Below are 60,948 nucleotides of genomic sequence, written 5' to 3'. Positions count from 1 at the left end.
TCGTTCGTAAGGTTCACCCTGAAGCATCGGGCGGCGATGCCGAATCTATTGCAAAACGCAAGGTACAGGAGGATACTGTCCGATCCGCAGACTTTATTCAATAAGTGCAAGAAATCATTAACGAGGACCAGTGTTGCCAACGCCAATAAATCTGAGTCGCTAGGACCAATATCAAAAGTCGCTAACTCCATCAGGGGCGGATCCTAAATTTCATTCTGAGAGATGCACAAGAGGCCAGCTGCGGCCTTAAAATTTTTAGATGAATAATAATTAAACCAGTAATACCAACTCTACTGAAATCAACGGAAGTTAGTTTCAATCTCCTGAAATACTGTTTTTTTTTATTATGATTCGATAAATCTACTAAATTTTCTAACGCTTTGTTAATTTGTGTCTGAAAAACATTTGTGTCTTTAAAATATCATTGGAAAGCATGAGTGATTCAAGAAATGTTGAAAAAGTTATTTACGAAGTTGATCCAGTACTGGATTCAAATGGAAATTTGAAAATTTATAAAATTAATAATATTAACTATTACGCTTTTATAATAAAACCAAGCAAATCATACAACAATTTACTATATTATATTATTATTAATTAAAGTCTTGAAATGGATTTATAAAATTAATTTAAGCATAGTAAAGAAAAAGTGGCATAAAAAAGCTACGCTTTAAGGGGGAACACCACTGTGACAGCCAAAGAAATAAATTAAAAATAAATTTTTTTTAGGGGGAAAATGAAGTAATTTGTGGATCGGATTTTTTTTTATTTAATTAAGTGTCCATTAAAGACTGTCATCCTAAATTTTTATGGAAAAATATTAATTTATAAAAAGTTTATCTGTAGTCAGTAAATTGTTACTCTAGAGTATGGAAGGTAAAGGGCATTCACGGGTAATCAAGTTGACAGAAAAGTATCTATTGCCTAAATCCGTTTAAATTTGTTCTCCAAAAGTCGCCAGATAAGTCGCTAAATCATTTTTGTCGTCAAAACTTTTTTTTGTCGCCAAGACTCAAGCAAAAGTCGTCAATTCTAGCGACAAAGTCGCTAAATTGGCAACACTGACGAGGACCCTTCAAAATCAATGCGGGCATTTGTAATGGAGCTTAATGTTTCTGAAGGTCTTATCCAAGATGTTATGATTTTTTTCTGACGAAGCCGCAGAAATGACAGATGGCTATGTGCCAATCCTCTAATCCAATCGTGTTGTCATGTACGGGAAGTTTCCACCCTCTATGGCACATGTCATGCCATCACACTCAAGGATTTCGAGTGAGTTCTGCTGTATTAATCGAGGTTCTAGAGACTGTAGTGAAACCTTGGATTGATAGTGTATGCGGTGACAACCCATACATCTTTCAGCAATACTCTGCTCCTTCGCACAAAGCGATGGCGACGCAAGATTGGATGGCTGAAAAATTTCATCGCCACATAACTGCGAACTTATGGTCACCTAACTCCCAGACCTTATCCGCATGGATTACTACGTATGGGGCGTAGTTGAGCATCAAACCAATAAACATCCTCATAACTCCATTTATTCTCTGAAGGCTGCAATTAACACCGTTTTGATCAATATGAATAAGGAGCATTTGATTTAGGCATACAATCGTTTCCTTATTAGGTTATTGCAGCTAATGGGAATTTTATTGAATGATTTTAATAGGTACTTAATGAGTTAATGTTGTGTAAAAACTTCATGACGTTTCATTAAATTTTGTCCAAAATAAAAGCTAATTAGTTTCTCTCTCAAGTTGTTCTCAAATACCGTACGCACCGCACCCTCTATAAATCTATACTAATATTATAAAGAGGAAAACTTTGTTTGTTTGGTTGTAATGAATAGGCTCAAAAACTACTGGACCGATTTTAAAAATTCTTTCACCATTCGAAAGCTACATCATCCACGAGTAACATGGATTATATTTTATTTTGGAAATAGGGCTCGATATATAGGTCAAAACGTGGACCCGGGTAACCTTCGGATGTGTATGTACAATATGGGTATCAAATGGAAGCTATTGGTGAATGCTTTAGTCCAGAGTATTTTTCATGCCGCTCCGTGACTAGGGTCTCGAGATAGAGACCAAAACGTGGACCCTAGAATGTGTTTGTACAATATGGATATCAAATTGAAGCTGTTGGTGAATGCTTTAGTACAGAGTATTTTTCATGCCGCTCCGTGACTGGGGTCTCGAGATATAGGTCAAAACGTGGACCCGGGTAACCTTCGGATGTGTATGTACAATATGGGTATCAAATGAAAGCTGTTGATAAGTGCTTTAATACGGGGTAATTTTTATACCTATTGATGACTAGGGTCTGGAAATATATGCCAAAACGTGGACCCGCCGTGTCTTTGCACCGAATTAAACCAAACTTATGCACATTGTTAAGTAAGTATTGAAAATGGGTTTCGTAAAGTTTGGTTGTAATTCGGAGCACTGGTAACGCGTACAGCGTTCTTTTGAATCAGCCATAATGTCGCTTACTTTTTTAACGCTTGGGGCGGAACTGAACTGTCAAATTGACAGTGTGTGTTGCAATCTGTCAATATTTCTTTCTGATTTGGATGCCATAAGGAAAAAAGGTAAGTGCAACATGTAAAAATTGTTTGTGAATTTTTTTGGAGTGGATTTTGGAACAGTGAATAATTTCTTACGAAATTTGAGAATTTAATGTGAAATCCGAATGAAATTATGTGTTCGTGCTCCAATGCTTAATAAAACATATAAATTGAAACGAAAAATTCATGGATGATCAGGAAAAAAGACGATTGTTTCTTAGTTATTCATATGCGCTGATTTGAAATTTAAAAACAATCTTCTTTTTCCTGATTTTCAATTTATATTTTATATTTACTCAAAAACAAATAGAAAAACAAAAAATATTGTTTATGCCAAAGCGCTTGAATAAAGAATAAAGAAATAAATAATATGAAAACCATATATTTTCTGTTCTAAACCATATCTATTCTATTTTAGTGTGCCCAGCGAAGGGGGCCGGGTTTGCTAGTATAATATAAAACAGACTAGTGAACGCTTCTAGGCCTGAACTTCGTTTATTAGGTTCCTTGCCGCGATTGTTCTCAGCTTGTTTTAGTCTTTAGAGCTTGGGTAAGTTTTCACGTGGTGCGGCAAGTTTTAGGCTGTGGGGTTTAAGCGGCAATTGTTGTCGATACAGTTATCCTTCAGTGAAACTAGCTGTTCTTTACCTTAAAATGATTTTTATATTTATGAATTAATCTTTTTATGTATATTTAAGTTCTCTATTTTTTATTAGTTTTTATAAATACATATGTAGGTATGTGTATGTTTTTACAAGTAAGTTAACGGCCGTCTGATTACATAGATTACAAAAATCTTAGTTTATATTTAATATTTAATTGCCCTCCACTTAAAGGAATGCAACCGTTTTGTGCTATCTAACACGCATTTAAAAAAATAACTGTGACACACAAAAACATAATATGGCTACATATACCAAATTTACGTAGGGAGTAGATATGTATATATAATTTAAATTAAAAAAAAAAAAACAAATACTGAAATTTAAATAAACATAATATTTTTTTACATTAAAACATGCACTCAAATCATTTTGCTTCATCGCTCTGATCTACTTTCATATCCCTTTTAGAGTGAATAGCGTGTGCTATCGTCCGGTTTCACCTCAACTGGTATAGCCTTGACAATGAAACGTCTGCGATCAAGCAGAGAAGTCGAACTGGAACTGGAACTTCCTGTGCTGCTGCCATCATCAATGGGCTGTTTGGGGGAAAAGTTAGGAAATGCATGAGGAATTATCAGCAAGTCATAGATATTTAAAAATTCATTTATTAACTATTATTATGAACATATAAAGCATAATTTGGAAAAAGAGTTACAGAGCTAGCTAGTGGAAATGCATACAATATGTAACTGTTAATACGTATTAGTTCGCTGTTTCATTGCCAATTGTTTGTGCGTGACTATTTGAGTATTTATCAACTATATTAGAACTTATATTTATAAAGTTAATTTAGTATTCACGGGGGAAAATGTTAATGGTGTTCTAGAGTTATTGCACCTTGTACATACTTATATATATGCATGTATACATATATGTACAGCTGTATGCAGTTTTTACAATACATACATACATACATACATATGTGTATATTAGAAGAAGTTAAAGGAAGGAAAATGCGTTTGAAAGTGGAAAGCTCAAAAAACCACATAAAATTATACTCACTTAAGTTAGCGAAAAAATATGTCATTACTTTAAGACAAAAATCATGTAAAACGCCTTAAACAAGTAGTAAATTACAGTTTCCATTTAGAACGTGAATCACAAGTGCTAATTAAGTCCATTTAAATACCTATTAAGTTCATATACACCTAAGTGTTGTATTGTTGTATGTAAATGTGTGTGCATGTAAGTATTGCACAATTTACAGTTGTATATGCATACATACATACGTATGTATGTATGCAGCTAAAAAAGTTTATTATAATCGCTTTAGTTTGCCACGCAATAACTATTTTAATTTATCTTCAAAAATCACATTTCAGAATTTTACTTAGAAAGCTTTTAAACGTATTTTACGTATTTTTTTATGTATAAGCACATATGCGCATATGTACATATATAGTGCTTTAGCTTCTTAAGTTATATCGCTTTTGTATTATATTTTTGGCGTGATTTCTTAGTGCGTTCTACATATTTTAAATAATCTACGCGACGTATTCGACCTGGTTTATCTAAAACGAAATTAAAAAAAAAATAAACAAACATAAACATTTTTTTAATTAAGAGTTAAAAGTCTTTGTGATAAAGCAGATGAGTAAAATTTGTATGAGTTTCTCTGAGTCATGACTTTAATGTTGTAAGTAGAACTGTGGGTTTATTCGATTAATCGAGGAAGTTGAATAAGCAATATTTCTTTAATATCTCATTCAATTAATCAAGATTTTGACTATTCAAGCAACTTTCATTTTGTTCATGTTGATAGTTTGAGCGGAGAACTTTGCGTTTATTTTTTTTTATAAAAGAAATAAAAATTTAATTGGGTATTAAGAAGGGCTCTTAAAATTACTCGAATAATCAGTTATTCGGTTAACCAAATAGTCGGTCAGCATTCACTATCACGGTTATTAACCGTTTTATGACATAATAGTCGCACCCTTCCAACTAATCGAACAATGAGGTTTATCTATTGTTCGAATATATATGTATATACTATATATATATTTATATATATATATATATAGCGTTTTTCAATAGGTGCGCTTCAACTTTTTTCCGATAGGGAGGGCGAACGACGCAATATTTTTTATTTTTCGCTTGTCATTTGTAAACTTCATTAGTATACATTTCATCATGGAACGCTACACACTTGAGCAACGATTGCAAATTGTGCAAATTTTTTATGAAAATAATCGTGCAAATTTTTTATGAAAATTTATAAATTTTCCAAAAAATCATCTTCAGTGATGAAGCTCACTTTTGGCTCAATGGCTTTGTCAACAAGCAAAATATGCGTTACTTGGCAGAAATCAATCCACACGTGATTCATGAGGTACCGTTGCATTCCGAAAAAATCACTGTTTGGTGCGGTTTACATGCCGGCGGCGTAATTGGCCCATATTTTTTCGTTGACGAGAACGATCGCCACGTTACTGTGAATGGAAATCGATACCGCGACATGATAAACGATTATTTTTGGCCGCAATTGAATGGTATGGACTTAGACGACATGTGGTTTCAACAGGACGGGGCCACAAGCCACACAGCACACGCTATAATTGATTTGTTGAAGAGTAAGTTCGATGAGCGCATTATTTCCAGAAATGGACCGGTCGAATGGCCGCCGCGCTCGTGTGATTTGACGCCTCTAGACTATTTCCTTTGGGGCTATGTGAAGTCATTGATCTACAGTAGCAAGCCGGCGACGATTTGTGAGCTTAGAGCCAATATTGAACGCGAAATTGCTGGAATTTCGGCCGATTTATGCAAAAGAGTGGTCGAAAATTGGGTTCAACGATTGGACTTCGTAAAATGTGCACGCGGTGGTCATGCAAAAGAAATCGAATTTCATACTTAAATGTATATGTTCAAACTCGATAATAAAAAAAAATTATTATAGTTAAAAAAGTCAAACCGTTTGTGTTTTATTCAAAAAAAAAAAAAAAAATTGAAGCGCTCTTACTGAAAAACGCTTTATAATTGGCGCGTACACCATTTTTGGGTGTTTGGCCAAGCTCCTCTTCCTATTTGTGGTGTGCGTGTTGATGTTGTTCCTCAAATGGATGGACCTACAGTTTTAAGCCGACTCTGAGAGGCAGATATTTTTTATGAGGAGCTTTTTCATGGCAGAAATACACTCATAGGTTTGTCATTGCCTGCCGAGGGGCGACCACTATTAGAAAAAACTTTTCCTTCATTTTGGTGTTTCACCGAGATTTAAACCTACGTTCTCTCTGAATTCCGAATGGTACTCGCGCACCAACTCATTCGGCTATGGCTATTGTTCGAATACTGAAACTTGGATTTTATGAATCGAATAAATTAATTGAAATTCAAGTAAAAGAATCCTTGCTTATATATAGGATTTTCAAAAGATGAGCGTAAATGTTATTTCAAAGTAAAATATGTAAAAGTGTAGGTCCAATTATATGTGAAAAATGGCATCGTTTAAATGTCCACCATGGTGGATGTTGAAAATTGTTTAACAACACTTTGCGCTACCGCAGAAATATTCAACAAGATCAACAGAACACCCAATTTTTGGTCTGTGTGACCTTTTTTTATCTTCGATAGAACCAGTTTCTTGAAACTCTTTCATAAGTTCATAAGTTTTAATAATTTTGCGCTATCGTGAAAATTATACATCTGTCTACTTGACAAGCGATATGACATAAAAAAATAAGGTACCGTCTAGGAATTATTTTTTACTGACTTTTGAAAGACCCTTTATATGTACAAAAAAAATCATTTCGCAAGCAAAACCTTGATGGTTTAATTTCCAGTCATATGCTACCATTGTCAATTGCGTCTTCGAATGGCTTCAAGAAGTTTATGAATGTGTGGGAGCTTGACTTCAAAACTTCGTAGTATTCGAATAACTAAGACCCAACGGTCGTTAGCGTTCGACTATTCGAAAAACTTATAATTTTATTCGCTTAATATGGGCGGACGCCGTAGCCGAAAGGTTGGTGCGTGACTACCATTTGGAATTCACAGAGAGAACGTTGGTTCGAATCTCGGTGAAACACCAAAATTAATAAAAACATTTTTATAATAGCGGTCGCCCCTCAGCAGGCAATGGCAAACCTCTGAGTGTATTTCTGCCATGAAAAAAAAGCTCCTCATAAAAATATCTGCCATTCGGAGTCGGCTTGAAACTGTAGGTCCCTCCATTTGTGAAACAACATCAAGACGCACACCACAAATAGGAGAAGGAGCTCGGCCAAACACCCAAAAGGGGTGTACGCGCCAATTATATATACAGGGCCCGCCATCTATCGTTACGGATTCGAACTAGGTATTATTTGAAGAATGGTAACACTTATGTAGATGTCATCTGATTTGACAGAAAACTAGTTTTATTCTTCCGCTGAACGAAAATGGTTGTGTATACGCTCAAAGAACGCTGGGAAATATTGCGACATTACTTTGAAAATCATGGTAATGTTGCAGAATGTGTACGAAAAAGACTTTTATCGAAAAATCATCTTTTCGGATGAAGCTCATTTCCATCTCGGCGGGTATGTTAACAAGCAAAATTGCCGCATTTGGGGCTCAGAAAACCCGCACGCGCTCGTTGCATTCACAACGAGTCACTGTTTGGTGCGGATTTTGGTCGAGAGGCATCATTGGTCCATTTTTCTTCGAAAATGAGCGAGGAGTGGCCGTAACCGTCAATGGAGAGCGTTACCGGACCATGTTGAACGAATTTTTGTTTCGAGAAATTGAAGAGGAGGATATTGGTGGCATTTGGTTTTAACAAGATGGCGCTACTTGCCACACAGCGAATGCTACGATCAATCTTTTGCGCACTGTCTTCGAAGATCGCATTATCAGCCGAAATTCTGATATCGTTTGGCCGCCTCGAAGCTGCGATTTGACGCCGTTGGATTATTATCTTTGGGGTGCCGTCAAAGACCAGTGTTATGCCAACAAACCAGCAACAATTGATGCACTGCAGACCAACATACGCGATTTCATAGCTGAAATACAGCCGCATACAATCGAAAATGTGTTGAAAAATTGGACCGATCGTATGGGATGGTGCATGGCTAGCCGAGACATCCGGACGGATTGTACTTCAAAATAAAAAAAAAACAGTTTGGAAAAATATTGAGTAGTTTCTTTTTTATAGCATTTTTAATTCCGTAAAGTTATATGGCGGACCCTGTATATATTATACCTATATAATATGGTATTCGAATAGATCGAGTAATCGATTAATCGAATAGTAAGAGTTCTAGTAGAAGTTTTAGTTATAATGAGTATTGAATTGAGAATTTCGATTAACCAAAACGAGAATTATTCAAAATTAAATTCATTAATTGAGTAACTAAAGTGACGATTAATGAACGTATTCGCCGCATGACCCTTGTTTTAGGTATTTTACACGAATTATTGAACAAATGAACGCAATGTATGTTTATATGTGTATTATGCGTACATATGTATTAGAATTAGTTTTATGAAGCTAAATGTAGAGCCTCGTGATTTTTTGTTACTTACAGATGTATAAAAATCGATGGCGATAAAGTAAATTGTTAGTTTATTCAAAATTCTTAACGCGTACAATTATTTTTTATTTTCAAGAAACGAGCACATTCGTGTGTATACCCACAAATAAAATTACGACTCATAAATGTACTCAACCTGTTTTCCTAATTTACAAAATTTCGCTTATGCAGTTTTCAAGTTTGTTTCAATATGTTTTATTAATTTGTATGAGCATTTTACATAAGTAAATATGTCTTTATACATAGTATTAATACTGTTTATTACCATACACCCGACTTTTTTCTTTAAATATCCCAATTAAAATATATGAATATGCACTTATATATACCAATATTATGCATTAACGACACCTTTGTAGTCATATAAACTAAATGCTCCATCACCGTATACATGTACTTTATAATTTTTATGTTTTCAATACTTCTATATCAACATGCTTCTGTTTAAGTTTTAATGCATAAGTATCTATATATACATATATGTAGGTAATTATATAAGTGACTCTTACATCGTAAACGCAGCTCCTTAAATCGTGACTATCTTAAAAAGTACATGGGAACGTAACTAAATTTAAATAAATCGTTTTCCTTTCTATACCGAGTGCAAATGTTAACTCTTTTATGTGTATCAAATTAATCAACACGGCGAAGGAATTTGATTTTCGAATGTCTGACTGTCTGCCCATTCAACTATCCAACTGTATATTTGGCCACCAAAACTTCTAAAAGTTAACGTTCCTTAACCACTTCTCAAGTAGTAGCATTTTTCAAAATGTGACACTTTTCAAACAACATATGTTATCTGACCAAAATATATTCCTTTTTAAAAATTGAAAAAAAAAATCAAACCACTTCACCCTTCCGAATATACTCGTTCATAAGTATATATGTACAGCTATATAGCTATACAGCTATGGGCAGAGAAATAGCTCACTTATAGTGTCCTCTATATGAATTGTTATTTCTTAATAGATTAGCTGATATTCGTACATATTTGTATGCCAATGTTATGCTACGAATCACTTCTCGGTTAATAGTTAACTATTTTCCAGTTCGATTTCAATCATTATTAAAGAAAATTTTCTCTGTTAATTCTTGTTTGTTATAATTGCAAATATAATTATTTCTTTTAAAATCGTTACTCTTAACCACTCTGGTCTTTTGCAAATGCTAATAGAAGCAAAAAGGTAAAACGCTTACGGACGAAACTAAAATTAATAAGATTGGTCCTGATGGGAAGACTTTTATTCATAGGGGAAACATGCCAGAAGCTCAATCCCCGGTATACAACAAAGACTGTAAGCACGGTAAAGATAACTTGAAAGTTTGAGCATTATTTTCTGGAAATGGAGTTGGCCAAAAGGTGAGAATAAAAAGCTATATGGATAAGTTTGCTAATATTGATAGTCGCAAAAACGCGATTGAGACATATACCTTCGAGTCCATATCAGTAAATTCGTAATTTATGCATATTAACGATTCCAATCGTACAGCAAAAGTGGTAAAAATTGACTTTACAAAGAAAAAAATGCAGTTCTGGATTGGCCAGCGCAAAGCCTCGACCTAAACCCCATTGAAAATCTGTGGAATGGTAATAAGGTTAAGATTGGGTTAAACAATTTAAAAATACCAATGAACTATGGCAAGGAGTACAGGAAGCATGGAACTCGTAGGTGCGAAGCAGTTTAAAAAATTATGGATACTCATCAAAATACTAAACCAGTAAGTAATTAAATAAACAAATTTTACCAATTTGAAATAACTAATTTCTGTTTTCCTTGCAGATCGATAAAAATTCCCATTTTTCGTTCACGTTATAATTATAGGTATTGAATTACTATTTATTGTGCGTTTTTGTTTCGACAATACTAAAATAAAATAACAGATTTGTGCAAAAATAACTGTTTTGCTAATAATCATCATTGTATGTTATAGTATTGTGGGGAAGTGCGCTATTTCTCTGTCCATAGCTGTATATAATATAATAAATAAAATGTTACGTTTTGGGTTCTAGCAAATCTGCAGTGAAAATTGTAATTAACGGTATAGATCAATAACTTTGACTTCAATGGAATTCTTTATTATGACACTTCTAGATAGTGTTTATACAGCTGTTGTCAGCTAATTAGAAACGCTCCCTTTTGATAAACGCTTGATGAGCATAATATTAAACTGTTTAAATTTACCGTTATTTTTTCTCTTAAAATCATTTGCATTGCTTTTGTTACTCTATTTACTACCCAATGTAGTTTGTAGTTGTGAAATTGAAGTACCGTTAATATTATCCAACGCAGTGCATGGGTTACTTAGTTCAAGGTTAATAAACTGAAACGACTAATTAGAAACAGTTGTTCAATGGAAGCATATTCGGCGAGTTGTGTTATTTTAATAGTAATATAATCGACTTTTTGGTATGTATATATTTTAAATTGGTTATTTAAAAGCAACTAAAATATTCGTCTTCAAAATGTGTAATGGGAACAAGCAGTAGCTGTACACCTGCCCTGCGGAGCTCCATTTTTGACCTTCGTAAAGCTGGAAAGTCGTACAGTGAAATTTCTATCCAAGTCAAATGCTAAAAAAAAAATGGTTTTTAACGCTTTAAAGCATATCCAACTTTTTAAGACTGTTAACAATGTTCCACGTAAGAAAAGGCCCCGGAAAACTTCAGCAGAAATTGACCGCAACATAGCAATCATCTCCAAAAGAGACCCAAAAAAGACTTCTACTGACATCCAACGGGAAATTCAGGATCAATATAATTTCGAAATATCCAAGAGGACAATTGCTCGGCGTCTGGTCGAATCTGGACTGCATGGCAGAGCAGCACGCAAGAAGCCCCTTCTAACCAAGATACAAAGGAGACGGCGAGTAGTCTTTGCGAGATCCCATTGGTCATGCACTCCAAATCAATGGAAATATATCGTTTGGAGCGATGAAACCAAGATAAATCGCATAGGCCCAGATGGTAAAAGGTATGTTTGACGGCCAATCAACCAAGAATTCAATCCTCGCTACGTTTCACGGGTAGTGAAGCATTGTGGAGGATCAATCATGGTGTGGGGATGGTTCTGGTGGAATGGTGTTGCCACAATCCATAAGATTTATGGAATTTTAAATAAGGAGAAATACGTCGATATACTAAAAAATGTAATGTTGCCGTGGGCTGAGGAAAATTTGCCTGTTATATGGAAGTTTCAACAGGATAATGATCCAAAGTACAGGCAAAGTTGACGAAACAGTTTTTCGACGAAAATTCCACCAATGTTTTGGAATGGCCATCATCCAGTCCGGACTTAAACCCAATAGAGCATCTCTAGGGTGACGTTAAAAAAGCCGTGAGTGCCAAAAATATCCCAAATATGGATGTCTTTTTTGCCGAAGTAAAAACGGCATGGCAAGCAATACCTGTGGCGCGCTGTCAGAATCTCATTACATCAATGCGCAATCGATGTGAGGCAGTGGAGGCAGTTATGGAACCAAATACTAACATAATCTTTATGTTGATCTAATAATATATTACTGTTTCTAATTAGTTGCCCTATCCAAATCGTGCATTTCACATGCTTTAAAAAAAAAATATATATTTAATAAAGATTAAATTGTTTTCCACTAGTTTTTAAGTTTATCATATGTTTAAATAAAATTGGCAAAAAGTTATGAAAATACGTGTTTAAAAGGAAAATGGAAAATTTATTTTGAAATGAGTGTCGTTTCTAATTAGCTGTCAACAGCTGTATGTATTTTATGTTTAATGGGCTCTTGAAGGCTTCCACCTATATGTAAATATTTGTGAAATTTGTTAATACTCGTAGATCAAATACAGTTGAAAAGACTTGGATTTACATCCGGTTAAGTACAGTTTCTTGAGCAGAATTCCTCAAAGTTTGTGAAAGTGTTTAATGCTGTCACTCCAGCAACATTCCTCAATATGTTTATGAATACTTTTTAGTTTTTTTTTTTCAAATTTAGTATGCAACGTTGAGTTAAAATTATTTCACCCCTCGGGTATAAAAACTTGATTGAAACCATTATTATATACATATGTATGTGTCTCTATTGGATTTACTTTGCATGTTAGATTCCAATCCATAAATTTTCTTGATAATAAAAGTAGTTCTACGGCTGAGTACTCACATCGATGCAAGCACATTGACTTTCGTCAAATATTGTGCCGGTCGTGCACGACTGGCTATCACGGCAGACACATCGGCAGGCTGTTTCATCCCAGTATTTGTGCTCTTCCTGAAAATTGTGTTACAGTTAGGAAAGACAAAAGCTAGATAACTTTAAAATGCTCAGAAATGTTAAAGTTGATTAAACGTTACAATTTGTATTGTCTGATCATTGGTTCAATATAAAAATCATTTGTTATACTCGAATGTTGCTTCACTTCAAATTGAATTCTTCATTTCTTTATACATATTTGATGGTATCTTATTTTCAAGTTAGTAAAATTTAATTCAATTTAAACTTGTTTTATTTTTTAATTTAACATAATTTGTCTCAATCTAATTTAATTTCATAGTTTAATTTCAGTATATTTTATTTTGTTTTATTTAATTTAGTTTTTTAATTTAATATAATTTGATTTCCTCCAATTTAATTAAATAATTTAATTTTTGTTTTATTTTATTCTATTTTATTTCATTTTATTTAATTTCATTTATTTTGTGTCAAAAATTTAATAATTTTTTTTTGTTTTTTTTTTTATTATATCATTTCTAATTTTTCGTTCATTTCCATTATTTGGATTTTAATATAATTTTTTTAACCTCTTTACTTTAGGTTTCCCTTTATCATTTCCCGTCATATTTATCATCCTTACCGATAAACATTTTTGTAACGCATCCTCGTTCGTACACACACAACTGCACATGTCGCGTCGATAAATTTGATACGAATTGCAATCCTGAAAAATAATATATGGAAATTTTTAATAATTTTTATGTATGAAAATTTTATCCACACCGTCCTAAACCAAAGGCATTCCATGCAAGACACACCCAATAAAAAAAGCAAAAAAGCGACCATACCCGCCTACCTACCTCCGCCTTAATACGACAGTCACATTGACATTTTGTATGCTGCTCTACCACGACGATCTCCTTGCCACGTATTCGCGTGCTGTCGCCATGATTAATTTTGATCACCTGAAATTTAATGAAACTGCGTAGGGTTTCAAAGTATTTTTTCACTCGCTAACACTTCAAAGGGAAACACACCTCAAAGTTGATTGTCTCCGTCTCGGTGGGTTGACAAGACATCAGCTGCGAACCGCAGCAACCACCGCAGCGTTTTACGCGCGTACATTTCGGAAAGTATACGACTTTTGGGTCAGGTGAAGGTTCTAGCGGTGTAAGGGGTACAACAGTGTTCTCTGGTATACAATTAGCTGGCTTCGGTGTTTGCACATTGGCTGAAGGCAAAAAAGGAAGGCATTTTTTGGAATGTGTGAATTGGAATTGTATACAACAATGTCTTACCGCGCTCCACGCTACGTCTGAAGGTGTCTAAAAAGCAAGAAAAGAAACTATTAGTAACTATTATTAAATCTGGAAACAGTAGTAATAGCTTAAAATTGGATAGATGAGCCATACTTTTATTAATATATATAATATATATAGGGTGGGCCACGTAAAATTTGCTTTTTGAATCGACTATAAAAAAAAAATACCAGTCTAACGGTTAGACGCGATAGAAGTGAAACCTTCCGTAAAACAAACTGAGAGAGAATAAGATGAAAGCAGCATTAGGAGCGGGATAATTATAGATTCATTATAATATTGCTATAAAGTTCATATTTTATTTTCTTCATTTTATTATTATTCATCCTCAATGTTTTCAATTTCAACAAATGATACGAGTGGCTTATGATAGCTAAAATATGATACAAATGCTTTGGTTTCGATGTTGTCAACATATCTTTGAAATACCGCGTCAATGGTTGTTTTTGATCGTGTTGTCGATTCAGTGCGATTGTTACACATTTTTAAATTGAATGTTGTATTGAGAACGTCAATTAAAGGAACCGCTGTGTCCAATGCAAAATTTACGTTAAAATCGCCACTTAAAATCATTGGAACTTTATTGTAATCTTTTCTAAGTATCCGCGATACTTCTGGTGTATACTCTATTAAATTTTCGTGAATGAATTCCGTGATGCTATTTATTGATTTTTTTTTCTGTCGATATTCACGACACTTTTCTGCATTATTTTTCGGCATAATTGCGGTAAATATTTAAAAATGAAAATATTTACGAATATAAAAATACGGACGCAATACAGCACACGCGGTTGCTATTATGAGCGTCCCCAGCAAAACCTACGTGACCGAAACTCTAACACAATTACACATATGCACTCGTATTTGTTTGAAAATCGACTTTTTTTTTTGGTTCTCCGTCACCTTTGGAAAATGTGTAAACAGTAAGCTAACTTTATTCATATATTTTTCCTCATTTTTGCATCAGTAAAATTAAACAAACGCCGTAGCAGAATGAGTTGGTGCGTGACTACTATTCAGAATTCACAGAGAGAACGTCAGTTCGAATCTCGGTGAAAACACCAAAATTAAGGAAAACTATTTTTCTAATAGCAGTCGCCCCTCGACAGGCAATGGCAAAACACCGAGTGTATTTCTGCCATGAAAAAAGCTCCTCATAAACATATCATAAAATAAAATAAAATAACTGTATAAAAAAATTTTTTTTCTTGTGATTCGAACCAAGAATTTTGGATCGGAAGCTCACATTGCTAGCCGCTCGGCGCTGGCCTAAAAGTTATTTAGTTCGTCGCTACGTTTATATGTAATATTCGTAGCCAAGAGTGTCGCTTTTTTCGTTTCACTTTTTCTCAAATCACTCCCAACGATTCTAAAGAAGTTTTCACTTCAAAAACTAGTCAATATTTTTTCAAACTTTTTTTTGTTATTTTGAAGATTGAACATTGTCATTTATGAATGAAAAATAATATCGTTGAAATGACTGCCACGACTGGCTTTACAGTAGGCCATTCCATCAACCCAAGCACATTTTCGATTGTTTGGGCACCAATTTCATGAATGGCAACTTCGATTTCGTGTTTTAAAGCATCAATCGTCTCTGGATGGTTCGCATAGCATTTTTGCTTAACGGCTCCCCACAAAAAATAGTCCAACGGGCTTAAATCACAGCTCCGAGGCGGCCAATTGATATCGGAATTCAAAAACGGTAGCCAAAAGTTCAAGTATAACTTTGGCAGTATGACAAGTTGCACCGTCCTGTTGAAACCAAATGTCGTCCATGTCATCCTCTTCAATTTTTGGAAACAACTCGTTGAGCATGTCACGGTAACGCTCGCCATTTACTGTAACCACGGCTCCTCGCTCATTTTCGAAAAAGAAAAATGGCCCGATGATGCCGCCAGACCAAAAACCGAACCAAACAGTGACTCGTTGTGGATGCATTTGCTTCTCTACAGTAACGTGTGGATTTTCTGAGCCCCAAATCCGACAATTTTGCTTCTTGACGTAGCCACCGATGTGAAAATCAGAAAAGAAGAAGAAGACTCACCACTTTGGAAATAGGTTTTCAAAATTTCCCAATTTTGTTCAAGCGTATAGCGTCCCATTTCGTAAATGTCAAACCTTTAAGTAAATTATGAACACATTTGACATGTCATTTGTGTTACCATTCTCAAAAAATAGGTGGTCTTGCCATAAATTCTGTGACAACTTTTACAGTGCATACGGCGAAAACGAATTCGCAGAAAAAAGTTCCGTTATTCTTTCGTATACATTGTCTACTCATAAACCTGAAACTGAGTATTTCGTGGCAAATTTCGCTTGTTAACAAGGCTAAGGAAAATCGCATTGCAGTGATTGCATTACGTAAGTGTGGTAAAAGTGAGTTTTAGAAATCGCTTCTTCTTTATTTGCCAATTCGATTCCGAATATAGGCGATCCTACAATTTATACAATATATATTACAATTAAATATCGAATTACAAAAATATTTTACGTTTAATATAAATTTGTTATAATTTCATGATAAAGGTCTCGATTTCTCGCTGTCTCCAATAAAGTTCCTACATTGCTGATTCCAGTCCAATGTGTTGTATTTCTCAGCCAGGATAGTTGTTTTCTGCCCATTCCTCGTTTGCCTTCTATTTTTCCTTGCAGGATTAGTTGACGTACATGATATTTGTCGTTTCCCATAATATGACCCAAATACGCAGCTTTTCTTCTTTTTATGGTGGTTAGTAATTGTCGATCATGCTGAATTCTACGCAATACTTCAGCATTTGTTACTCTATCTGTCCAGGGTATTCTTAGAATTCTTCTATATATCCACATTTCAAATGCTTCATTTCAGTGGTTCTAGCGGTCCATATCTCCATAGCATACAGACAGGCCCGACGAGAGGGGGGGGGTCGGGGACTTTTCACCCCGGGCCCGGAGTTCTCAGAGGGGCCCGAACTCGAGATTATACGTATTTATATGAATTAGACATAATTGGAGAGGGCCCGCTTTTGCAATTTCCCCCCGGGGCCCCGATATGCTCTCTACGGCCCTGCATACAGAAGTACAGACAGCACGTAAAATGTAACGAATCAAATTTTTAATTTAATATTGAAGTCATGATTATTAAGAACCTTTTTGTACTTATGGAATGCGGCCCTAGAAATTTCAATTCGAGCTTTTATTTCTTTTGAAGAATTCCAATTTTTGTTAATCCAGCAACCTAAGTATTTGAAATTTTTTACTCTTTCTATGAGCATGTCATTAATTGTTAAGCTTGTGTCAGCAGAGGTGTTTCTTCTGCTGACAATCATACATTTAGTTTTATTAATATTGATTTTTAAACCGAAGTTTTTACTGCAACATTGACTAGTTTAATGCCAGTTTCTAATCCTTGGAGTGATTCTTGAAAGATTCTTTCGGAGTAGATGTTAAATAGTAATGGTGAGAGAATACATCCTTGCCTAACCCCTCTTAGTATAGGTATAGCGTCTGTAGTTTCGTTGTTTATGTTAACTTCTGCAGTTTGCTGCCAATAAAGATTGAATTTCTTTTGTATCGATATCCATGTTTTGTAGAAACTCAATGAGCTTATCGTGCTGAACAGTGTCAAACGCTTTTTTCATAATCTATGAATCACATAAACACATCTTTTTGGACGTCTCTGTAATTTTGAACTAATACTTGAATACGAAATAGCGCTTCACATGTGCCCATGCCTTCTTTAAATTCGAATTGTGTTTCTCCCATTGCTGATTCGCACTTCTTGTAAATTCTTTTATGAATAATTTTCAAAAACAATTTTAATGAATGACTCATCAAGCTTAGAAGTCTGTGATCGCAACATTTCTTTGCACATTTCTTCTTTGGTAGCGCAATAAAAGTCGATCTAAGCCAGTCTTGTGGGTATTTTCCCGTGTCGTAAATATAGTTGAAAATTATTTCGAGGATTTCTATATTTTCGTCATTTATTAATTTCAGGATTTCAGAAGGAAGCTCATCTGGACCTGTTGCCTTATTATCCTTCGATCTTTTTATGACATTTTTTATTTCGTCTTTTGTTATAACAGGTCCTGATAAATTTTCAATAGGTGCTGACTGATACGCAGATCTATTAGTGTCCGAGAAAAGGGAATAAATGTATTCTTGCCAGACTTTTTTCTTCTCACAAAGATCTAACACAACTTCATTCGTGTCATCCAATAAAAAATCTGACATAAATTGCGATAAATTCCGGCAGTTTCTTTAAGTTTCTTGTGAAATCGTCATGCAGTTTTTATAGTCTTTCAATTTCTTCATACTGGCTGTTCATCCAATCAATCTTTGCATCCGGTATTTTGCGTTGAATCTCAAGTTAAGTTCTCTGTATCTATTTTGATTTTTATTTTTGTAAGTACGTCGTTTTTGCATTAACGTAATTATTTCATCTGTTATCCACTTGTTTTTAATTTCATATCGTTTTTTACCTAGTTGGCTCAACGAAAGAGTATTAAGTAACGTTTTAAGACGCTTCCACAATCTTTCCGCGTCTTCAGTGTTAGAATTTAACCTAATGCTGAGGAGCTCGTCATTGATTTTGGTTGTTAATACACTTTTAGTATTTTCGTCTTCTTTTAATTTTATTAAATCTAGTTTTTGTGGCTTTGGCTTCTTTTTTATCACAGATAATTTTGCAGAGATTTTTGCTAATAACAAATTATGATCTGATGGGACATCTGCTCCCGGATAAGTTGAAACTTTATTAACAGATGATCCAAAACGTTTATTAATAAGAATAAAATCAATTTGATTGCGAACAATATTTTGGTAGCTATCTTGAGGTGATTTCCATGTGTATATTCTACGCGCTGGTAAATGAAACCATGTATTAGTTATTTTCATATTATGGTCTTGGCAAAATTGAGCAAGTCGGTCGCCCCTTTCGTTTCTTTCGCCTCGGCCGAAATTTCCAACTATACCATCCACATAACCTTCACCGATTTTCGCGTTGAAGTCACCTTGGATAATGTTAATTTCGTGTGATTTGGTAAGTTTCATTAATTCATCAATCTTGGCATACACATTTTCTATTTCTTCTTCATTTTTATCTGCTGTAGGTGCATATACTTGAATTATATAATAATGAGTGGCTTCGCATTAATTTTTAATAAAAGTGTTCTATCTGATTTTGGGAAAAATCCAATAACACATTTAGCTACTTGTTCTTTAACAATGATGCCGACGCCATTTCTGTGATTAGTATTTTGATTTCCTGAATAGAAAATTGTTGTGTTCTCTGATTTGAATTCACCACAGTCTGGCCACCATGTTCGCTTATTCCTAGAATATCTATATTTAATCTATTCATTTCTAAAATTGTATTTTTTAATTTTCCAGCCTCGTAGAGACTGCGGACGTTCCACGTACCAATGTTAAGATGTTTTTTTGTTTTACCTCCGGGGATTCTTAGCACCCTCGATTTGCCGGAGACTGAGGGCCGTTGTTGTGGTTGTACTTGCATGATAATACTTCAGTGGTTACCCGTTGCCTTTTAAAGGGTTTGATAGTTTTCCATCTGTTTGTGTAGGAACTCTTAAGAAGTTACTGCTTAGAGATGCTAGTGGGCATGATGCTTATTTTGAGGCGACATCAACTCGCCTCGTTAGTGTGGAGCTTGGCATTGTGGGGTTTTGTAATTCAGGCTTTACAGTGCCCACTGTTCGGCCTTCCACACCTGTGGTCCAACATCGCTGACAAAACTTAATATTTCGAGAAAGTTAGTTTACCGCACAATCAATCGTGACAGACAGAAAAAGAAGTGGTCGTCCACACCTGGTTCCAACCAATGCAGCTATAAAAGCCGTTCGAGATGGAATTTGCAGAAATCCCCTTAGAAAGCAAAAAATTATGTCCAGGGAAATGAATGTATCGTCCAGATCCATGTCAAGACTAATTAGATATGATCTCCACAAAAAAAACCTTCCATCGCTCAACTGGTTGTCTTTCGACAACGCGCTTCAAGAAAGTTAGACTCGACAGATGCATGTAGCTTCTTCGGTGGCACGCGGTCAACGACCATGAAAATATTCTTTTAACAGATGAGAAAATGTTCACTGTTGAAGAATTTTCCTGTAAAGATATTCTATCTCTTAATTTCTGCGAAAAAGGGGTTAAGACCGGGGCAAAAGTGTACCAGGAGGAGGTCTTAGAAGTCGTGGTGAAGTAATTAAGCAGTACTCTCTTCAATGGAGAGCGGTGCATGCTCCAGCAAGATTCCGCTCCCGCCCATAAGGCAAAAACCACCCAACAGTGGCTAAAACCGTCTGGAAGTCTCGATCAGAATCCATTGTGGTCGGAAATTTGGAGAGTTCCAAACAATCTTTGGTTTGAGCACCGACGTCAATATCCATGGAAACCGTGAGTGCTGCAATATATGACTGGCTTAATCGTGTGAAGGCTTGCGTAAAGGCAAATGGTGACCATTTCGAATGAAAATTAAATTTTGTTTTATATTTTCATGATTAAATAAAATGAAATTTTTTAGAAAAATTATTATAATTTCATATCTATAACGGACTTCACTTGTAAAAGAACTTATAGCAAGGCTAAGTACATTTCCCACATTTGTCACTCGATTTGTCATTGTAAACGTGCTTTGATTTTCAAATTAATATAATTAGCACTGTTTGTATCGTCTTTTTCCTTAATTGTGGTTTTCAATTACATGTACTTAATAAGTTTTAGGAACTGAGCGACAAAAGCAAAAATAAATATTTTTTTCTTTTACCTTGCAAGCCTAATTTGGGATCAATCGTGTCCTTGTTGACAAAACGCTCTATGAATTCTGTTACATCTGTCACATTGTCCAGTTCTTTGTAGAAGTCCATAGGAATCTAAAAAGAAAATATTTTAATAATTGTTAAATGATATAAAAAAGTATGATATTTGCTATGAAGGAGTAACTTCAATATAAAAAAAATTATAATATCATTCCTTGTCCCCTCTTTTTGCCCTATGCTTTACCCTCTTTTTCCCAGTGGTAACACACAGGATGAATTTGTTTTTTTTTCGTTCAAGTGGGCGCTACCTATGGACAGCAACCATTTAATTTAACCCAACCTAGTGTCCTATTTTCCAGTGGGTTATTAAGTAAATTGACAAATTCTGGTATGATTTTTGAGGATTTTCAAGATTTATAAATTGTAAGGTTACTTTTAGATTAGATTGCCAAGTTCCTTGAAGTCGCATTCAGTATGTTGTCGGTTGATGTTTCCCCAGTGAGGGAAAATCTGTGCTTTACATTTACCAATTCCATTGAAATTGTGCTTATAGGAAGCCTTTTCAATGAGATATAAGCGTGCTAACTGTTTTACAGATATAGCTACCAGTAATCTACCTCCATCTTTAATAACACATGGGTTGAGAAGTCCCGGACCCAACACATAGATTGCACTTGTTTTATTGCATACTCCTCTTTTGGGTTAGTGCTAACCTTATCAAGATTAGTTCGTGAGTTATTGTGCTTTGAGTGACGCTACTTTTGTTATTTTCAAAACAATGGATCAAAAAGAATTTCGTGTTTAATTTAAACTGCTTCTTGATGGGGAAAAGTACCGCTCAAGCGAAGCAATGCCTTGAAAAGTGTTATGGGGTCTCCCCTCAGAGACAACAATAACGATGGTTTGCTGAACTCAAACGTGGTTCAAAATGGGTGCCGCGTTTGCTCACGTTTTGAGAGTCGAATTATTGGTTTCAAGAATCCAAGTCCAATTCAGAAAAATTTGCCAGGCCACAATTTTGAGATGTTTAATTTTGAATTGATTAAAAGTTTTTATTTTTTTAAACCATACCAAAATTTTACATACAATTTTCTTCTAGAATTGATTGAGTTAAAAATATCAATCGTCCGAAAAATGCCCAAAACTGCACGTTAGAGAAAGTGCTGGAAGATATGTGCAGAACAATTTATGTAAAGCTGGGAAGAACTATTTTTTTGTTTGTGTTTTACATTGTAAAAATAATAAAAAGTTTCAGTTAGACACAAGTTTTGATCAGAAATGGACTTTAACACAGTAGTATTCATCTCATCTCGATCACCTTTTCGCTCTAAGTGCGCACAAACTTATTTTAATTTATACTAATTTTCATTGCAAAATTCAAAGTTTGTGTGAATACTCGTTTAACGATGAATCCACCACCGTAAGGTGTAAAAACCCATTTACAAAATATCGGCGTAAAATTAAACTTAACTTAATTAATTCAATCTTTCAGCGATGGAAATAAAGGGTGGTTAAATTTCAAGGGCCGATGTTGAATGTGAACCACACCTAAGCGTCAACGACACCGCTGGACTTCTTTCTTTTGGGTTATTTGAAGGAAAAGGTGTACGTCGATATGCCAGCAACAATTCAAGAGCTAAAGGATGAGATAATTCGGCACATTAACGGCATAGAACCTCAATTATGCCTCAGCGTTATCGAAAATTTGGGCCATTGGATGGAGGTGTGCCGCCGACATTTTGTTCTGTACGTAATTGAGCCATACCAATATTATCATAATAAAGAGAAATTACAATAATTTCCTAAAAAAATTGTATTTGATTCAAAATCAACACCGGCCCTTGAAACTTAACCACCCTTTATGTAGTCATACATTCACATAAAATATAAGGGGCGGCTGATAATAATACGATCTAAGGTGGTTGGTAATGGATCATCATCCGTTTATTTACAAATTACCCTGAAACAAGCAACAAACCTAATGAAGAGAAACGGGAAACTCTCACAATATGAAGCTACTTGCTGCGATTAAATTCCTTTTTAAAAATTGGAGTACTTTCAAACAATTTCTCAATGGTTCTTGAAGATTTTGTACTTTCATATGCAATGGTTAAAAATGTGGTTAGTCGCATCGTAAAGCACTTTTCCTAAGAGCAATGCGCCGTTCATACCGCTCGGGTGTGGTGTTGGGGCATGACTTAAAATCCACGAGCTTCACAGAAGCTGACCACCCACCCTCCAATGAGGTTTTCCTTTTTTCAAATTAAAAACAAAAGAAGTTACGGATGCGAAGATTGAGGTGAGGATGGCCGTAGAAACCATTTTGCAGGGAGCTCTAAAGAATATTTTCGCAGTGACATAAGGCATTATATTCACGGTGTGAAAAGTGTATTTAACTTGAGGGTGATAACATGGAAAAAGGAAAAAATGTAAAAACGTACTTTTCATTCACTAAGCACCATAGGCCGCGTGCTAATGAGCTGCCCTCGTATGTACGTACACTGAAAAAGTTATAATTAAATATTCTCTGAATTGTGGCAATAAAAGTGTTATTATAAAAATGAATTATAATGATTTAGAATTGCTCTGTTCACATAATTTTTGCAACTGTGTACGTACGTCGGCATTTGACAATTCGCGTTTTATACGCATATTAAAATTATATGAATGCCCTCTGTCGATATGCTTTTTAATGTCGCACCAGTCGACAACAATTGTTGATTTTAACGCATTTTGTCTGAGCGCCAATGTTTGCACAGGTGAGTCATTGTGACATTCTTTATAGGTAAACGGCAATCGAAATGAATTTACGTAACCAGTTAGTTAATCCGCTGGGCGCTGAATAGAGCCAATTGATTATTGGATGATTTTGCACGCGCCGCTTGGCTTAAAGCATGGTTTAAAAGCAGTATACATATATACATATTTAGTGTAGCAGGTGTACATATGTACATATGTATGTATGTAAGTATGTGTTGATGAGAATTTATATCTTACAAATTTTTTATTGGAAACGTTTAACGCAACAAAAATGTATATCAGAAAGCTGTTTACTTATGGCTCCTTGCGGAATTTGTTGTCGCAGCGGTTTCGGTTTGCTCGAGCGTGCGGAAATCACCGATGACGAGTTCTTTGACGACTCACTGAAATGTCAAATAGGGCAAATACAGAGCGGATGCAATAGGAATATGAGTTGTCGGTAATTGATTACGCATGTTAACATATTATATAAATATACGAGTATGTGCATTATCTTTCTACATGTATAAGTATTTCTGGCTCTGTTAAATGCTCGCTTTGATTTTCAATTTTTTTGGTAACAGCTACATTGCACTTGTAGAAGCAAACATACTTACATATTTTCTTGCATCGAAGCAATTTTAAATTAATAAACACCTTTGATGTATGTCAGAAAAAATTCATCAGAAAGCTTGCTAAGAATTCTTTGCACGCACTTATGGTGTGTTTCTGAATTTAGCAAAGGACTATTATTGCGCCGACTTAAGTTATTTCAAGTCCTTGTCTGGTGGAACTCGCTAGAAAGGATGGTATCAGTTAAGAAGCTGGAGAAGGTACAAAGGTCTGCCCTCATTGGAGTCAGTGGGGCTCTCCGTACCACTCCTACTCTAGCGCTTAACGCTATGCTGAATGTGGCGCCCGTGGACATTGTAGGAAAAACTACCGTTGCACGCGCCGCAATCAGATTAAGGTGTTCGGGCCATAGGATAGACTTAAGTTACGGACACTCTAGCATTCTTAAAAACTTTGAGTTCATCCCTATGGTGCTGGACCACTGTACACCCACGCTAGGTCTGAGCGGACCTTTTTCTACTCACATTCCCTCAAGGGATGAGTAGGCGGGGTGCAACATTCGGCGGCAAGGCATGGCAAACATGTTCACGGATAGCTCGAAATTGGGTGGAAAGGTTGGAGGGGGAGTATTCTGTAAGGATCCTCCCATCAAACTTAAATTTAGGCTCCCGGACCACTGTAGTGTTTTCCAAGCGGAGGTATCCGCAATCAAGGAAGCGGTGGACTGGTTGCTCAATTCGGTAATTACCGTTAAGGAAGTAAATATCTACTCCGATAGCCAATCGGCAATTAGGGCCTTGGGCTCGCTGTTTGTGCGCTCGAGATTGGTCGGGGAATGTCTGGCTTCTCTCTCGATTGCATCCGAATACTTCATCATCAGACTCATTTGGGTTCCCGGGCACAGCGGCATAGAGGGAAACTGCTGGGCTAATGAGCTGGCTAGACAGGGAACTTTGGAGACGGTTTCGTCGCGAAATGAGAGAATTGAGGTTCCCCTGAGAACCTGTGGTCTGCTCCTGGAAAGATGGGCCTCGAGTCAACTCAGCGAGCGCTGGGCTACTGCGCAAACGTGCACGGTCGCGAGATCCTTCTGGCCACGGGTAGATCGGGGACGCTCAAGGGAACTCCTAAGGCTAACAAAACCCCAGCTCTCAAATTTGGTGGGCATCCTTACCGGACACTGTCCGTTAGGTGTTCGCGCCGTAAGACTTGGGATTGCCTCAAGTCCGTTCTGCAGAAACTGTCTGGAGGACGAGGTGGAATCATCTCAACACCTTCTTCTCAGCTGCCCTGCTCTCGTCTGGCAAAGTCTTAGATATCTGGGTTCTCACTTTTTCGCTACGCCTGCGGATATAGCCGGTGTAGATATCATAAATTTGGTGAAGTTCATTAGTAGCTTGTTACGGCTAACTACGAACGCAAATCAACCCCCGTCGGCGCCGTCGTAAAAATGTATGGTCATCATCGTTTCTAATCCCAAGGCTCCTTATTCCTTCCCACTCCCTCCTCCTCTCCCATGTATGGCACTACAACGGACGAGTTTACTAACATTTGTTCAAGTGAGCCCTTTAGCTAGGGCAGCCATTTAACCTAACCTAACCTAAGTTATTTGAGTTTGTAGGTGCACATACATACATACATACAATCATTTGGCTCTTACAATCTGTCCCTCCAATTATTATATTAGTTTATGTATGTTCCATGTATACAGTGGGCATAGGCCTGAGGCTAGAGCTACCCCACGTAGTTGTTTTTAACAATACTGATTTTCAATAGAATCCGAAATAAGTACGGATTTCTTTTTCCAATTTTTACAGTCTACAGACTTTGTAGTTATATGTTTTTAAACTTCTATAACAACAAAGTTAAGTTTCGCCTACTATGGAGTCATTTGTGTATACGAACTCCGAACTCCTTGCGGAAAAATATCTGTAGGTAGAAGTGACAGTCGTTATTTAACCCTCCGATGTTCGGTGCCTTATGATGCGGTAAGTGGCCAGACCCATATGAACATCGGAGGGTTAAACCAACTCACACCGTTACCGGTCCATTGCGTTAAAAATATGTATCCGTAAGTATTCAACAAAAATACATAGTAAATTTTGAAAGAAAGTGCGGATACATCAATAACACAAAAGCGATTTAATGTGAATCTAATTTTGTTTTATAATTTCGGAATGTAAGTACTGATTTTGCATCTAACTAACTAGTCCATGACCCTAAGTTCTATATTTATTGCCCGGAACCAGCAATCAAAATTATATAGAGGATTTTTTAACTCAGTTGAGGAATTTTGTGGTTCTTCTGAGTATTATCAACTACAAAGCCCCTCATAAAGCTGTAAAATTTCACGTTAAAATTCGAGCGAATTGTTTCCGTCTTCACATAATTACTTCAGATGCAAAATGAAAAAAAAAATTCAAATGGTAAGGGTTATAAAATGAATATACAGTCTGTCTACTAGAAGCGTGACCGCCATAATTTAGAAATTATTTGACCAATTCGAGTATAACAAATTGTGTCGTATAGACTTATATTTGTTATACGGAATATATTCAATAAAATTTATGGCCACCACCATTAGCTATAATGGCTTCACATCTTCGAGTCATACTTTGTGTTGATTTCTGCGCAAGTTGTGTAGCTAACCGGAATTTGCCCAGATAGTTGTTTGACTGCCCATATTTGCTTTCCTTGCTTAACTGTTGCTCAAACATTTTCATGCAATTCGATGCTTGAGATCGATGTCTTCTTATAAAATCCAAGGCTGGCTAGACTGGCAACTATTCACCCTTGAGAGAAATTTATTTCTGATTGTATGAACGTCCAATTCCGTTCTAAATTTGCCTTATTCCATGCAAGTCGTTTTTCAATGTGATAATGATATCAACTGTTTTTTCAATGTGCTCTAAAAATTGAGGTCTTCTACACGTAAACGTCCTCGAAACGCGGCTTCGGATCCATTAAGACCACTTTTCTTAAAACTGCTTCAGCTTCACGCAACGATAAGTTTGGCTTTGCCAACAACAAATAAATAATCTTCTGATCTTGCTTTGGAGAGGTATTTTTTTGGGCGCATTTATTTATGAACGTCTTCGACCGGGTCAAATATTTTGCTGTAAGTGCACGTGATATTTTTTGACCTTTAGGGTGTGTATATGGAACTGCTTCAAATTGTTTTTCATACGCGGAACTCATTTTGTAAAAACCCCGAAAATTTTCTAAATTTCTCACAAAACTAACAAATTGCACAACGCGTATTGCGAAAATGACACGCCTTTTTAGCACCATTTAAGTTTTACCTTCTGCTCAAATATGAACGAGACTTTATCAATAAAACGGTCCGCGGATGACATATAGCAAAAATAAATTTTTTGGTAGGACTGTTATAAGCTTACATGGCAAATTTCAGCGTGATATGTCACATAGTTTGCTTTCTGTGCTACTGTAAACAAGTCAAGCTCGAGTGTGTTTTTCGAATTTAACGATGGAAATTCAAGTTGAACAAAGAATTTGTTTGAAATTTTGTTATTCCAACAAAATTTCGGTTTCAGACGCCTTAAAAATGTTGCAGACAACCTATGGGGACTCTGCTCTATCGCATGCACGTGTTTTCCAGTGGTACAAATCGTTCAAAGAGGGCCGTACATCAACCCAAAAAACCACGCCAAAGTCGCTCAAAAATTAAGGTTATGCTGACTGTTTTTTTCGATTACGAAGGTGTGGTGCACTCGGAGTTCCTTCCGCAAGGCCGATCGGTTAACGCTGAATATTATTTAGACGTTTTAAAGCGTTTGCGCGAGAACATTCGTCTTAAAAGGAAGGAATTGTGGGACAACAAGTCATGGTTCTTGCATCACGATAATGCACCAGCTCACACATCACGTCTTGTTCGCGATTATTTGAACAAAAATAATGTTAATATCGTTCCGCAAGCACCGTATTCGCCTGATATGGCTCCATGTGACTTTTTCCTGTTTCCCAAGCTCAAGTTGCCGCTCCGTGGAAAACATTTTGAGACAATTGAAGTCATAAAAAAGAATTCGAAGAAGGAACTGAAATCCATACCGAAATCGGAATCAGAAATGCTATGATGATTGGAAAAAACGTTGGCATATGTGTATAGCCTCCAATGGTGATTACTTTGAAGGAGATAAAATAAAAATTGAACAATAATTAACCGTTTGTGTTTTATTAAATCAGTCTCGTTCATATTTGAGCAGAGCCATTGCTGTCGTAGGAGTAACAAAATACATTTTAGCGATTTTTAGGAACATTTTTGTTCAGACTATTATTTTTGGAGCTTACCAAATCATTTTCCCTAGAAAAATACCTTACAAACAGTAAAACTGTAGCTAAGTAAAATTCGCACATTTTTTCTCCTGCTTGTTAGAAATTTTTTACAAATAGTGTGTCAAGGCTGAATTTTTCGTCTTTAATAATTTCAATATTTAACAAAATATGATCCACATTTGCTTCTGAGCTCTGGAAGACAAATAAATTAAAAATCCTATTCAAAGGTTTGGTGAATAAGCTCCTCAAATGACTATTCTGAATTTAATAAAAAGTACCTAATTGTTTGGGTTAAACTTTTTTTATTTTTCGCCATAGGGTAAGACTCCGTCAGAAAATATGAGATTTGCAAGTGGTCTTTCGATTTCTTTGAAACTTTGGGAAATATTAGTTCTAGGTAAGATACATTCGAGCCTAAAAGGATTTTGAAAAATTTTCAAAATTGAGTCATCTACGCCATGTTGAAAATCGGGACCGTGTTTTTTCCAAAAATCAATATTTCTTGAACCGTTGGATGGATTTCAATGCAATTTACAGACAATATAGAAACAAATAAGTAGTTTAAATTAGTATTATGTTAAAAAAAAAATTTCGAAATTTTGACCAAAAAAAAGTAAAAAAAATTTTTTGAATCAATTTTTAGTTGATTTGGCCAGTTTTTTAGATTTTCTGTTATACACGTAACGATTCCTTATGATTTAACCTTTATTTTGAAAAAAAAAATTTTATGGTGTCTACAATAGTTCTCGAGATATTGCGATTTTAGTGGAAGCGCGCACGCACGGTTCGCGCTGCGTTATGTGTTTCTGTATGAAGTGACTGCAGCAAACTGCTGCAGGTCTGTGCGCGTTTTTCTACTCCCGCGCTGCGTAACCGCGAACTTCACTGTGGGCGCTTCCACTAAAATCGCAATATCTCGAGAACTATTATAGACACCATAAAATTTTTTTTTTCAAAATAAAGGTTAAATCATAAGGAATCGTTACGTGTATAACAGAAAATCTAAAAAACTGGCCAAATCAACTAAAAATTGATTCAAAAAATTTTTTTGACTTTTTTTTGGTCAAAATTTCGAAATTTTTTTTTTAACATAATACTAATTTAAACTACTTATTTGTTTCTATATTGTCTGTAAATTGCATTGAAATCCATCCAACGGTTCAAGAAATATTGATTTTTGAAAAAAACACGGTCCCGATTTTCAACATGGCGTAGATGACTCAATTTTGAAAATTTTTCAAAATCCTTTTAAGCTCGAATGTATCTTACCTAGAACTAATATTTCCCAAAGTTTCAAAGAAATCGAAAGACCACTTGCAAATCTCATATTTTCTCACGGAGTCTTACCCCATAGTCTCCTTTTAGGCTTAGCACTATTTCTGTTTCTGTTCTCTTTAGTTTGTTGATTGATTCGTTTCCGCAATCACCTCCTCATTTGAATAAAATCTTTTTTCCGCCAGCCATTTCATTAATAAGTATTCCGAGGAAACCAAGTTCGCAGAGTAGGGAGGATGTGAAATAAATGGAACCCTATTCTCATAAATTTTGTGACCAAAACTACTGAGGCATGAGATGGTGCGTTGTCGTGACGGAAAAGAAAGATCATTCGACTTCCGTTCTGGTTGAAACTTGGTGTGTGTTCTTCCAAGAGATGCTACTAACTAAACATAACGTCGATACGTACCAATAGTCCCATCACTCTGACTTCGCACGGACTTTTCAAACGATTCTTGTAAAAGTAATTCTATTGTGGTTTATTTAGTCTAATCGTTAAGTCAAAAATATGCATCAAAGAACCTGTATCAAATTTTGTGTGAAAAACGGAATTAAGTGCGCGGACCAAAAGCAACGTTTATCGGTGGAACAAAATGCTCTCAGAAGGCTGAGACGAAAAGCGTGCCGGACGCCCGAGCACTTCAACAACAGACGAAAAAATTGATGAAGTGAAAAAAATGGTATTGGGCAATCGTCGAATCACCGTTAGAGAAGTTGTCCTTAGCAACATACACATATCGATTGGCTCGTGCCATTCGATTTTTTTCAATGATTTGGGCATGAGACGGGTCACCCCAAAATTCGTACAAAAACTGCTCAATTTCGACCAAAAGCAGCATCGCATGAACATTGCTAATGAGATGTTGGACTTTATCCACAACGACCCAGATTTGCTTCAGAGGGTCATAACTGGTGACGAATTGTGGATTTATGGTTATGACGTGGAAACAAAAGCTCAATCATCTCAATGGAAGCTGCCGCACGAACCAAGACCGAAAAAAGCGCGCCAAGTTCGGTCGAATGTAAAAGTTTTGCTTACCTTTTTCTGCGATTGCAGGGGTGTTGTGCATCATGAGTTCTTGCCACAGGGTAAAACGGTTATTAAGGAATATTACCTGCAAGTTATGCGCAATTTGTGCGAAGCAATCTGCCAGAAACGCCCGGATTTGTGGAAGAACAAAAATTGGCTCTTGCATCACGATTAAGCCCCTGTTAACACATCGTTGCTTGTGCGCCATCTGGCCCCCTGTGACTTTTTCTTGTTCCCGAAACTGAAGAGACCAATGAAAGGACGACGTTACGCTACGATTGACGAGATAAAGACGTCATCGGAGGTGGAGCTGAACAAGATAAAAAAATGGTTTTTTGAAGTGCTTCGAAGATTATCAAAAACGTTGTCACAAGTGTATAATATCTCATGGGGATTACTTTGAAGGGGACAAAATACATAGATATTAATGAATAAATAAATAATTTTTGAAAAAACACAAAATACGCGATAGTTTTTGAACACACCTCGTATACCAGTTTTTTTTTCATTCCCATGGTAGCCGATTCTACTTTCCCTCAATGACTGGGATTTTTCCCGACCAAGGGCTGCCGCCGCAGTAAATTAGCCCTGTCCTATGCACCGTACCTCACCAGTTTTTTTACAGTACTGTGTTAGCAGTGCTTTAAATTTGCTAACCGATTTGTTGTTGTGTTACAGGCCATAGTGGTCAAAAGTGATTGGATAGGAAAATATATTTTTTAAATTCCTTAGTTTCGTAATAGATATTGACAGTGTAAAGTAATAAATGAAAACCAAGAAAATTCTTGCACTAGTAAACTCGTCGGGTTATTTGGCTTAAGGATGATAAGTTCGTACATTCCCACCATCGTCCAGGGAACAAGTGGGTATCAAGTGGGTAATGAGGCTGGATAATGACGACAGACGATAAATTTTCTTCGCATGTACAAATAAAAAATATCAATTTGTACAACTGTTTTCAAAAGTGCTCTAACAGTAAACATTTTGGCCTTACTCTCAGCAGCTTACAAGTCTCATTTTGTTTTTTGGCCCACCTTTTATGAGTCATGAACGGAAGTTACTGCTTTTCTAAAGTCAACAACGACGTGCTGAAACTTTAAAGTGCCAATTAATATCTATTTCTACCTTTTACTGCTTTCAAATTTCATTGTTTGTTCTAAGTGTTGTTTATATGTGGTTTTCTTTATTTATTTTTCGCTTTTTCATTGACGTAGGAATCGCGAACTTACGGCTTTTTATCGGCTAATTAAAAACTTGTCGCCATTTATTGTATTTATGGAAATATTAAAAGAAAAAGTAGCCAAATAATTGTACACACATATTGAAAAAAGTTAATTACCCTGCGCCTAAATTCGAATTGGTAAATATAAATAAGAGATTTAATTAGTCAGTTTAAGAAATGGCTTAGGAAGTAATCCCCATACAAATAATGTAAACAACCGAAAAGCGAATTTGCTAGTACTTAAACGATTTGTTTTATTTGTACGGGCCTTAAATTTGTGAATTAGGTGAGTTATAAAGCTTGTGATATTAAACACCTTCACTAGCTACGCGATGTGTGTCTTGCATGTGTATTGTATTATCTACACTGGCGCCAATGCTTATGATGCTCAAGTACATATAATATGTACATACATTCCTTCTTCTTCTTAATTGGTGCGATAACCGCTTACGCGATTAACAAAGCGGGCCAGCCGTTTCTTTATCGTGCTAACCGGCGCCAGTTGGACACACCAATTGAAGCCAAGTCCTTCTGCACCTGATCTTTCCAAAGCAGAGGAGGCATTCCTCTTTCTCTGCTACCACCAGTTGGTACCGCATCTTTCTCTCAAAAACTCCAAGTGACACCTCATCGGATGTTGTCATCGTCCAAGCTTCTGCGCCATACGTTAGGACGGAGGAGAGGACTTTATTACTCTATTGCTTACTTACTCCAAAGTAACACTTGTTGGCAAGAGAGACTCGACGATCGATTTCATGGCTGACATTGATATCGGTGTTAATGCTGGTTCCTGGTCCTTTACAACCTCGAAATTATAACTGTCAACAGTGACAGGGGTGCCGATACGCGAGTGCGCCGACTGCTTGTTTGAAGACAGGAGGCACTTCGTTTTGTCCTCGTTCACCACCAGACCCATTCGCTTTGCCTTTGTATCCAGTTTGGATAAGGCAGAACTAACAGCGCGGTTGTTAGGGCCGATGATGTCGATATCATCGGGATACGCCAACAATTGTACACTCTTATAAAATATTCTGCCTGAGCGATTAAGTTCTGCGGCTCGCACGATGCGAGTCACCCTGTCTGAAACCTCGTTTGGTATCAAACGGCTCGGAGAGGTCCTTACCAATTCTGATGGCGCTGCTGGTGTTGAGCAATGTCATCTTGCAAAGCCGTATTAGTTTTGTGGGGATACCAAATTCAGACATCGCGGCATACAGATAACTCCTCTTCGTACTGTTGAATGCAGATTTGAAATCGACGAAAAGATGATGTGTGTAGATTCTCCTTTCGTGGGTATTTTCCAAGATTTGGCGTATTGTACATATTTGGTCGATGGTAGACTTTCCAGGTCTGAAGCCATACTGTTAAGGTCCAATCAGTTGGTTGACGGTGGGCTTCAGCCTTTCACACAATACGCTCGCTAGAACCTTATAGGCGATATTTAGAAGACTAATCCCGCGGTAATTGGCACAAATTGCAGGATCACCTTTCGTATAAATTTGGCAGAATACACTTAAATTCCATTCCGCAGTCGTGCTTTCATCCGACCATATTTTGCATAGAAGCTGATGCATACACCTTACCAACTCCTTGCCGTCCGCTCCCGCGGCTTTGTTGTTCTTTAGCCGCGTTATCGCTATTCCCATTTGCGTGGACTCCTGCATATGAAACCATCCTCCCATACATACATTTTCTCGTATTATAAACTCTTCATGAATACAGGGGAAAAGCTAGATCTCAAGCGTTTAAGCTGTTGACTTTTTAGCATCACATATATTTCGCTTTTATTCCTAATCCGCATCAAATGACCGGACCTCCGATGACTATTTACGACAATCGAAACAAAAATGGCCCTTGCTCTGCATTTCTCAGATATTCTAGTACTAGATATTTATTCAACTGTCTGAAAAAGTCCAAGTAAGGCCCACTTTTATCATCTAGATCTTTATAAGGAAACGCAATGCCGTCTCTGTGATTAAATAACTCTGTAAAGCAATAAGTAACTAATTATATCTACTAGTGTCAGTTTTGAAATATCGGAATTTTTCTTATAGGCTTGAGAACTTAAAATGATAATAAAACATAAATATTGTTGGAATGAATTTTGTTTATTATAATCTGGTAGATAATTTTATGGCATTTATTTTTTGCAATGAAGTCCGGAAAATGTCCGTCGCGGCTACGAGTTATTCATTCATTCAGTCCAATTTTTGACTATTTTTACCAACAAATCTGGCCGTATGGCGTCAATGATGGCTTGAATATTGCAAGAAATCGATTGTTAAGCGCGATTGTTAAGTTACGCCGTCTTGTTGAAACCAAATATCGTCGACGTTTAATTAATTTTTGGAAACAAAAATCCAGTCAGCATGGTTTGATAGCGCTCGCCATTCAGCGTAACGCAGCTCCTACCTCATTTCGAATGAAATAAGGACCGCTGATACCGCCAGTGCTTTACGAACTTCGCGAAAAGTTTTTTTTTAAGTAATTTGTTTGTTGTTCTGGCGTTAAATTCATACTGACTTGCCAAACCTTACTGAACAAAAATGCCAACACAGTTTGCCATTCGTAGCTGTCAAACTAGAGTTATCGATATCGTTAGTTCTTATGCAGCTAAAAAACACCCGATATATGATTAGTTTGTAATTCTGAAGCTCTAATTAATTTGTGGTAGTCGTACTAAAACAACTGACTAATTGTTAGTGAAAAAAAGGCAGCGCCATTTTTTTTCACGATAAAGGCTTAATTTCACAGACGAGAAATTTCGTCAGCAACGTGCATTTGGCTTGCTGTGAGATTTTGCTAGCAATATTGATTATCAAATGAGAAGAAGCGTTAAATTTATGAGTAACGCCCCAGAAGCAATTGGCAAATTTTGGTAAGGACAGTGTTAATAGGCATATAAATATATTGGCATAAAAAATTTAAAGAAAATTTACGTACACCCTTTGCGAAGGCTGGTCGCTTAAAAATTCCAAGTCTCGGAATATTTGAACTCAGGCACTTCTCCGAAAGTAAGTGGTCAGTTTTCGCTACATGCATTTTAAATAGATGTGAAAAATGTGCCGCATATTTGATTAATATTGGGTAGTCGAAAAAGTCTTTTCGTATTTTGTCAATAGATGTCGTTGGAGTCATCTATCTCCAGTGCTACCAATCACATTGTGTCATATCATAAGGTGTTAGAAAGGTGACATTTTAAGCTTCATTTAACCAAAAAAAATTAAATTCGGAGAAGTTGAAAAAAAGTTATAGCTGTTCAAAAATGAGTGAAAATAATGAAGAAATTCGCTATATTTTGAAATTTTTGTATAGGGTTTTCCAATAACAGGTGTTATTTAAATAGCCCGCTATTTCGGTAAATGTCACTTTTGAAGCTGCCATTTTTTGATATTTGACAAGTGGAAACTACGCCATTAATAAAAATGGAACGGTAGACGCTTAAACAACGCATTGAAATTATTAAAATTCACTATAAAAGTGGTGAAAATTTGGCAGAGACGGTTCATAGAACTCGAACATTTTTGGGTCATCGTGAAGCACCTTGCCGGACCGCAATATAGAAATTGGTGCACAAATACGAGCTGTGATGTGAAGAATAAAACCCGAGCACGTCGCTCAAGAACAGCCGAAAATATTGCTGTTGTAGCCGAAAGTGTTGAAGAAAACCCAGATTTGACCATTCCTCGTCGTTCTTTTGGATTAGACATTTCACAAACGTCATTACACCGTATTTTGCATAAAGATTTGGATCTTAAGACTTATAAAGTCCAGTTAATACAAGAACTCAAACCGACCGATCAACAACGACGTCGTGTATTTGCAGATTGGGTCGTTGAAATGCACGAAAATGATCCGGAATTCCATCGAAAAATCATCTTGAGTGATGAGGCCCATTTCCACCTCGGGCTCAGAAAATCCAAGAGTTATTGTTGAAAAGCCTCTCTATCCTCAACGTGCGACTGTTTGGAGCGGTTTATGGACCGGCGGAGTCATTGGACCTTACTTTTTCGAAAATGAAGCTGTAGCAACGGTTACTGTGAATGGATTGTGCTATCGAGAGATGAATTGGATGGTACTGATCTGGACAACGTTTATTTTCAACAAGACGGTGCTACGTGCAACACAAACAACGAAACCATTGATCTTTTACGGGGATAACCCCTCTTGTTGGAAAACCCTTTATAAAAAAGGGAAGAATGCCACGCAAGCCACCAATGAAATTTGTGAAGTTTACGGAGACGATGCTGTATCAGTTCGTGTAGCACAACAATGATTCGCTCGCTTCCGTTCTGGAAATTTCGATGTGAAAGATGCACTTCGTTCCGGTCGACCTACCGTTGAAAAAGTCGATGAAATTATGGAAAAGATTGACCAGGACCGTCACATAAGCTGCCATGACATCGCCAAGGCACTAAATATTCATCATCAAACGGTTTTGAACCATTTAAAAAAGGCTGGTTACAAAAAGAGGCTCGATGTTTGGCTACCACATGAATCGTCTGTGAAAAATTTAATGGACCGAATTAACATCTGTGATTCTTTGCTGAACCGAAATGAAATCGAACCATTTCTGAAGCGAATGGTAACAGAAGACGAAAAATGGATCAAATACGACAATAATCTGCGAAGAAGATCATGGTGCAAGGGTGGTGAAGCTCAACAAATGGTCGCAAAGCCAGGATTGACGCCTCGAAAGGTTATGCTGTGTGTTTGGTGGGATTGGAAAGGAATCATCCACTTTGAGCTGCTCCAGCCTGCTCGAACGATTGATTCTACACTTTACTGTCAACAACTGATGATATTGATCAAAGCAATCGAAAAAAAACGGCCAGAACTGATGAGCAGGATGGCCGTCGTCTTCTATCAGGACAACGCTAGGCCACACACATCTTTGATGACTCGGCAAAAACTGGGAGAGCTTGGCTGGGAAGTTTTGATGCATCCACCATATAGCCCTGACCTTGCACCATCGGACTACCATTTGTTTCGGTCAATGCAGAACTCCCTTAATGGAGTAAAGTTGTCTTCAAGAGAAGCATGTGAAAATTACTTGTCGCAGTTTTTCGCCGAGAAACCACAAAAGTTTTACACTGATGGAATAATGTCTCTAGAAGAAAAATGGCAAAAGGTGGTCGACCAAAGTGGTACATATTTGGTTTAATAAAGTTCATTATAAATAAAAAAGAAAAATGAGTTGAAGTTTGATTAGAAATACGAAAAGACTTTTTCGACTACCCAATATATAGATTTTGACAACAATTTCACGTGAAATATCACATAGAAAATCCGTAACACTCTGTATGGGTCTTAAGGTCTGAGCGGGTCTTGAAGCAGCAGAAATAGACTTCCAGTTCAGACTTAGGCTCGATACCAGCCCTGAAGAGAAGTGTTTGGGGTAACGTTGCTGCATAGAGTTGCTCCAGTGAAGATAGATGAAATTTGACATTTCTCTTAAACTATACTTAGATCGCCTGCGGCGGCCAAAATTATTAGAAATTTCTTTGGAGATTTTTGGCGATAAAAAGCTAGACTTTCATTATCCTTTCGGATAATTTTTAGTGTTTGAAATTTTGGAGATTTTTAGAGTTTTGGCGATAGCGAATGCGGTAAACCGGCTCCCAGCCACTGTGAGTTAAAAACTATTCGTATATACGACTTTAATTACTGCCACTAAAGTAAAAACTCTCAAGAAATATATGCGAAATAGTTTATGTTGTTGCAGTAACAGTAAAAAATTATTGGTATTTAAATTCAAAATTTTATTTTCTGCATATTAATTCAAAGAGTGGCAATGGAATTTTCGAGTATTTTTCGCTTGGTTTATTTAGGGATTTTCAATTTGAATTCTCCTTTTTCTAAGCCTCTACAGTAGGTTCTGTTTTTATGCGGCTTTTTTTTATGCGGTTTCGAAATAGTGCGGTTTTTTTTTTAATTAAAAAATGCATGTCGACCTATCGGGAATTGTACATATAAACAAGATTCTAAACCAGCTAAGCAAAAACTCATCTCCTACAAGTATGGAACCGCCTGCATAACCATCTAGATCAGACGTGTACATTTCCTAAAGTGACGAAAGTGATTTTACGCCAAATCCTAAACGAACGCGCAACATGTGGGTATTGTCTGATTCTATTTCTGACTTAAATTTATTCTTCGATTCTGACGTTTCTTAAATAAAGATATAATTTTCAAAAATACAATATTTTGTTTATGCGATTTATTTAATTATTTCAGATTCATGCGGTTTTTTGCACTTTTAAAACGTATCTATAGTTTTACTATAGAACTAGTAGCTTTTTTTATGCTGTTTTTTTTTTATGCTGTTTCTTGCGGAACGTATCTATCGCATAAAAACAGAACCTACTGTATTTTCAAAATTTGGTATTAATTTCCACTTGTTGAAAACTCCTATTTTCGTCAGTCCCACTAGTATAATAACTTAATAGCACTGCATAATTTCAATTAAAGAACTTCTATAAGCAACACCTGACTTTTCCCTACGAATATTTGTTCTATCTTTCACTTACCACATCATTTCCACCTTCGTCGTCTCTTCTTACCCGGACCTTCCCATCGATGATATTCGCTGTGTCACCCGCATCAGTGTTACGTTTGTATAGGAAACGTGTTGGAATTTCAACGCATTCAATGTTGTTGTGAAGTGTGGAAAAGGTGATAACAGTAGGCAGTAGTAGCAGCAGCGGCGATGATGCGAAGTCTTTTATATGCATTTTCGCTTTCCGTAAATTTTTTCAAATTGATATTCTAATGTGTTAATTAATGGAATTTTTTATTGTTTTGTTTTTACTTTCTAGCCACTGCTTTTGTTATATTTGTTTACTGCTATCACAGTAGGCACTTCAATATTATGAGACTTATTTCGATGGAGGCAGCAGGTAAGTAAACACTTTCATACACAGCAATAAGAGTTGACATGCACAAGTAATTATTTGGTTGATTATTCACCGCAGCAAGGGTTATTTTAACTAATGAACCTTTAGAGTCGAAAACATTAAGTAGTAAAGAAAAAAATAGTAAAATATTAACTAAATCAAATAAAAAGTTGCTTTTATGTATTTAAATACATTTTGTCTTTCAGTTTTTTCTTTATGTTTGTTGTGTAGTGTTAAGAGGTTTAAGATATACCAACGTCACTTTTGGTTTTCATTTGATTTGTTTTGTTGTCTTTTTTTAGTTACTTTTTGTTTTGTTTTTGTAACATTTTCTCGCAACTCTGCTACTGACTGCTAAAGTGTTGTCTCTTGCTGTTGTCGCGCATGCGCACAGGTGTTGTGTACACAACCTGTTGCTTTGCTTGCTTACAGTGCATGGCTTTGTTCATAAATACTGATATGAGCTGTCATATTGCTTGGTATATTTTATATTTTTTATGTAAATTATTTAACAGCGTTTGCGACTATCCGCGAGTTGTTTATATATATCTAAATATGTTCATACATGCATAGGTATAAGTGATAGTGCTAAGCGGTATCTACTATAGTATTAGTAGCACCTTAACCGTGAGTAACCTTTGAGGTGTTATTCTGTACGTTAACCCTGCTATCATTGAACTCAGAGAGACTTAAACTCGCAAGTCGCAAGATGAGAACGCATAATTCTAATGCAAAGAATAATTGATGCAAGCGCAAGTGCTGCAAACAAATATTAAACAGATACGCCTAACGTTGGAAGCAAATATTTATCAGATTATAATGGCGCCAAAGGATTCTCTACAAAAAAGCTCCAAAATTTTTTAATAACATAATGGACTTCAAATTCTTCGATGCTTGCTTAGAGTCTATGACCAGTTCATGCAAATCACAGCTCTACTACTATCAAGAAAATAACGGGAATTGGCCAATAAAACACAAAATAATTATTATTAATTACATTTCATTGTATCTGCTTCAGATCAGATTATATGGAAGAGGACCACTTTCCAAATAACAAATTTCTCAACCGCCTTTTCGGGAACTGGTTACAGTTCTCGTCAGCTAGAACCATGTCAAGGCATTGCGCTGTTCCTTTGATGACATTTGTGATGTTCTTGAAAATTCGTTAACACTGAGATCTTTCCATTTGACTAACCTTTTGTGACTCATTTACTCTCACAACTGTCAGATATTATTCTGCCCTGTTTTTTTGAGTTTTGACATTCCTTTACAAATCGCGTTACCTTTTTGACATTGCGCGCTGACATTTTAATTAAGTTTTTCTTTAAGTACTAAGCAAATATGATGTCATACTAAGGTGCTAAGCAATTCCAAATCGTTTAAAAGGAATTATTACTCACAACCAGAACCTGACATCAACATTGCACTTATAGAGGGTCCTTCAAAAGACGTGCCTGGAAGTATAAATTTAGATTCTTTCTGGTTTCACTATTTTCATTCAAAATACGGCTCTTAACAATTATATGTGAAAAATTGCATCATTTATATGTCCATTAACCCTGGAAAGTCACGCCTCGTCGTTTCGACGACGCGAGCTTTTATTTTACCGTTATTACACTGTTCCTTTGTTTGTAAGGTGGCTTTCTTCTTTACAGCGTTAGTCGCTGTTGAGCTGTTGACGTTTGCAGTTGGAAGTTGCGTAGTCGAAAAGACGATCGATGAACTTTGTGTGAGTTTTTCGTTCCGAAGTTATTTTTCTTGTTTATTTATCTGTTTGGTATGTACAACTGTAATACAATATGAGTGGCAGCAAAATTTATACTGACGAAGTAATTGAAAAATTTCTTGCAATGTGCGACGACGAGAATGGATTAGACGATGAGTTAGACAACAGCGAACTAGAATCTGATGCAGAAATCGAACAAAACGAAAGTTTAGGGGATACAAGCTCTTCAGAAGAATCAACCGACACAGATGAAGATAGCATACCTTTACATTTATTGAGAGCCAAGTCAAATATAATTTATTTTAATAAATCTATTTTGCGGGCAAAAATAAACATAAGTGGTCAACAAAAAAGGGCAAATCTTATCGTTATGGTGTAAGTAGTGTAGTACATAAAGCTCGAGGACCAACACGCCATTGCACAAATATAAAAGACCCACTGCAATGCTTCCAAATGTTCATTACACCAGAGATCGTGGAGAAAATTGTTCAATGGACAAACATTGAAACTGCCGATTAGAGTCAATCTTACTTGTAACTACAGATGAAGCTCAAAGGAAAGCAACTTCTTCAAATGAAATTTCTGCCCTAATTGGAGTCTTGGTACTAACAGCAGTCAAGAAAGATCAGCACCTGTCTGCAGATGAATTCTTTTACAGATCTTATGGTGGAACAACATATATTTCGATAATGCCAAAAGCAAGGTTAAAATTTCTTATGTCGTGTCTTCGATTCGACGATAAATCTGCACGCCTTCAAATAGTTGAAGACAAGTTTGCCCCCATTAGAAAAATTTGGGAGATGTTTATTCAAAAGTGCCGTAAAAACTATACGCCTGGAGAATACCTTACGATTGACGAGCAACTACTGGCGTTCAGGGGGAAATGTAGCTTCCGTATGTACATTCCAAACAAGCAAAATATCGACTCAAAATGGTAATGATATGTGATAGCGGTAAAAGAGTTGACTAAAATTGTACATGGTTCAAATAGAAACGTTACAATGGATAACTGGTTTAGTTCGATTCCTCTTGCTAAATCACTGTTATGCGAACCATATAAGCTGACAATGGTTGAAACTCTACGTTCTAAAAAGCGAGAGATTCCGAGTGAAATGATAAATATAAAAGATCGTAAATGTAATACGTCTATGTTTTGCTATGATAATGAGCTGACGCTTCTATCATATAACCCGAAGCCGAATAAAGTAATATATTTATTATCATCCTGTAATGCGGAAGGAGCAGTAAACCCCAAATCCAAAAAACCCTACATAATCGAATTTCACAACAAAATGAAAGCAGGGGTTGATACTTTTGACCAAATGTGTAGTGTCATGATCTGTTCACGCAAAACAAACCGATGGCCAATGTGTCAATTTTTTGGCATATTGAACATGGCTTTTATAAACAGCCACATTATTTATTCACACAACGTATTTCAAACAAATAAAACACTTCTTAGTCGCATTCTGCCCTTATTCAAGGTCACTTGACAAACAGACTTGAAGTACCAGCATTGTCTATGTCGTTGCGATCAAATATTGAAAATGTTATTTTTTATGATGAAAATACCGCCAAAAAAATTTAACTAAAAATAGTAAGATTTGCGCGATTTGTCCCCTGCTAAGCGACGGATGACGAAATCATTTTGTGCGAAATGTAAGAAAAGTCTTTGTGGGGAGCATAAAATAGAGCTTTGTGCCTCTTATTCAAAATGAGAACTTTCATTCCTTGAAGTATTTTATTTTTTTAACTAATAGTATTATCTTTATGAAAAAATACCATTCAGTGAATAGTATGTTATTAAATAGCTCTTTTTTTTTGTTTCTTAGTTTGTATTTTGTACAAAAGCTAAATGAATCAGAGCTGTGAAAATTTTATTTATAATATAATAAAAAGATTTAAGAAAAACTATTTGATATTAATTTAGAAGACATATAAACAAGGCAATGTGAATATATTGATTTTCGTAGGTTTTCATAGGTAGGATAATATTATATATTAATGACTTTGAGTAATGGCGTCGTCGAATCGACGAGGGATGACCTCTACGTTGTAAAAATAACGATGACCTTCTAGGGTTAACACGTCTACAAGCTGTTATACGAGAATTCAAGTTTTCCATGACTCGCTCATAGGTAATTGCATTTTGAAATTTCTTCACCAAACTTTGAATTTTCGACTCATTCAGACAACTATTTCCATAAAAAAACACGAGTTTCGCAAGACGTTGTTCTTAAGGATCGACAATTCTCATAGTAAGTTTTAATAACATTAACGCGTTGTTCTATCGTGTAAAATTGTGCAACTGGTTACGTGATAAATGTCAAAGATGACATAAAAAAGGCATCGTCTAGGAAATATTCACTACTGACATCTAGGCGTCGCTTTTGAAAGACCCATTTATATTCAATCGAGATTAAAAAAAACTTAGACTTTCCATAACGAAAACTCTGCTACGTCTACATACAAGTGGTATGAAAGGTCATTAAGCAGAGGGGAGTGCAGACGGCTGGTTGGACTGATGACGGGCCACTTTCTGTGGACAAGGCACATGGAAAGGTTGGGCATCTCAGACAGTGTACTCTGCCCAGCTTGTGAAGAGGAGGATGAGACGGCGGACCACTTCCTGTGTGTCTGCCCCGCCTTCGCTCGAATCAGGTTTGAGGTCTTTGGCATAGATGTGTAAAGAAGCGACCAACTTGGCTCCTTGGCACCACAAGATCTATTCAGATTTCTTCGGAGATCGGGTAGATTTAAAGAAAATTAAAAGGGAATCCAAGTGTAGTACAATGGACTCAATTAATGTCTGAGTGCTGCACTTGCTTGATGTCCCGACAAAAAAAAAAAAAAAAAGGATGAAAGGAGTAGAGAAAGGTGAAACCCTCTAATATATGTACATCAATAGTTTTAATTTGATTTGTTGACGACTTGTTGTCAAGTTACAAAAACAACAAACAGATTTTTCTAAAATCGTTAAATGTAAATGGAAAACTGAAACTTGCGCGGTAAAATAATACATAAATAGTAACTATTGTGAATCAGTAATAGGAAGGATGCGCATATGATATTCATCCTATATTTAAACTTACATAGATATAAGAAAGGAGGAATGTGTAGTGGCAGAAATACGCTCGGAGGTTTACTATTGCCTGCCGAGTGGCAACTGAAAAAAAACTTGTTCTTCATTTAGGTGTTTCACGGAGATTTGAACCTCCGTACACCGCCTCGTAGCAATGCACCAACCCCTTCGGCTACGGCGACCGCCTTCACAATTGCTATAGTTGCGGTAAAATTTTACTTTATATTTTATCTTTGTAACGGTGCATATTTGTGTGTAAGCGAAATTATCGTAAGTGCCATCCAAAAACATTTTGTTAATAGTAGATGAATTTATCATTCACATAAACCTACCCTCTTTTTAGACGGTCTTTTTTATACGATTCTGAAATAACATGACCACGAGCTGTATGAGCTCTACGCCGACATTGACGTAGTTCAACGCATCGCCATCCAACGTCTGCGTTGGCTAGGGCATGTCGTGCGTATGGATGAAGAAGCTCCAGCAAACAAGGTGTTCGAGGGCGAAGTCCAAGGGAGCCGACGCAGAGGAAGACCATTGCTCCGGTGGAAAGACCAGGTGGAGGAAACCCTATGCTCGCATGGTGTACAGAATTGGAGAAGGCGCGCGCGGAGCAGAGGCGCCTGGAGAGAGCTAGTGAGGTCGGCCGTAACTCGGTAACGGGTTGTTATGGCCACCTAAGTCAGTAAGTAAGAAATAACATGGCTTACTACATGGCTGAATTGCACGAAATTTTTGTTCTTGCTCAAATTTCAAAACAAAAAATATTTTTCTATACAAAACATAATTCATAAAATAATGTCTTATTAAGTAAAAAAATTGTGTGTGAGGTAAGTACATTTTAGAACTAACCAAGTTAAACTGTGCATTAAAATTTCAATATATTCTTTAAGTCGCATGGAGCTGGATAACAAGTATTTTACAAGGTGGCACAAAATTAATCATCCAATATTTTTATAATTTTTTATACCGCTGCATTGCTTGTCTGTTTGTATAATGCAGCTGCTTAGTTCACAAGTGCCATTTAGAAAAATTATAAATTTTCCGATAGGGTAATTCAATTTGCGCCACCTTGTATAATCAACTCGCTAGCAAAAAAATCGCTAATAACAGCCTTTGTTACAACGAAAAAACCAAAAGAAGCCGTTAACACTCCGATCGTCTGACCAGATCTGGCATAGATCTGACACATTTACTGATGATGGCATTTTTGGTCCAGTCCCTAATAGCAGGTGGCGCTAAAGTAATCCTCCTATCAGAAAATGCTATACATCTTGCGATTGGCCCCTAATGTCAGTTCTGTTTTGACATTTGTGTAGTAAACACATGCGAAATACACGTTAATAAACAATGTTACGCTACACTGATCCAGAACGCGGAATATTGCTGACTATTTATTTGACCAATAATCGGTCGGTGACTTTGGCACAAAGTGAATTTCGTCGCAGATTTCCTCGCTGTCCAACGCCTACTGGTGAAACACTGCGACGTTTAGCCGCTCGCCTCGAAGAGACTGGCATAACACGAGATGCTGCCAGGCGTGGCAGACCCCGGAGTAGCCGTTCTGCAGAGAATATTGCTGCTGTAGCCGAGGATGTCATGGAAGCGCCGTCGACATCGACCAGACGACGTGCCACGCAAATGGGTATCAGTCGACGGTCTTTACAGCGAATTTTGGTACAAGATTTGAAGATGTTTCCGTACAAAGTCCAGACGGTGCATCAGCTGTTAGCTGCTGACTGCTAATCGCGTCTAACATACGCTCAAGTCATTCTTAATCACCACCAAGAGGAAGATGATTTTTCATCAAAAATAATCATGAGTGATGAGGCCCATTTCCATCTTAGCGGGTACGTACAATAAATAAGCAAAATTTACGCTTCTGTGGCACTGAAAATCCGCGTGTAACCCACGAAGAGCCATTACACCCGCTCAAAGTCACTGTATGGTGTGCTGTTTTCGCTGGAGGAGTCATCGGACCTTTTTTCTTCGCAGATGTCGCGGGCCAAACGGTTACTGTGAATGGTGAGCGCTACAGAGCAATGATCAACGAGTTCTTTTTGCCGCAACTTGATGAATTGGGATTGGAAAACATGTGGTTCCAACAGGACGGTACAACGGCACACACTGCACGTGCCACAACCGATATGCTGAAGGATGCATTTCCCGGGCGCCTAGTCTCCCGTTTTGGCGATTTGCACTGGCCAGCAAGATCGCCTGATTTGACCGCTCCAGACTTCTTTTTGTGGGGCTTTTTGAAGTCGCGGGTTTATGTCAACAAGCCTCAGACTCTTGCAGCTCGTAAAGACAATATCCGTCAAGAATGTGAGAACCTATCGCCGGAAGTTTTGGCCAAAGTGATGGAAAATGCCATAAAAAGGGCTCAAATGGCAATCAACTGTGGCGGCGGCCATTTACATGACATCATATTCTCGACTTGATGTAAAAAAAATTAAAAGACCAAATAAAAATAATCCACAAGAAGAATCAAAGTTTTTTAGTTTTTTTTTTAAATTACAGCCAAAAAACATTGCAAGGTTACTTTTGCGCCACCTTGTAAATGTGCACGCCTGTTATCAAGTAGCAATAAATAATTGCACTAATTTTAATTTTTTTGGAATAAAATGAATTGTTTTTGTTTTATAAATAGTTATGTACAATAATATGGAGTTCATTATTACTTCTTTTGCACGTTTTTTTTTTGGGAAAATATTTAGAGTTTTTTCATCTTACGCGATTTTTTAAAGTTGTGGCACATACCCCATAAACATATTTTTTTATTTTTTTATACGATTTTTTTTTGCATGCTTTTCTAAGGAATATATTTGCCTTGCTTTTTACACATTTTTTAATAGTTGGGTGTATTTTAAAATATTTTTTATAAACGACTTTAATTTGAATTCGAAGATAGTAAAAAATTCCACGATTTGCGTAAAAAGGATGATATGAAATATCCTGCCAATCGAGTACGCTCAGTAGATAGTAGATGGTAAGAGAAGATGTCACATCCGGTAAGCTAGAACCAGCTATTTTTATTATTTTTATCTGCGGCTAAGAGAGCAAAAGTGCGGAGCAATTTGAACATTTTATTAACAATAAAGAAAGGCATCTGAACATAAATTGGGCTAATTTTAAAAATGAGTATAAGCGTAGTGACCGAGTACTTCAGTTGAAAATAAAATTAAGAGTCTAATTTTTTTACCCAATCTTTTTTCCAACTTATACAAAAAAACTGACTAATCTATAAATATTTGTAACACTGCTCATAATCGGTAGAAACTGAACCTCCTATCTTTGTAAATTTAGCCAAGTTAATAACACAATATGTTTCATTCATATTTCCTTCTGCAATCTCTATTGACATACTTAAGAAATAAAGGCATGAGTAATGCACTGACAATTTATCTTATCACCAGTTGAAAATTACCAAATGGTTTCAATGCTACTCAACTTGACATTGATACCAGGTTTATTTTCTTATCTTCTATCTATGCCTAAACGTTTCTATGCGCAGGTGGCAACAAATGCTGTGGAAATTTATATGGATGTGGTTTGTACTATGCCATTGAGAGTTCTAATATTTAATTTAAAATTTCAATATCTCGTTATTGGTTACGAAAGTGCTTAAGACATTATTTTTTTATATAGCATATATGAATTGACGCTTATACCTTTTTTGGGTGTTTGGCCGAGCTCCTCCTCTTATTTATGGCGTGCGTCTTGACGTTGTTCCACAAATAAAGGGAACTGCAGTTTTAAGCCGACTTCGAATGGCACACATTTTTTATGAGGAGCTTTTTCATGGCAGAAATACGCTCGGAGGTTTGCCATTGCCTGCCGAAGGGCGACCGCAGTTAGGAAAAAACTTTTTCTTCATTTTAGTGTTTCACGGAGATGCGAACGTACCTGATCGGAAAAAAATTACGGCGATTTAGTTCTGCCACCATTCATGGGCGACATAAAACTCTATTTTGTTTAATATCTAAGCGCACATAAGGTAGAAGATCTGCTAAAAGATGAGCCATTCCTTGTGCATATATGAATAGGTGTATGCCGTATATCTTAAAAGTTTCAAGTTTCGGGAAGGTCGTCTAATACCAGTTGTTGTCCCGAAATGTGCGCGAAATGAGTTTCCTTTTCTAAAGTTTCACAATATTATTTATTATAAAATGAAACAATTTAAATAAAATAAATCAAAAATTAAATGAATTGAGTAACTATGTACAGGGTAAGCCAAATGCAAGCTTCTTTTACTAAAATTTCAAAATATTATTTTTTAAGTAATTTATCCAGCATTATACAAGGTGGCGCATTAATCATCCAATAGGTAGGTAGGTAGGTGAAATGGTTGAAGTGCCAGTCTGCCACTCCTCAAGTAGCACTAAAGAGCCGTTTTGATACCATTGTGATACTTCCAACAGGCAGATATCTACAGCCTGCTAGAGCTGTTGATATAGTGGATTTAGGTTGGCGCACTGCCCCAGATTGTCGAAGAAAGGATCACCCAGTGATCTTAATCGTCTAGTTGCCAAAGTGTTTAACAGTCTCCTTCTCTGAAAGGTCCCCACAGCTTCTGCAATGGGCGTTAAATGGTAGCCCTAGGTTTTCCGCGTATATGCCGATCGTTCAGTGGCCAGTAAACACCGCTACGAGCTTGGGAATTGAATGACGAGGAGTCCAAAGAACTTTCTGAGTCCTTCGTATATTGCACTGGGGCCAAAGGGTTTTCGAAATAGCACATGAAGAAATGGAGCTCCATCCTTTCTGCGATTTCCTGAGAAATATTTTTTGCAGTTCTCCTTTAACATCTGTTAGGGGGATGCCGATGTCCGGGTAGGAGGTCTCCCGATTCCATCTTGGAAACGTCAGTGAAGACAGAGGTGCAAGCTTCGGTGCAGATTTTCGCCTTGATCCAATCCTGGATCCTATTTGGAAAGATTGCTCTAGCACGACACTCAAACTCTACGGTGTTAACTAATCATCTAATATTTTTTTATAAATTTTTTACTATGCTCCGTTGCTTGCCTCTTTGTATACTGCGGCTGTCTACTTCAGAAGTGTCAGATATGACTAAGGTATGACGACATTTGCAAAAATTATAAATTTTCGCATAAAAATGTAAATTCTCGTATAAATAATTGGCGCGTACATTTCTGTTAGATGTTTGGTCGATCTCCTCCTGCTATTTGTGGTGTGTCTGCCGCGTAGAAAAGGTGTTGGATGATAAGAAATGGCATTTTTTTAACTTTTTTATTAAGGATTCTTATTTATTTTTAATATATTAAATGGTTCTAATAAACAATTTTCATTTGGTAATTTAATTTGTTTTAATAAGTATTTCACAATATAATCGCTATTCGCTTTCCATAAGGACAAGCAACGCAACCGTTGTGCGTTTTAAATGTCTTCGAGAAGAATTCAACCGAAGGAAGCTGAATGCCGCATTGTTGACATTTTTTTAGTTGCTGTTTGTGAGCTATGGCAAATTGCTTAATTACTTCAACCACACTTGGTATGCCAACATCACGGCCAAGGTCGCTAGTTCTGATATAGTATGGCGCGTTTACTATGATCCCCAGGATTTTGTTTTGCAGACGTTGAATTTATGTGATGTGCTTTTGGTTAGCTCATCCCCAGATTTGTATACCGTAAGTCCAAACAGGTGTTAGTGTTTGTTTTTAAATAAGTAATTTGTTGCGGATTAAAGAACTTGAGCGTCTATCTTCTCCTTTTTTTCTTGAGCTTTCCAGCGAAGTTTGGCATCAAGTGTTATGTCCAGATAAGGGCAGAATCTCTCGTCAACATATGGGATTATCGACGCATCGATGAAGATTGATTTGTAAATTGCGTATTTTGGGGAAAACATCATATTGTATCTTCTGACTTGCTTCTGTTTAGCTTTATTCTCTGTTTGTTAGCCCATGTAGCAAAAAGGTTAATAGTTTCTTGTAGCTTATTCGTTGGCATTGCAACGTGATTTTCTAATAACGAGACTGTTGTTTTGTATCAAGCAGATTTGATTTCGTAAATATACAACTTTTTGTCGATTCCGTCACATAAAAAGTAAACTAAGCCTGCACACTGATTATGAATTATTCGCTTTCTATATACGTAAATATGAGGATATTTTTTTTACTTTGTGTGTACAATAAACGGAGTCAATCGGTATTAAGTAACTCAATTGATAATCTAAAAGCGGCTGTCAGGAATATTTAGCGTAGCAATACTTTAGTTGCAACAGTATTAGTTTTGTAAGAAAATGTCTATAACTAAATATAATATTAGCTCTGGAATCGGTCACATCAAGCAGGATAAGAGTTATTTTTTAAGTATTCATCACATATAAATATACATATATATATATTAGGGCGCGTCGATTTAAAAATCGCGCATTGCTTTGTGAAAAATCGTGTTCTAGGGATCAAACTAAGAAACTTTGCCGAAGGAACTATACCTCTAAAACGAATTCTGATGTCCCCCAATTTGGGTCGAACTTTTTAGTTTCTTTTCTCATGTAAAGGCCAAAAATGGTGATATTTTGAAATGATTGTATGGAGAACCCCCCAGGAGAGTTCCAGGGGGTGTGCTACTGGCATGGGTGGATCGGCCGTCCAAAGTTAGTGGGGGTCGGTTATACATTTGGACTCGATTGGAGCACTCTAAATGGGTCAAAGTGGGATTTTTCGTTCGACCCAAATTGGGGGACATCGGAATTCGTTTTAGAGGTATGGTTCCTTCGGCAAAGTTTCTTATTTTGATGCCTAGAATATGATTTTCACAGAGCAATGAGCGATTTTTTTGCCTCCCCACAAAAGACACTAAAAGTTCGACCCAAATTGGGGGACATCAGAATTCGTTTTAGAGGTATGGTTCTTTCGGCAAAGTTTCTTATTTTGATCCCTAGAATATGATTTTCACAGGCGATATTTTCGCCTCCCCACCCGGCCTAATATATATGTATATATATAAGTATATATGCCTACTAAGGTGTGGGTGCCCACCCTTGTTAGCATTTGATGCAATTCGCCTTTGTGTTATTCAAAATAAAATATGAAATGCGTACGTGTAAATAACTCCCGAACAGTGAGAGTCAGACACATTTATCACTAAACTAATGAAAGGTGTACAAATGCGCGTCCTAGTAGTACATATTTACGCAAAACAAATAATCGTATATTATTTCCAACAGCGCGCCATTAAAATCAGCTGCGTTCCTTTCCCTCGCAGTTTAGTCGTATCTGTTGTGAATATTTCAAATAATCTACATATCTTAGTAACGTGTAAAAATAGCGTCCAACTCTACATTATCGCAAAATACAGAAATTTTCCCGCCAGGGATCTGTGTAGTCTTTCATGGACGCTGCGAATGCCCACATTTCTTTCATTCACTTTCATCTTCTTATTACATTCCTCCATTACAATTGCCAGTGCTGTGTTCTCAACTCTTTGCTTTCTTCCTTAACATTTTTTTACTATTTTTTCTGCTTCTTTGTTGTAGAACTCTTCTTCTTTCGTTGACTCTTATTAAAATATTATTGTGGCAATTGGCATTGCTTGTTTACATTTCCTTCCTCTTGCGGCTGCCACATCAAATTGTTGCCGCCAACTTTGTCGTTTACTCCACCAGTTGAACGCTTGTTCCATCGGCAAATTTATTTATAAATTAAATAGGATGCTTTGTGCGAAACGCAGAGTAATGTCAGGTTTAAGTTGCTTGTGTTTAATTTTCTTAATTTTTTGTTCTGTTTCTCAGATCTCCTCTCCGCTCCTTTCGCTTTATTATCACATTTTCTGCTATGTGTTGGGAGCACTTCTCTCCTTCTGGTCTTCAAATAAAAATTTAGTTCGCCTATTGACTTTTGCATTTAATTTACTTCTCTTTGCTCCCTGCTCATTTAGAATTTGTTTATGAATGAATTTGTTGTTTCTTCGTACGCAACTAGCAAAAAAATACTGCCCTAGGCATTAAGGCATTGCTGTCGTATTTGTTGCTGTTTCAACGCTTTGGCGTTATCAGCGCGTTGAAAGTGAAACGCACTGACCTATAATAACAATAATCACATTTTACTCGTTCCTCTTGTCAGCAATATAATTGTATGCATATATTTTGTTGTATTTGTTGTTGGGCCTATTACCGATTAAGCGTATATTTTCTGCTCTATTCTAAATGCGGAAAATAATAAAAATTGCGCTAATATACACATAAACGTTTTGGCCCCTTTTTAGCGAATTATTTAAGGTCATCAAGGCGTTGAACTAAGAGACTATTTTTTGCTCTGGGACCGCTTGATATTAAAAACTAGCTAGAATAATATAAATGTCCGATATCTTTTGTAAGATGTTTTCATGAAGTCTAACACTTAAAATAGAAATAAACTGTGCCGGAATTAACTGTGTAAGAATTGACTGTGCTGCCCGAAATCCTCTAACGATCAAATCCACTAGCGACCTCGAGGCATTGCAAAGCAAGAGAGCGATTCCATGCCAAGTGATCAAAGTATTTGGGACATTGTCAATTTTTCTGCAAATTGGTTGAGTTTTTCGCGAGAAGCTTTCCATTAAATTGATTTAAGCTTCACAAGCAGAGACTTCTGAGCAGAGATAGCTACCATCAGAGAAATAGTCGGGAGAATCCCTAACTTATTGTACTTCGACATTAAGATCACATGGGTTCCAGATCACTGCTCAGGTAACTAGGCAACTTTGGATTGTGTTGGAGTATTCCATCCGGACATTGGGCGGCATTCGTGTGTGGAGGTATGGAGTAGCTTTTGCGTCAAATGCCTGGAGGATGAGGTAAGTAGCACACATTGTTCCTCTTAGCCGTAACTTGGTATCGTTCGAAAGGAACCAGTAACTTCAAATATTATACAAAAGTTGATCGAATTAACATTTTCACTTGTTGCTGAGGGAAAGTTAATAAATTTTCACATCTAAGGAACAGGTATCTTAGTTAATTGTATGTATAATCAATTTCGAAAACTGGGTGAAATTAATAAACTTTCATAGGTATTAAACCACTAACATATTTCTATTTAAATCTTAATTGCATCAATTAACCTCAAGTAGTTAGTTACCTGTATTTCAGGCTTTACTCCAATGGTTCTATGGATCGAATACTGTATGTAACTCAAGTAATTATTCATTTACATGAAAAAAATTACATTCAAAGTACGACTAATGCAGCTCGCTGTTTCACGGTAAAAATCAGCAAATGAAACGCATTTAACTGTCAGCGCAATACAATTAAATAATGTAATGAACTGGCAGCCGGTATTAATTAGCTACACCAGACCTCACACGTAAATTGAAGAACATTATTGGAGGAGAATGTTAAAAATAACTTCAAGTGGGGTTTTGGTTTTTATGCCAATAAAAAAAAAAAAACACATTGAATACGAATTCCAACGTAAAATATAAATGAGAAAATAAATGAAAAAGTAGAATTGTAAAATAAAACCAACTAATTTTGTGGGGCATACAATCCGTGGAGGAACAAAATGAACTAAACAACAAAACGCATAAATATGCCAAGCCTGTGGAGCAGCTGCTCGTGCGACAACGGCTGGAGAAAAATATGTTAAATCAGCGGCGATCCTTCGAATTCTCACAAATTGAAATCGTTGCCCACATTTTAGGCGTTAATGCAAAAAAAAAACATTAAAATATGAATGCGATAAATGTTTTGAGCAGATTTGATAGGTGAGCGCGGTAACCGGTTCTCGTGCATATGAGTATATATTACAATACGAGTATTGCATGTATCCCTACATACAACAATTTAACATACCAGCCGCAGTACAAAACAATTGAAAAACAGTTTCATCGGTATAAATGCACTTTTCGACTTACTTTCCTATCAGCACGAGAGTGAAGCTGCGCACTCATGTAAGTACTCGTACCTACACATTTTGTTAGTTTTGATCGCGAAATACGCAAATATGTCAAACATGCTGAATGAGAAAAATAAAAACTAAATATGAAAAAGGTAGTGTACCTACTTAACACTAAACCTACCATGGACGGGTCAAATGACCCATTCTAAAATTTTTGTCAGAAGTTCTTAGAAATAACATTATTAAATCGTAATTTTCCTTCACGACTTTTATTAAAAAATACATCGAATGTACTTTTCAAGATTTACTCTTCTCTTGCTAATTGTTTTACCGAGAAATATATAGTATGTGATTTTAATCATATATATAATACTTTAAAGACGGGTCATTTGACCCACTTTGGTAGGAATAGGAATACATAAAATATCGGTAGGTTTAGTGTTAATTTACTCTGTTTGCAGAAATTGTAAAAACAATAAAAGTATTGTGAGTAAAAGTTGCTTTGTATAAAATTTTTTATGAATGCAAATTCATATGTATAAGAAAACAGACTTATAAGCATAATATTGTTTTAACTGCAATGAAGCAGCTGCCAACGAAGTTCATGCAATATTCTACATACATATCTACTTATATATACATATGTATGGGTATATTACATTAATGTAACGGCAATTAAAAAATCTGTTTGAGTTGAACAAATTTTGCAAATATTGCAAATTTTACTCTGAAGGCGCTTACGATAATTATGCAATGAGGTTTTACAATAATTAAATTTTAAATTGCGTACATACAAAGGAACGCAATTGCATGTTTTTGTTTCTAATCTAGGCACCTATGTAATTTTTCCTCCCATTTGGACCTACAACCGTTTATGGGGATGGACCGAGATCAGAACCCTTCGCCAGTTATCTCTGTCCTTTTCGAAGTTGGCTTGACTATTTTCCATTGTGTTTGCAGTCGCTTTCGCTTTCGTTGCGGGCAGCGCATGAGCGCCTTGAAAGCACTTAGCTCCTGCACATCTGTGAAATATAAAACGATGTGCTCAAGCAGAGTTCTGTGCAGAATGTGGTTTTTATGCGTCGAGTGAGAGCTCGGCTTTTCAATTGCTCACCTATTTTAAAATGTTAAATTTTAAAAATTTTTGTTCTGTTTAAAGTGTCTTTGCTGTTAAATTTACACTTCATAATTTCAAATTGAAAAAGTTACATGATCTAACTGGCTGCATCGGTCTTTTGCAGTTTTGCGGTACGCAGTGATTGTGCCCAACGGCATTCTATAAGTACATAGTGGCCTAGTGGCGTGAAAAAAGGTCTATCAAAATTTATGACGATTTTGAGCTCGCTTAGATAAATATTTTGAGTACCATTTCATTCCCCAAGACGTCTCTTATAATCAAATGTTTTCAGAGTTGCACCATTATAACTTTTTCGTAACAACTTATTGTTCTATCAATGATTAATAACATTTCTGAGGGCGCTATTAAACAACAACTTCGAAAATAGCATTAACGAGTCAATATCAAGTGATTGGAGACAAACTCGTTAAGTCCCTACGAATACAAAGTAATGTAAAGAAAAATGTTTATAAGTGGTACAAAGACTTCAAAGAGGGTCGAGAACGTGTTGATGACTTGGAGCGCACCGGACGACCATCGACGTCCACAGATGACCAACACGTCAATAAAGTGAAGGAGTTAGTGCTCAAAAATCGTCGGTTGACTGTTAAAGACTTTACTGATATGATCGGAATATCAGAAAGATCTGTGAAAACCATTTTGAAAGACCATTTGGGCCTATGAAAAGTCAAATCTCGTTTGGTACCGAAAACTCTCAATTTCTTGGAAAAAAGTCGTCGCGTTGATGTGTGTGAAACAATGCTTTCAGACTATCAGGACAAGCTCAAATGCATCATTACGGCAGATGAGACTTGGATTTATGCTTACGACCCTGAAACAACCCACCAATCAAGCGAATATCGTACTAAAGGCGAGACCAGACCGAAAAGAGTACGTCAAAGTCGTTCAAAAATAAAGGTCATGATGACAGTTTTTTTCGATTTTCGTGGTGTGGTGCACTATGAGTTCCTTCCACCTGGCCAAACTGTTAATAAGGAATATTATTTGAGCCTTATGCTTCGTTTACGTTAAGCAATTCGTCTAAAAAGACCAGAATTATGGGCCAACAACTCTTAGTTTTTGCATCACGATAATGCACCGTCTCACTCTGCACTCGTTCTTCGTGACCATTTCGCCAAAAATTCCACGCATATCGTTCCGCAACCACCGTATTCGCCTGATTTGGCTCCGTGTGACTTCTGGCTATTTCCAAAACTCAAGAGACCACTCCGGGGAACGCGTTTCGAGTCGATTGAGGAGATAAAAGCTGAATCGAAGGAGGTGCTAATGGCTATACCGGAAATGGACTATTTGGCATGTTTCGGGGACTGGAAAAATCGTTAGCATAAGTGTGTTTCATCGAGAGGGGATTATTTTGAATGGGATGAAATTGATTTACAAAAATAAATAAAGATTTTTCATTTTACAACCGAATTCACCTTACTTTTTGCCCACAGTAGTAAAAATATCCATTCCATATGCCTGCAATGCTCCCATTGATCGCTCTCTTCATGGACTCAATGATATATCGAATTCTATTGCATTTGATTTTACTTTATCTAAGCAATTTTTTCTGCTCAATTAAACCTTTGTAATTTACCTTTTTAATAACAATATTTTTGTAATATGTAGTGCGTAAGAATAATTGTTATTTAACTTATTTTTTCTTTTGTCAAATATACTTTAGTAGTAAATAAATAAAAAAGAAGATTCTACAAGTCGAGATGGAGTTATTCATTACGGATCAAGCGAACCGCTGGTCTCAGGGATCAAGCGAGTAGTACTATACGTGATTAGCACTCGTTAGGCTTAGATCCGACGGTGGGCATGAAACACCAAATTATAGAAAAGTTTTTTCTAAAAGTTTCCGCTCTTCGGCTAGCAATAACCAGCTGTCCATTTCAAAGTGATTGAGTTGTAAGTGTTTAAATTTTTTTTTGGTTTCGCAAGACTTTTGCTCTAAGAAAAAATAAAATAAAATTGATAAAGATATCTAACCACATTGAAAAGTTGCGAATGAGACTTTATAGTTTTCAGTTTGTAAATTCTTTTGCTCTGTATTTTCCAAATCTAGTACACAATAATTCTTTCGCATTACGTGTTCATTCATAAATTTGCGGAGTTTAAAAAATAGTTCAACTGCATATTATAGTATATAATGGTATATACAATAATATATGCATACGTAGTATCTACACAACTTTTCTGCTGTTCATTTGCTTAGTAAACGTGTAAATATAACCGTAATTATCAACGTTAAGCTATTTTCACTGTGATGCATTCATTAGTTTTGCAAGTACATGTTGTTTTCAGTTCGATTTGATCCGTTTTTTATTGTTTCATTCTATTATTTTTATTTCTCGTTTATCGTCGGACTTAACTGGGTTTAGTATGTATTTGTATCTGAATACCAAACGCGGCTAACAAATAAGTACATATATGCGCACATAGCCAGCTATATATAATATTTAAATGCATATTGAAGCGATTGAACATTATTTTCAGCTAATACAAAGCAAATTTGAGGTCGATTCTTATACGTATTTTTTATTGTAATTCAATTTGCTTCTTTTTCGAAACGTGAATTATTTTGTGATTAACGTCAAAAACCCCATTTTGCTGTTGGCAAAATGTAAAAAAGGCACGCACGAGCACAATCGGGTGGACTTTTCAATTTAATCTTTTTTTATTTAATTTTTATTAGATTTAATAGCAGTGGAATGTCACGAATTCATTGAAAAAAAAAAAAAAATAAATAATTGGCGCGTACACTTCTGTTAGGTGTTTGGCCGAGCTCCTCCTCCTATTTTTGGTGTGCGTCTTGATGTTATTCCACGAATTCATTTAAGGGGCCGTTAAAAAAAACTGATAAAACAACATTCAACCAGCAAATAATTGCTTGTACATTTTTGGGACGCTTAATTTGTAATATTTTATTACTCTTGCTGCTTCAGTTTTAACAAATATAATTATTTTTTTTTTTTATGAAACTTTTTTCTCACAATTGCATGGATTTCATAACACGTAAAATATTTTATTCGCTTTTGCTTTTTGCAGTAGATAGTCCGTGCTCAAATAATTCAGTAAATATTTATATCACGTCTGCATTCACTTCTACTACGTTTTGTTGCCACTTGTTGTTTTTTACTATTCACACTTTTTATTATTAATTACCTCGTTTCTGCCGAACACTTTGCGCTTTAAAGTTTCGTATATAACTGTTGGACCTGGCCTTAAGGCAGTTTAGTTTTAAACTGTTTTATACATTTTTCTCTGCTCAGCTGTTTTGGTGTGCTCACTGCTCAGCGCTCACTCAATTCGGCTAATTGGTGATCTTGGCTCTTTGTTGGTTGCTGAAGTGTGTGATCACTCAGTACTTCAATATGTGGAGTATCACCTACTCGCACTTGTGTGTATAACAGTAAACTTGGTCAAGTGATAACGCGCTCTTCTGGCTATTGAGTGTGGGAGCGTAGAGTGAGTGAGCACATGAGCATGTGTGTGTACAAATGCGTAGTATTTGAGAATCGTAGTAAAGAGCCAGGTGATTTTCAGTGTTGTCTTCCTTGTTTTATCGTGGGGGTAGAAATATGGGCCAAATACTCTTAAATTGAGGAGGCGGCATATACGAACTGGTGTTTCTTATTTTGTTACAATAACATACATTTTTAATCGCTTTTTTGAGACGTTTTAGGTGTATAATCCTGAGAGGTTTAGATCTCGTTTTTCATACAATTTGTGCTACGCGTCTTGACGTTGTTTTACAAATGGACATCTCTAGAGCTTTGTACTCACATTGGATGACAGCTGCGATTCATAGCAGAGACGCACTGTAAGCTCTTCCTACATATAAATATTTGTGCAAATATGTATGATGCTTTCCATTTCAATTCAACCGGGCTATTCGGGTCATGTTCTTCGATTTCGATGAAACTTAAATATGTTGCTCTCTGGTCAAAATAATGAGACACGTATTTTTTTGTTCGCCCGAAAAAATTTTTTTCAAGAGTTATCGGCAATTTTGTTTTTCGGCACAAAATCGATTTTTTTAAATTATATAAGATTTTTTTTTTTTAAATGCTCATAACTTAGTCAAAAATGAACCGATTTTAATGATTCTGGGTTCAAAATGATCGTCATTACTTACACGAGCGACCTCATGTAGAAACAATTGCAAAAAAGTAGTTTAAAATTTTTTATTTAGCAAAAAGGAAAAAAAAAAATTTGAAATTTTTTCGAAATTCAATATTTCAAAAAGTGTATTTTTTTTTTATAACTTTTTCGAAATCAAGAGGACACCTCGAACTTCAATTAAGCTGAATGCCCAGTAGCTAAAATGAGTTGTTATTGAGTAATGAATTTTTGAGTAAAAAACCTGTTTCGCACTTTTTGTTTTTTGCAAAATAAACCATTTTCAACTACCTTTTTGCAACTGTTTCTACATGAAATCGCTCGTGTAAGTGATCATTTTGAACCCAAAACTATTAAAATCGGTTCATTTTTGACTAAGTTATGAGCATTTAAAAAAAAACTTTCTTATATAATTAAAAAAAATCGATTTTGTGCCGAAAAACAAAATTGCCGATAACTCTTGAAAAAAAATTTTTTCGGGCGAACAAAAAAATACGTGTCTCATTATTTTGACCAGAGAGCAACATATTTCAGTTACATCGAAATCGAAGAACATGACCCGAATAGCCCGGTTGAATTGAAATGGAAAGCATCGTATTCAATTTCCTTTTTACTGCTTAATTTTAATTTTTAGTACCAGATTTGCTTACTTTAGCAGATAAATTTCGATTTAAATGTAAATTGTCAACATTGGCGCACGTCTTTGGGCGAGACATGTAAAGTCCTGGTTTCGAAAACTTCAAACCGGGAGATCTTCTCATTTTATGCATGCTTCGTCTCCTTTTTTACTCAAGAAAGATAGATGACAAGATTGCGAAATCCATGAAAGTATTTTTGGTTTTGAGGCAACACATAAACACATACAGGGTGGGCCGTATAGCGTTTGCTTTTTGAACCACCTATTTTTTTGAGAATGGTAACACAAATGATATGCCAAATGTGTTCATAATTTACTTAAAGGTTTGACATTTACGAAATGGGACGCTAAACACTTGAACAAAATTGGGAAATATTGAAAACCTATTTCCAAAGTGGTGAGTCTTCTTCTTCTTTTCCGATTTTCACATCGGTGGCTACGTCAATAAGCAAAATTGTCTGATTTGGGGCTCAGAAAATCCACAGGTTACTGTAGATAAGCAAATGCATCCACAACGAGTCATTGTTTGGTTCGGTTTTTGGTCTGGCGGCATCATCGGGCCATTTTTTTTTCGAAATTGAGCGAGGAGCCGCGGTTACAGTAAATGGCGAGCGTTACCGTGACATGTTCAACGAGTTGTTTTCAAAAATTGAAGAGGATGACATGGACGACATTTGGTTTCAACAGGACGGTGCAACTTGTCACACTGCCAAAGTTACACTCGAACTTTTGGCTATTGTTTTTGAAAACCGAATAATTAGCCGAAATTCCGAAATCAATTGGCCGCCTCGGAGCTGTGATTTAAGCCCGTTGGACTATTTTTTTTTGGGGAGTCTTTAAGGACAAATGCTATGCGAACCATCCAGAGACGATTGATGTTTTAAAACACGAAATCGAAGTTGCCATTCATGAAATTGGAGCCCAAACAATCGAAAATGTGCTTAGAAATTGGGTTGATCGAATGGCCTACTGTAAAGCCAGTCGTGGCAGTCATTTGAACGATATTATTTTTTATTCATAAATAACAATGTTCAATCTTTAAAATAAAAAAAAAGTTTGAAAAAATATTGACTTTTTTTTTTTATAGCCGATTCAAAAAGCAAATTTTACATGGCCCACCGTATATATAAGGATGATATATTTGCTCCTTCATAACAATAAAATGAAAAATAATACAGCTAGAAAATTAAAAGAAATAAATTAGTTAGCCAAGCAAACAGGCTAAAACGCCAACAAAACGGTTTAGTGCCCAGTGCCCTTTGTAGTGATTTTTTTATGAACTGTTTTTATTCCTCTCAAATCAATGTATAAAAAATCTTTATCTTTTGGAGTTTTAATCAACGATTGGAAAATTACAACTATTACCCAATTTCAAAAGTGGCAAAGGATGA

General features: G+C 36.2%; 1 protein-coding gene across 8 annotated transcripts; it reads right to left on the bottom strand.

The window, feature by feature from the left end:
- Positions 1-3,343: 3,343 nt before the first annotated feature.
- On the bottom strand, positions 3,344-58,058 carry LOC129237887 (uncharacterized). 8 transcript variants are annotated; one of them, XR_008581782.1, is made up of 11 exons: positions 57,792-57,952; positions 38,663-39,130; positions 21,009-21,114; positions 14,228-14,254; positions 13,967-14,160; positions 13,778-13,894; positions 13,570-13,653; positions 12,879-12,986; positions 4,361-4,742; positions 4,234-4,287; positions 3,652-3,767 (listed from the first exon to the last, which is right to left on the bottom strand). XR_008581782.1 is itself a non-coding variant. In XM_054872855.1 (9 exons), the coding sequence occupies exons 2-9, from the start codon at positions 38,864-38,866 to the stop codon at positions 3,636-3,638; spliced, it is 972 nt and encodes a 323-aa protein (XP_054728830.1). In that variant the 5' UTR covers positions 38,867-39,130; positions 57,964-58,058; the 3' UTR covers positions 3,344-3,635. The 8 variants fall into 8 exon arrangements, 6 of the variants coding, with proteins under 6 accessions (XP_054728830.1, XP_054728833.1, XP_054728829.1 ...); XR_008581781.1 differs by having other exon boundaries at positions 4,234-4,742; XM_054872855.1 differs by lacking the exons at positions 4,234-4,287; positions 4,361-4,742; positions 57,792-57,952 and adding an exon at positions 57,964-58,058 and having other exon boundaries at positions 3,344-3,767.
- Positions 58,059-60,948: the final 2,890 nt, after the last annotated feature.

The sequence above is a fragment of the Anastrepha obliqua genome, chromosome 2 (assembly GCF_027943255.1).
Source record: "Anastrepha obliqua isolate idAnaObli1 chromosome 2, idAnaObli1_1.0, whole genome shotgun sequence".
NCBI classification, from domain to species: Eukaryota; Metazoa; Arthropoda; class Insecta; order Diptera; family Tephritidae; genus Anastrepha; species Anastrepha obliqua.
The sequence above is the reverse complement of the archived record's forward strand: the minus strand, read 5'-3'. Positions and strand labels throughout refer to the sequence as shown.

Bases quoted from the DNA above. Each gene is read 5' to 3' on its own strand.
- LOC129237887 (XM_054872855.1), bottom strand. From the start codon at position 38,866: ATGCATATAAAAGACTTCGCATCATCGCCGCTGCTGCTACTACTGCCT. The intron at 13,895-13,966 runs GTGTGTTTCCCT...ATTAAATTTCAG, and splicing joins CGGAGACAATCAACTTTGAG to GTGATCAAAATTAATCATGG. The intron at 13,654-13,777 runs GTATGGTCGCTT...ATTATTTTTCAG, and splicing joins AGGCGGAGGTAGGTAGGCGG to GATTGCAATTCGTATCAAAT.